Source organism: Papilio xuthus, unplaced genomic scaffold, assembly GCF_000836235.2.
Source record: "Papilio xuthus unplaced genomic scaffold, Pxut_1.1 DF825928.1, whole genome shotgun sequence".
NCBI lineage: Eukaryota > Metazoa > Arthropoda > Insecta > Lepidoptera > Papilionidae > Papilio > Papilio xuthus.
In genome coordinates this window covers 8537218-8602546 of record NW_013532721.1, presented here as the reverse complement: position 1 = coordinate 8602546, position 65329 = coordinate 8537218, and the positions used below count along the sequence as shown (strand labels likewise).

At 33.5% G+C, this 65329-nt stretch overlaps 2 protein-coding genes across 2 annotated transcripts; both read right to left on the bottom strand.

Annotated features, from left to right (window-relative positions):
- Window positions 1-5301: 5301 nt before the first annotated feature.
- On the bottom strand, window positions 5302-37459 carry LOC106125224 (lachesin). Its single transcript, XM_013322333.1, has 11 exons — window positions 37311-37459; window positions 27240-27417; window positions 25716-25822; window positions 17131-17338; window positions 15957-16118; window positions 12403-12531; window positions 9928-10102; window positions 9040-9149; window positions 8723-8785; window positions 7163-7336; window positions 5302-5386 (listed from the first exon to the last, which is right to left on the bottom strand). The coding sequence occupies exons 2-11, from the start codon at window positions 27310-27312 to the stop codon at window positions 5310-5312; spliced, it is 1278 nt and encodes a 425-aa protein (XP_013177787.1). The 5' UTR covers window positions 27313-27417; window positions 37311-37459; the 3' UTR covers window positions 5302-5309.
- Window positions 37460-58944: 21485 nt separating this feature from the next.
- LOC106125218 (uncharacterized) lies at window positions 58945-59699 on the bottom strand. Its single transcript, XM_013322327.1, has 2 exons — window positions 59408-59699; window positions 58945-59135 (listed from the first exon to the last, which is right to left on the bottom strand). Exons 1-2 carry the CDS (start codon window positions 59603-59605, stop codon window positions 58995-58997), a joined length of 339 nt encoding a protein of 112 aa, XP_013177781.1. The 5' UTR covers window positions 59606-59699; the 3' UTR covers window positions 58945-58994.
- Window positions 59700-65329: the final 5630 nt, after the last annotated feature.

Here is a 65329-nt window from a genome sequence, read left to right as displayed (position 1 = left end):
GCGCAAACAAATCTAAGAACCGCACACCTAATATTCGAATAAGTGCTTATGTTAATAAAGTACCAAGTAGCTACTGATCAAATTGAGACATTACATTTGAAGAAGAATCGTTAAACTGTTTTGTAATTTAAATAATTAAAAGGAAATTATACTTAACCAGTTTAACCAGAATAGATATATAAAAATTCGTCGATTTATTTAACATTTATTTATAATACAAATTTAATGTATTATACAATTTAAAAATAATGTAAATTAGAACTATATGTACTAAATTAGTCATAATTATTATACAATAATAGTAAGTAACACATAATCATAATAAATAAGTGGTATATGTTCCTAATGTTTTTTTATAATTTATTACCACTTAAACACTTTGCAGAAAGCGACTTTTGCGCACTCCTTATGCACAGCCATGGGTTTCGTGGTGGTGGGCAGGGTGTCTGCGCCCGGAGCCGCCGTGCTCGTGGTCGTGTCGTCTCTCAGTAATTCTATTTTATTCATATCCATAATAGGATAACATGTGCTGCCATACGGTACATTGTTGCGAAGTACGAATTTACATTCGTACAAATTTTTCGCAGTTATTTCTCTAGTTGTCCGTTTTGTAGTTACAGTGGTGCGCCATCTTTTATATTTAGAAGTGGAATTCGCATTGGCACTCGCGTTAGGACTCGCACTAGCACTCGAACTGGCTCTAGCTCTTGTTTTAACAGATTTAGTCGGTCCAATCCTATAAATCTGCTCTCGGATCCTTTCGAGATAGCTTTTTGATTGCGTTGTTCTTGTCGTTGTTGTCATTGTTGGTGTCATCGTCCTCACTGGTCGCATCATGTCATTGAGACTCTTTGTTTTCTCTGTTTGTGTTGTCTTCTTCAGAGAAAACAATTCCTTCGTTGGGCGCATCACCAACTCGGTTACAACCGTATGGAGCAGAAAAGGTAATATTACGAGTTCAAGTTTCATGGCAATCTCTTATTTTACAAACGCTATAACTATTGCTTTTACTTTCAATTATTGCTGTAACGCTTTATGAAAACATAATTTTCTTGTTTATATTCACGCTTTGAGCAGAATTCAATGCAATATAGAGTCTGTGAGTTTTTTCAATTCCAAGCGAAATGTTTTTGTACATTGAAATAATATTGTTTAGTGATTGGTCAATATTAAAATGGTTAGCCGATAGTGTGGACACAAAGCAATTCAGTGAAAAGCGCATCGCCTAATGGCGGATATTATTTGTTTGCTGTCCGGTCAGCTGTCATTGGCAAATACGATATCGTTTACAACATGTTGGCGAGGCAAATGTAAAATCGGATATTATTGCATCTGCAATAGTACCGTAATAAAACAAAAAAATTGTCAGGATAAATAAATTATAATGGTACTACTATAAATGTTGCTAATTAATTTCTTGTCAGCGTTTCAACATTCCTATAATTTTACACATTTGTTGAGACGATGGATTTACATTCGCTGAAATAAAATAATTTCCGGCTTCCTTTCGCATTGTGCCTGACTCAATGCGAGGAGAACGGTCGCAGGGAAATATTGAAAAATCGTGACATGAATCCTTACAAAATGTAACCAAAGCATAAGCAAGGTCGCTCCCGCAGGAAAAATATGATATTGCTTTTAAATATGAAATATTACGGCGAAAGTGTGCTCGTGTTATGAAGAAAAAGGGTTTACCCATGTCACACTTACGCCTTACAGGGCCGGCAGCGGCGCGGCGGCGCGGCGGCGCGCTGGCGCGCTGGCGCGGAGCATGGCGCGATGTGTCTTCATTGCCAAAACAATGAATTGGTATTACTTTTGCTGCATTACATTTTTTTATTTTTCCTGTTTTATTTGCAAAATATAATGTAATTTTATATGTCTGTTTTAGTAGACAACATTTATAAATACATATTATATGTAATCTTTAAAATATTTTAAACATATTGTTGTTAAACTTTAACGGACATCGAATAACATATCTATATACAAGTAGACATGTAGATATAATGTCGCAGCAGATCTCTAAAGATTATTCAGATAAAGACAAGTTGTTACTTAAACTCATATTAATTTTATTTTCAAACAATTGTTATCACTTAAATGACTCTCACTTAATTGTCAACGTTAAATTATCGGAGAAACTTAACGGCGTCTAACCGGCTTCTAACTATCACTGAAGTTAACGACTTACCCTTTATAGAGTGCGATACGACACGATACCGTAACGATTTTATAGTCTCCGCTATCTCTTTACGGTAGGCACGTTCTATCAAATATAACGATTCTACTTAAACTAAGATATTACTTCATTTAAATAGAAACTTTGTTTGTTCTATTTACAAACAAACCCATTTATAAACCTGTACTTTTCTTCTAAAAAAATCATATTATTTTAATATTACCATACTTACAACGACACAATGTTCATTAATTACTACTTCAACTTAGAAATAATTTGAGATTCAGACCTTATGTTGATCCATACGTAATTTTGTGTAATCAAGAAGTTAAAAATCGTTTGATATAAATATCGCTTCATGAATATCCCCTTGGTCGTTTGCGGTCCGTGAAATCTGTGAATATCTGCCGACTGAATCACTAACAAGTCAACGTTATTGTGCCGCTCATCTCGTTCTCGTCGCACTTAATTAACTTTATCTCTATTTATTATTTAGTAATATGTGTGTGGTACACCAGAGGTTTTTGCGGCGTCAGTGAGAGAGTCAGGAAGTGTACAAGAAGAGAATAGATTCCTTGACAGGGGAATTACCGTAACTTCCATAAAGAAAAAAGAAAATTAATAATTTGTAGTAACAGTAACACGGGATTCGGGCCCGTGCCCACGGGCAAGAGGTTAGACGGCCGAGGATTAAGAGTTTGCAGCATGTTTATTATTATAGTAGTATTGAATTTGGTTGATTTCTTTAGCTTAAATCTAAAACTAACCTGTATAATGTATAAGACGAGCTGTGTGCGGTTATTTACAGTTGCAAAGCTTAGCTGCGGTTTCTTGTGTCAATTAAAGTAGTGCCTCACTTGCTAAGACGTGGTTTGTTCCACTGAAGCTGTGGTGCAGCCACCGCGATGTCTTAAACGTTCTTACTAAATATTTTCAGCAGCTATACGCTGTTTGCTTTAATACGTCGAGATAATTACACTTTTAAAGTAAAATATTTTTTATATACTATCAGATTATAAGATTTAAGTGAATTCTCGAGTGTGTACTTTGTGTTACTTGAACGTTATAAATATGTTATACTAAAAAAAACAAAATGATGATGACGTCTGCTTGCTGTACGTAATTGACAGATATTTTAACACAAAAGTTTCTTTTTTATGCTTAAATAAATAATCATTATCAAGCACTTATATTCATCGTCCCGGGAGCCATTTCAAGGGACAATATTTATTTTACTGGGGAGAGGCTGTGACAGCATTCTTTAAAGAAAATTCGTTAACGCCCGCTTCGCCACTCGGTCTGAATTTCGATTAGAAAAAGACAAAGAGGCGATTGTAAAGAGTCGGGCTCGCAAATGCTGGCTGGAAGTGGGAATCAATTAAAAAGAACCATCGATTCTCGTCGAGCGATAGCGTCTGTCAAGAGTAAGTGAAAATGGCTGCCTGATAAGATTGTACGTCGGCGTCGCGGAACTCCGGACCTATCGCTCGCCCTCTGTGTGCACACTTTTTTAATTATTTCTGCTCTTTGTTACTTTCCTTTAATCTTTGATAAATGGTTCTTAAACGTGGTAAGAGAATTAACAATGAAGAAAAATTCTAGCGCAAAAGAAAGCCTCGACGTATACATTCAAGCAAATAATATACAAAGTAAATAAACGATGTATTATTTACTTTAATTAATAATAAATGCATGATTAGAATACATATATCATGTATAAGCAAATCAATTTAGGCTATCAGCATAACATAGATATATTAAAAATGTAAAGTCATTGTTCCGTAGTGGACAGATACAGTGTCAAAATCCTCATCAGAGATTCATTGTGTGACATCATAGACATTGAAAAACACTTGAAGTAAAAATTATATTTTATAGTATTTCTCTTCGGTATAAAAAGCTACATCTAAAATAGACAATTTGAACGATACGAAACAAGCGAAAAATTTAAAATGTTCAAGTAGAAAATACTAGGATTCTTTATACATCTATGTACATACGTATCTTTAAGAACGAGTTTTATATTTAGTCAAGTTATTGTTACTTACCTTCTTTTTGTTATTCGGTTAAAAGTAATAATCTAACAGGTACAGGCAGGTTCAGAATTAAAAATACGGTAATGCTGTAATTTTATAACTAATTTATTTATTTTTATTTACAATGACAAGATCGCACAATAATCTGTACATTTATAAAGTAATGTAAACATAAATAGCTTAGTTATATCTCTTATCTTAATAAAAGATATGTCTTGTTACTAACATATTACTTTTAGGTAACATAACAAATGACGTAATCATAAGGTAACATATTGCTTGCTTGAGAAGTCATAGTTACCTTGTCGTGCATTAATTTGTTTACAATAATATTTACATTTAATTTAACAAGCGTGAGGATCAGGCCTAGTTAAATTACATTAATATTACACAAGTATGAAACTGAATGAACTACTATCTTTACATAAAATGTTAAATAAACATTTAAATTAAATTAAAAGGTTAAACGTCTGCTGACATTTCAAAAGTTTTCGCATTTTGGCACATATATTACAAGGGAAGTTATAAAGTTTATGCAAAGCGGTATCGCGATGAGTAAAGCAATAAATATATAACTATATGTAGGATGTTATGTACTGGTGACGTCACTGAGCTCAGCCTCGGTGATGTCGAAAGTCATGTTGGTTTTATTGAAATCGATGAACGTTATAACAATAATTTCTAAAACTATTGCAATCTACACGCAGACCAAAACATACTAATATTAGTAGAATTCATCTGATAGAATTTTAATAACTTAATTTTTATAAATGTAATAAATGTTATTTGTTCTGTTATATTTTATTCTATAATAAGTTTACTAAATACTTATTACAATATAAACAAAGCCGAATTTAGAATTATTACATCTGTTTAAATAATCTAAAAATCATTTTAAATGTTTCTTGGAAACTCATTAAATTTATCTTATGTCTGAATATGTCAATAAGATTTTATAATGATATGTAATTTTTATCAAATATTTTTCTTTATTTAACAGAATAAAAAATATTGTAATTACTATTTTGAAAATAAAACATATCTTTATTACAAATTAGTTTATCTAACTAAACACCATTACCTTATAGAAATCAGACTAGAAAATCGATTTGTACCAATAGTATTACAACGAAGTAGGTGTTTCTCCAGCATCGGTGGTCACCCGTTCCTAAAACAATAACATAAATACATATTAGCTCCACAAATTTCACCTTTAAAATAACAAGGAATTATGCAACCAAAAAGTAAAACTTTAAATATATTTTGTTCTTTTTTTAATTATTAATAAAACAATTAATATTGTCACTGCGACAAAAGGGAATGAACTTATTCTCCAAATAATATAAAATGTTGTCAAAATAACTGGCAAGCTTAATGACTAAACGCAAAGAAATAAAAAATGAGGAAAATAACAGAATTAACTATGCTGTATGTTATGAATGAGTTATGTCATGTCATTCTTTGTAAAATATTATCCCGCAAGTTGCGCAAAATACGCGCGGTATATTTTCTGTTCTTGGAATAAAAGGAAATAGGATGCAATTTTATTTTCAGTTATCACCGACACCAAAAAAACATTATTAATTATTGTTTTTTCATCAAGACCAACGATGCGTGAGAAACATTCTTTCTATTAATGTTTTTAAGTTTTTACGAGAAATTCGCGTAAAAACAGTCAATAATGAAGTCGGCGAAAATGAAGTATGGAGTTTATTGTGACAAATGACACTCAAATAATATACAAATACTCGATTCATTGTATAAGTTACGTGATACTTTTAATGTTAACGATAAGAAATGCTGGATTACATAGAAAATATGCGGCAGATTATTTGATTTATTATACAAAAAATAATCGTTATTTATTTACGACTCGAGCTGTTTTCACGTTCTTTGGTTTATATTAAATTATTCGGCTATTCAAATATTTTTGCTGCTTGAGAACTGTAAGAATTGATTGTGCGCGGTCTGTTTTGAATATTTATGAGGTCTAAGTGTGTATGCGAACTCCTTGAATGTTTAATCTGTATTTGGATGTTCGCGGAAAGAGACCCGCCCGCTCTAAACATATCACTACAAATAATGGAACTTCTAAACACTTCGGGCTACAATCACGCAATATACAGATGGTTATTATGACTCAATAAGGAACTTTCTAGTAAAATAAAATAAATAGATCTATGTAACCCTAAATTAAATTCAAATACTAACAGTAGGTGCAGAATGATCAATTTAAGAAGTCATGATATGTAATCAATTAATAAAGAGTAGAGTAATGAACAATATAAATAATTTAACTGTTAGCCTAGTATTCAAATTAACACAGCCTATTTGTAGCCGTTTAAATTTATATCCCAAAACAAAAAGCAAAACCGAGCTTAACGTATAAAACAAGAGACGGCGCTTCCAGAAAATTCTTTCAAGATTATCTCGATCCATTTGTGTGCAACATTCACACACATATATTTTTAAACACGCGAACGAAGACAACAACGTTAATAATGTAGTATACTGTTACAAGGACCGCAAAGCGGTAAGTTTCACGTTTTTTTTTTGTTATTTCCTACATTGCAAATGGATTTTTTAAACATAAATCTTCACTAAAGGTTATTTACTAAGTAACTATACATTACGATAAGGTTAATATGATACACTGACATTGAAAATATTGTGTGCCTAAATTTAACAAATCTTTATTCTACAAGGAGAAACAGGCCACTAAAAAAAGCACTTGAATCGACTAGAAATTCAGTTTTGTATTGATATTAGCCTGTACATTACACGTGGGTCTACATTAAAAACCTTTCAGAAAACATGCGCAACTTCGACTTGACAGGGACTTTAGTATTTCAACATGTGAGACCTCAGAGAGTCGTGATAGACTTTGGTCAATTTCTGGTCAGTGCATTATCAGTTTGGAGTGGGAAATATTTATGAGGCGTACCTGAGGCATGTTGGGGGTGCGGGGCGCGGTAGACGTGGTGCGCGGCGTCTCGCTCGGGCGCGCGGTCGAGCTGCGCGCGCACCACGCTCGGCCGCTCCGTCGCCTCTCTGTCGTGCTCTCGCACATGCTCGCGCTCGCGTTGAACCGCGCGGCTTACGTTCGCCCGCCTCACGCCTGCAACGCGCCGCATATCAAGTATGGACACATAAGTATTGCTTGCTTTGTCATGATAATCGTTGCACAAATGCATTTGCTTTGTTTAATAACCCATGAGTTGTTGGGTTATGAACAACATTTTTAATAGGATTTTTCCAATTCCATGTTAAAAATTGGAATAATACGGATTAATACTGGAATGATTAAAAACGAATAAATTTAAACTGTATAATTTAAAAGAATTTAAATAGACATATTGTTTTATTAAAGTAAAGATTTTGTTAAATAATTCCAAATGAAATATATTAAATGTTAGCAACAGAACATGTCTACGAGCGTTGGTTGCTAAGTCACTGCCAAGTAATTAGAAACAAGTTAAACTAGTTAACTGTTTTGCGATAGGACGACGTCGATCAGCGAACATTACACGAATGTAACTTTATACTACAACGACGAAAACAAAAACGTTATTAGAAATTTAAAGTAGTATACGTCAATTTTAAAAATCTTATGTAATGGAAAAACTTGAATGCCTTATAATATTTAGAATCTACTCTTACTGTGTACGTTTACCACCTACCTAACTTTCGACCACATCAGTTCACATCAAGTGAGATAGTGGAGAAGATAATCTTTGGGAAAAAACTTTGCTTTTCCCCGCGTTCAAGTAAAGGGTTAAAGTAAAAAAGCTAAGGGTCATCATAGCCTAGTATTAAAAAGTCTCTACCCCATAAATTACCCTAATAATTAAGCTGTCATATGCATTTATTTTTCAAAAGCAATTCGTAGTTTTTGAGATTAACGCATACAAATATTTACTGTAAAATATATTATAGATATAGATTTATAAAGTATTTGGCAAACAGGATGGTTCAGTTGATCTCTTGATAAATTGGCGTTGTGTTTGCGATAATGAAAAGTTGTAGCAAGAGGTATTTGAAAGCGCAATTTAATTGACATTTAGTAGCAAGTTTACTAATGCCGGCCGTCGAACCGGTTCTGTCCATTTGGAACGGTGCCCAAAGACGTAGAAAATCCTTGCTTGTGTGTTCCAGTAAACACATTTTCTCATTATCTTGTAAAATTTAGATTGAACTTTATTCGTATACGCTGCCATTTGATATTGTTAAAAATTTTACCTGTGATTGAAATAGGTTTTTTAATGTTTTTAACCTAACATGTTATGATAACTTGAAGTCATTTTTCATTCACACAAAAACACGTCCACTTTTTACACCATCGGGTATAAAATCTAATTAATGTCAAATTATGAAATATGATGAAATTTAATGCAATGACTAAAATAATATACAAAATGATTATGAAATAATGCTATGGAGAAATCAGTTAAAACATTAAGAAAATTGAAATAAAAATGATAATATAATATAGATCAAGACTTACTCTCTTTGTTAGCGGTGCTCTTCATTTCTGTTGCTTTAGGAGACGTTGACGGCATCGGGATTTCTGGTTATAAAAAATTAAGAATTAATTTTACATCTTTAGGAACACATTTTTACAGAAGAAAAGATGGGAGTGAAATTTCAAATGAAAGGCAAACAATTTATATCAGAAATAAGACAATCTAATTTTACTTTACTTCATTTATTGGTGCAATAACAAAATACAAAATTAGTTTCAGAAGACAAGTTGTGTTTGTGATTTTTTTTTAATTGAATACTTCTTTAAAAAAATTCCATTACGTTGAGTTGAATACGTACCATACAATCTAATGGATCCTTCAGTTTCTCCGAGAGAGTTTTTCGAAATGCAGCGATAGTTCCCAAAGTCTCCGGATTGAAGATTTCGAACTGTCAGCTTCATGTGAGCTCTAAAATTATACAAACTCACTTTAAACAATGTAACATACTCATAAAAACCATTATATATAATATATTTTTCTCTAAATAAATTATTGTGGTTAATGCCGGGAAATGTAAATTGATTTTTGGATAAAGCGACAAATAAATTCAATTGTCGGTGAGTGCGGTGCGCTGACGTCACTCGGGACAACAAATTGTTATGACGTATTGTATTAGCTACAATTTAGTTATTTTACCCATTTCAAACTCTATTGAACATTTAAATTTTCACACTCATATTAGAATTTTGAAAACGCAATATTATCTAGCTCATAGTTTATATTGTAATTTAATTTTAGAATGCATTAGTAAAAAGACTATCAAGTTAACGGTTCTATATATTTTGTCTATTCCGTTTTTAACTTAAAATATAGTAACATTTTAATACTATGAAGTTGAACAACTTCCAAATAAATCAGTCGCTTGAGTAAAAACGATTTTCACTTTTAGCAAAGGTGCTTTTTCATTTAGATTTATAGATGCGCGAGTTTTCAACCTGCTTTCTAATTATATAATTTTCCTCAGACAGATTTATTGTGGCAGCGTTATTCAATTTAACGTTCACCGTAAAGTTTCCCTTTCACGAGTGTTATTTCAATTTACGTAAATACTTGTAAATATCCGGAATCTATTTAAGCTGAAATTAATATTAAACAAATTAATGTCGCAATTTGAGTAGCATTAAGAACGTAACTAATGACATACTCAAAGGTTGCGTACTTCTTAATTACATCGTCTTACTCTCACCTGTATGAGTTCTCGTCAGTGGTGACGGCATATTTCTTAGTGGGCAGCACCATGACATTGTCATAAACCCAGTAGGAGATGGCGCGCGGGTGCGCCTCCGTGTGGCAATCGACGGTGACGTCAGTGCCTGCCGGTGCACCCACCAGTTGGTTCGGCACCCATATCATTGGAGAAACTATAATAATAAATGTTATTTATAATTGCAACTTATAGTGTACAGCATAATTGAAAGTGTTACTGCTTTTTCAACATTTGCACTTTGCAACTTTAGTTGCTGTTTAAAGTTAGTCGGTTAATCTTAGTTATTTAAAGTTTTGTGCGGCGATTATTTTCGTATCAATCTAGAGCAAGGGGACAGCGCGAGGGGACGGCTGCTGCAACTATAGCGAAGTGGGAAGCAATTTATAAACTTTCAATTATGATGGATAGTGGCGAAGTTTGCCGAGCGCGGCCGAGCGGCGCCGGCAATTTTTCACATAACGTTCAGATAATAAAATCCACGCTTTGAGAACGTAATTCACATTCCGCCAGTTTATGGTGGCAATTTTCACGAAGAATATTACTCCTACTGCGTGATTCGCCTTAATATTCTACGACGCTTTAAAATATTTATAAAGTTCTACGTTTTTTATGCGCTTATCGCGAATGGCTTCATTATAACGACCTCCTTAACTCAAGAAAATCTTAACTGTTATATATTTTATTGTTTTAATGCAATGAACACACTCCTTATTATTCCCCGAGGCGGGCGTTGATATTATTTTATTATGGACTGTTAAATTATCATTGTGTATTGTTTCGAGTTTCTGTAAAGTATATGCAATATTGCAAGAACTTAGCTGACTTAAGGTGGCTTGGCTTCTATCGTCATATAAATGTTTTAGGACACATTACGAAACAACACTTAAAGTATATTAAATATTGTAAAAAAGGGTTCTGTTTTTCTACTGCAAAAAAAAATTGAAAGAGAAAGAGATATTTGATGGAATGAAAACAAAATGACACCGCATCAGTGAGTGAGGCAGAGGTGATAGAACGCACGGCGCTGGAAACCAATAATGTGTGTTTATGCAGAGGTGTTAGATTAAAATGCAAATCCACGTGACCTAGTTGTGAGGTGCACAAAATTCAGAGGACCTAAATGAAAATGGTGCTTCATGAGATCCAATATCATAATGCGAGGTACATAACAGCTTATTTACGCTCCTGTGTATCGCTGTTTACGTTTAGTTAACGTTATTACTTAATTTTTATATTTATCCCTTTCTTTCTCAAATATAAAACCAACAATAGAAAATAAACATTTTTAAAACTCTACTCGTATGAAAGAAACGAGTCATCCACTCTAGTAAAAAGTTCTCTCCTTGGATTTCTATTCCTAAAGATGATGTAGTTTACTATTCGCGTAAAAATATCCGCTTCTAAATTAGGAATTCATCATCATTCATCTTTGAAATATGTGAGAATTTCACCACTCGACCGTTAATTATGACTCCAGATATTACATCAAGTGGACTATAAAACTGCAGGAGCTGAACACTAGCATTAAAATATTTTAAAGTTACAGTTTAAATGATCGGAAATCGAAACATTATTTAACTTTAAAAATGGCGTGACCGCTGGCCATTCGTTTACCTGACACTGAAGCGAACGTCGCATGTAAAATTAATAGAGGTCCATTTATTGTGTTTTAAATTTAAAAGTATTTAATAAATTTTTATCTACATTGTAAATATTGCTTTGTGGATGCTCTTGTGTTATTAGAGCATCAGATATTCCTGTTGCCTATAAAATATCAATATTAAAGCGATACAAGTTAATTAAAAGTAGATATCATCAAAAAATGGCAATAGAAAAGCGATCAATAGCATTGTCTGCAAGAGCAATCATCGCGGAGGCGTGCACCTTGCTAAAATATTATCTTTCAATTATCACTTGGCGGCCATCTTCCTTTCTATTTAGTCAGCTGCGCGCCGTAATAAGAATTGAAAATAAAGGGGGAAGTTAATTTTTTTTTCACAAAAAACTCGCTTTGTTACGTCTCAAAGAGTCCCGTATTAATTTTTGATACAACGACGTCCCTATAATTCTCTGCATTATCTGTAAATTATTTATGGAAAGAATTTTTGTTTCTTTTCGGTCGCTATCTCAAATTAGGTCTGCGGAGACAGTTGTTTGCAATTAGCGAATGGACTTTTAGTTATTATTTTCATTTCATAATTTAAATGGTGTAAAGTTATTTCGGCACCGCTTAAGATGGCCATTATCGTAACTATATTATATTGTACATTGTGGTATTGCTATGGGCGATATTTATGGTCCATGTCTCGGTGTTTTCATCCCCCGTTTACCACGATATCACATAAAAGTAAACTAAACATTTATCTACAAATGTTGTGAAAGTTACACTTGTGTTTACATAATAATATGTCGTGTATAGAATGATAAATAAATATAATAACATTGGAACCTCACATTCAACGTCTACGATGATCCTCTTAGAGACGGAAGGCGGCACCGCGTTGGTGGCGATGCAGAGATAGGCCCCCATCTCCGTGCGGCTGATACGTTGCAGGCTTAGGCTGTCCCCTTCGTACACCGTCACTAAACAAACGAGCAATGTATATCATTAGTAAAGTAATCCATTGAGACAAATATGACAGATTTGGATGATTCTATCGTTGTTATTCTTCAGACTATAACCGCAATGAAACATAGAAATTGCATTAACTTTAATATCGTCTACTTAAATAAATCAAATATTTGTTATTGATAATTCTTAATTTTTCAAGCGTAGGAGTACTCTTCAACGTGAAAATTAGTAAAATTTATTCTGAATGTTCTCGTCTGCTTTGATGATAAAAAATAAATACAACTAATGCTACATCAGGTTTTAGTATTTCTATTAAACATAACACGAAACGTATTCTCGTGAAAGTTCTAAAATGAGAATAAACGGCTGCATTAGTTAATATTCATTATATAAATATTAGTGTATTATTTCACAAAGTGCATATTGCTGTTGAATATACGAGTATTATCACTACGCAGCGTCATCCTCATAAAAATTATAAACTTTCAAAAAGGAAAATGTTACTGTCGTAGTTTTTAAACTTTAACCATTTTAATTTTGCAAAAATGTTAGTCATGGGAGATATTCACATCTCTTAAAAGTAATTTTTTTTTTAAATCTTCACTACCTTCACTGTTTATGGATAGGCTCGGAGATCCTAAGTGAGCGAGCAATGGTGTTACAAAGAATTTAAACTTTATTAAATACACGTGGTCACTTCCGATTTCGCTTCTTGGAATAAAAAAAAAAACTGATAGTAATCGATCTTTATCTAATCTATAGGTACATATCAATCCGTAATTGCTTTGCATTTAAATTTTATTCGGTTTAGTTTAGTTAAAATGAAATTCTAAAAATAATTTCAAATAAACTTAGCTTTAGAATATAAATATAGTATTTATTATTTTGATTTGAGTCAGAACTTTTTAACTACAATATAAATAATAATAATGGTTTAACTTTGTTTAAAATGAAAATGATATTAAATATGTTTGCACGCCGCTGAGTCGTGAATGATTTCACTTTAAATAACTAAATTTAGTTGATCATGAAATTCTCAATTAAAAATTTATATTTTTTTATTTTATTACTAAAGTTAGCTAAATTTATACGCTTATTCAGCTTTGTACGCAATGGCAAATTTTGGCCAAATCAGTACAGTTAATATGTGACTAATCACATGTTTGGTGTAGTGATTTGGCCAAAATCTAAATTTTAATTAACTTCAATGTATTTTGATAATGGTAGCAAAAACCAACTTTAAACGTTAACAAATTGCTCGCAGGTCAACTTGAATCTCTTTGTGAGAACTTTGAACAGCTGCAAGTGCTGTGTTCATGGTAGCGCGCGGCGGCGGCGGCCTTTTAACTTTTCTTTTGTTGCCAACTTAACTTTTCTCCGAGTGTCAACAACTGTAAAAAGGGTAAGCCGATCTGATCTGTGTTCTTTCTCTGACGTGATTGACTTGGTAATGCCACTGACTATTCTCTTGATATTTTTGTCAGAAGATAAATATTGCAGTTCTGAATAAAACAAATAATAATTGTCATTTAAAATGTTTCGAAGCATCCATCACGTTAATCTTTAACGGAAAAGGTGTTCATTACTTGAATAAATTATCACACAACAACCCATGGGAGAACCACAAAAGAGAAATGTCATTAAAATATAAAACGTTAAATTGTGTTTACGTTAACCAACCGTAACAATGCAATATTGTGTAAAGGGTTTTGTCAAAAATTAGAGAAAAGATGTTAATTCCCGGGGCTGGAGGCGACCCTCATAACTCTCAAATTTATTAGTATTCTCGCCGCATGTCGTACAATTTAACTTAAAAGTCGTAAAAAGTATAAATTCGTGGCACGTCCAGCGCGGGTCGCCGCCAGCGCCATCAAGTGGCCAAATGAGTTTGCCTGTGTTTACAATTACGGAACGTTCCGGGACCGCAAGAGAGCACAATGAATATAATGAGGGAACTCCGCCCCTCGAATATATTTAGCAATTACCGCGACTAACGACCGCTGGCTCTAGTTAGCGCTGCATTCCAAGCGTTCATTGTGACAAAAAACACGCACTCGAGTCCAGGTCGAGTGGACAACTATTTTTATGGAAGAGCGATGCCAAAAGTAACCAAGTGTACCCGATGATAAGTGACAATTTCAACAACCAGGAGTGTTGCGGTGGCATTAGCTCTTTTTTATCTGATTATAGAAACGAAGCCTAAAGTTCAGAGCTAACCGTAGTTAAATCACTAGATTTTATAGAAATGTGTTACTTTCGCTAGGTTGGCTGTGCACACAGCAGCCGCTGCCCGCGCGTGGATTGTTCCGACTCACTGAGTGCACAATAATATATGTTAAAGTATATCAAATGTGGTATTTACATTGTATTTAAATTTGAAATTATCTCCATATTTTGTTTATACTGATCTAATATTAAAGTCAGAGTGAGTGATATTGTAGTTAAATAATACATTTTACGTATGTTCATAAATGTCCTCCTAAATATATTTAGTGAATTTATATTTAATAAATGCATATTTAAAATATAGCAGAGGTGCGTAATCTAACGGATAACAATAACAACCTTATAAATAATCAGATAAGTCCAAACAAACATATTAAATTACTCTGTTTAAAGGCTGAAATCTCTCACCCTCACCGCTTTGGGGGCGGTCTGCGTGCCCCGCATTAAGGGCGCAAATAAAAAGCGTTTCGGCATTCTATTAATCCAAACAAAGGACACAACACGCGTCGGATTGAAAGCGAGAACAGTTTTCGACTCGACGCGTAATTAAAACATTGACGATGGACGTCCTTTGCAAATAATAACCGCGGCCGTCTCTGACACGTCCGCGGCGCCCCGAGTCCTAGCGGGTCACACACAATTAGCGTCAAGAGCTTATCCACGCGTTTGTTCCGATCTCGCAACGAAATCACTCTTTAAATTAAACTCAATTTTTGGGTCCTTCATTTGCTGCGAGAGGGCGCTTCGACGGATTAATTTACTGCCATCACTCAGGGATTCATACAATAATTATGTATGTTTGCCTAATTGTATTCTTAAGCCGCGCACACCGGCCGGTCTAGTGGTCTGTGGGAGCGTCGCGTTTAATTGCGAGCCATACCAACATGAGTAGCTCGGAACTAACACTTAAGTTTTTACATTAGCGCTCCGCCGCGCTACGCCGGGGGCAATTGAGCGCTTAAATGAGCTCCTCATTTTAAAACTACTTTACTTTATAAAACGAGGACTTCAATTCGTACCATTTTAGCTATGACAATAATAGTTACTTCTTATGTTAATATTATTAAAGATTGAACTTGAAAGGCCAATTGAAAATAGTAATTCACTTATACGAAGGTTACATAAGTATACTTAATCATTAACTCTACTTTCATAAGTTTTACTGGTTTGCCACAATTTTAGGGTGAATGAGGCTATTCACCCACCGTACCTTTCTTTCTCCTATCGACAGAGATGGGCTGCCCGTCTTCTCGACGCCACATGATCTTGGGCGTGGGGAAGCCGTCCGCCTTGCACACTAGGCTAATGTTCTGGTTTTCACGCACCGCCACCGCCGACTGTGTGCTCTCTTCGTCTAGAATGTTTGGTGGCACTGCAAGAATATAAAGAATTAGTTATTGTACTAAATATTCTATAAGAACCCATAGTTAGGTAAATATAGTCAGTCGTTTAACCTTAATTAATATAAAATTTGCGTCAACCGATAAACTATAATACAAGCGCAATGTAGTTTCATGACTGCGTAGTACTCATCGCGAGCATGAGATTTTTGATTGAAATAAAAATTAATAAATTAAAGCTAAAGTGGAAAAAGCGAGCACTTGCCGCTCAACTTCGAAAGCAATCAAATGGATATAAAAACATCTGCAACGTGCGAAGGTTCAAAGGCGACATGAAAAAAGCTTCATTTTATTTCCACTTAAAAGTTTGCGTCGAACTGCGGTCGTATAAAGTACTAAGTGCGATGCCGAATCGCCGCCGAGGGAGCCAACACGCGCCCCGAGCTGAGTATCCTGCAAGTCAACTGCGACTCGTACGAATCTAAAGCGTTTGTTGAAACTTTATAATACTTCATTCTCATAAACGTTAATCTATAATTTTATGACTAAGCAATTCTTTTGAACATTTTATCTGGTAATTATTTCTGAAGTGCTTAACAATTTATTAACTTTTTTAATGAAGTGGGCAAAGAAGTGTTTTATATAAGTCTGGGTTTGTTAGTTTAAGAAATTAAACGTTACATAAAGTAATATTAAAAAATTCCTACAACATGACACAAGCTATTAAGAGAAAGCAAATGAAAGTAAATTATTAAGATCGGTGAAATATCAAAGGCAAGTAATTAAAAGTTTTAACCCTGCTGAACACCGCACCCCCTACCCCTCCCCTACCCTCCCCATCGCATTGAATTCTGCGCAGTTATTAAGATTCCATTATCGAATATTTTTCTCAATATCTTATAGTAAGATTTATCGCCTACTTTAAAATTAATAATCTTTTTATTTATAGCAACATTTGGAATAAAGAAAAAGGCAAATGTATTCATGTATGGGATCTTAACAACATTATTAGTTTTATTGTAAAAGATTTTTGTGTTGACTGACCTACAACTTGCAGATATCCGACTTGGCTGATCATGGGGTTGGTGTTGACTTGACACATGTAGTAGCCGCGGTCCTCCTGTTGCACCTGGCTGACGTGCAGTAGCCACGTCATTGCGTTGTCGTGCGACACGCTGAAGCGCGCCAGTCGCGTTATCACGTGCCGGTGGATCGTCAGGATCATCTGACGGTCGATGTGGATCCACGCCACCTATGTCATACATTACATATCTTACTTATATTGTTATATATGCGAATATTGGATGGATGTCTGTGAGGAGATCTCCAGAACAGATGCGTGGATTATAACATACCCTGGAATAACACAAATTAATTATGTTTTCTTTATACCACGCTAACAGAGTTGCGAATAAAAAAGTCCGTTATTTCCTAGAGAGGGTGGAGACAGTGGGCCTGTCCTGATAGCTACTTGTCCAACAATGGAATAAGTCTTCGTAATACAGAGTGAGTATTTAAATAAATTTTGTTAATAACAATTTCGTCGATTAATAAATCAGCAAATTAGAATAAAACATTGAAGCTCGCTGAAGCTTAGGGCGTTATTTTAGCAAAGCAAACATTTACCTAGTCGTAACACTAATATTGCTTCCAATTTATGTTATTCAGCGGAATGAGCTAACCTTCAATATAAATTTGGTTCTAACTCTATCGGAAATTGAATTCCAACCACATACTCCGCTATCCCATTATGTGCCGGTTTACTTTCTCTTATTGATTTTGTGCTGGAATTGAATTTTCTATTCTTTAAACGTTATTTACAATTTCCTGTGAGCGTGTTCTGTTTATTGCATTTTGTGTTGTATTTATTAAATAAAGCGAGTGTGAACTCTACACTGTACAAATATATATATATTTCTTATCTATTATTAGTGTATGAAAATATGTTGCTTTACAAAATATTTATCCAAACTATAACACATAGAAATAATTATGGATCAATTCATAGGATCTAAAGTTAGCTGAATGGCAGACACTTATAGGACAATGCTAGAGAAAATAACCACAAGGAAATCTTGACGAACATGCAAGTACCATGAAGAGTAATTTATTGTTGTTGGTTGTTAAAATATCCCTATTAAAAGTTTATTGAAATGATATAAGCGGCATCTATTATAATACAGTTTACGTTGACTAATATTAATTCTAGTTCAAATCTTGTGCAAACGATACGAGCGTAACTCGTAATCTCCAAACCGAAAGACAAACAAATGTACATTAAGCTCCAAAACTAGCTGAAACTCAACCGAACCACGCATCGTTGTTTACTTTGACAAAGTCACAGCCGCGTTAAATTTACCCGGGGAGACCGCAGACGTGCGACCGTATCGCAGTGCCGCACTGCGCACCACTCAATACCATGCATATTTTATGAGAGTTCTCAACTTGACTCCGTACCATCTACTTTTGTTACGATATCCATGAATCTGTGGGATTATCGAGCGCTTGTGACACTTGCGGTTTGCCTGAACTCCATGTGCACCAACAGTAGCCAGCACAACGTGACAACATATAGGATCAAATATTTTATTTACCTACGTTGACATCCAGGCAAAAGTGTTTGCTCACAAATTTCTACAAGCGGAATTGACAATTTTAAAAATTATACAAAATATTTGTTTTTAATATAATAATTATATATAAAAATTACCTTCTTCTATTTCATTAATTACTATGTGCCTTTAAATAAAGTCACATAATTAACAGCAGAATGTTCGTGTCTGGAGGTACAGAGTAAAGGTGTTCGGAACTTTATTACGTGCCGGAACTTTGGAAGATGAATCATGACGTAGTGAATTTCCTAAAGCCATTTATAGCATTGTCTACAACGATTACCGATTTATTGATATCATTTGAATTCCTTTTCGTAATAGAAAATTTTATAACGCGCTTTTTGCATTTGATGATGCAATAACGATCATTAATTTCCTTTTTAATAATAAATATAAAGGAAGTTCACGGCTCTCACCGTGGTGTAACCATGAGTACAATGTCATTACTTTAATATGATCAGTTCCTCTTAATTCAATCTCAACATATTTAAAAAATGGAGTGCATGTATAATATCGGAACAAATCATATTGCGTGCACTTGATGATATTTCTGATAACGGAAAACTAATTTAATTTAATTTTTCTGTCTGTCTGTACACACTGTATCTGATCACTGGTTCCTAACCTTATAAGTTCCTTTGCCACACAAAGGCAGTTAATAAAATGAAAAAGTTATTTTATAATAAACGAATAAAGATGTCGTACAATATGCAGTTAATGTACCGCAGAGCGTGATAGTGATGTTCTCATTTGGAAATGCACAAATGCAGCGTTGGCTCTTTAACCAAACATCGTCGCGAGGGCCGGGCACACTGTACACTGTACACTGCACACTGCACATTGTACACTGCATACTGCACGCTGCCTTCTACACACTGTACGCTGCACATTGCATACTGCACGTTGACCCTGCCCCCGGCGCGGTCGCAGTAATTGCTTTACGCTCCGCAACTTAAGCGTGTGCCATACAAAATATTACATCGTACAAGCCTAAGCGCACAAATGTTTTAATGTGAATACGTTCCTAAATTGGAGCCGATTTATTAATGTTGGACACAACTTTATGCTTTTCATAGCAACAGAATGGAAGGTATTTAGATGAGAAGTAAAGAAAAAAGTTGGCAACCCACATAAGCTGTAAAGGGCAAGTAGCGAAAGGGTTAACCTTGTTAGACTTTGTTGGCTTTTTAATAAAGCCGACTTCACTTGTTATTCCTTGACATTTTATCTTCTCCTAATGCGTCACTGTCTGTCGTAAATTGCAGCCATTACTATCACCCGGGCCCGCAACGCTCGACGGCTCGCAAACATGTTTTAAATTGATCGAAACCGTAGCTTTTATTCCCTTGTTAATCGTTTGTAACATTTTTTAAATATTTTGAAATGCAATAAAATTAAAAAAAATTAAGATTCTGGTAATATAGAAAATATTTAAAGAAAAAAATATATGTCACTCAATAAGAAGGCACGTTTTATAAATAACAATTCCAAGTGGAAAAAGAAATCGCTTACAAAGTTTCCTATCGAAATCCCATACTTAATCAGTTCGCAAATGTTACGTGAACAAACAGAGTGGGAACGGCAAAGTCTCCGCAAACTCGGCTCGCGCGGAGTCACAAAGCCACGGTAAGCCTCTTCGCCCCCCTTTTTATTCCCCACCACATACTTAACGGCAATTCAAAGTGAGCCGCGCGCGTTATCTCGCGTATTGCCAAGTTCGCTACGCGCTGTTTAGTGATGCGGGGTCTTGTAACTTCCTTCTTGCCACTTACTGTTTTTAACATATTCCACCTTCAGAAAACATAACGCGTCATGTATCATTTTAAGAAATTCAATACTTTCTAACGTACTTCAATTGAAATAAATAAAGTTATTTTATTGAATTTGGTTGCTTAAATTGTGGTTAAAATAAATTTATAAAAATGTATCCTACTAGCTGTCGCCCGCGACTCGTGTGGAATGAAACTTAATTCATTCCCGGCAATTATCGAACCTTTTAAACCTTCCGTAGACCTCCACTTATATATATCATAACTTTATATTTGTTTAATAATATACGCTATGAAAGTACAATGTTGCTTGCAACTGCATTCGTTTGTAAAGCTAGCTTGAATGACATTTACCAGATAATACGGAACAAGAAGTAATGTAACACATGAACAGAGGTTCACTGACGACACACACCTCCTTATATAGAATACATACATTTGCGTCCTTTCGCAAACAATGGAAAATAAATTAAACAATAACATTCGAAATGGCTGCGCAGTCCCGAAATTGTAAATCTCAATCGATTTGGTGGAAGTTAAGGTATATTTGATTAGGGACCCGCCGACATCCCCTGGCCCTAAAGCATTCCCTTCGGCTGCTCATATCGCCATTTTATTTGCCTCTTTTTATTAAATCGATTTCCAATGATGCCCTTTTAGGGTAGAGAATCTTTCTAATATCATTTTAACAGTGTTACAGCCTTTTTATTTCCTTGAAATAAAATTCTTTTACTTATTGAATATTCTCTTCTTTCCGTGTGATATGTAAAAAAAATAATCATTTTTACTGCGACATTGAATGAAATAATGAAGATATTATTTTAAAAGTGTTAGGCTAATAATATTGGTATATTGAGAGTGTTTTATTAGTATAACAAACACGTTACATTTTAATTTTTTTATTGATCCACCATGTGATTAGAAGGTAATGTTCATTATTATTAAATCTCATGTAATTTGTCGCAAGCTAGTAGGATGTACATCACTTATTTCACTTGCTTCAGGCTAGGTAATAATGTTTGCCTGTTACATCATGGTAGGTAAATTAGGCGTCGTCTTGGAACTTACCTAGACAGCGTCGATGTGCAAAAACATACCTTCGCTAACGTAGACATACGGTATAAATATTACCAAGTTAATACTCATGTAAATGACTAGATTTTAGTATAACTGGTTAAGCTCACATTTAATTTTTAATATGCTTAACAAAATGACAACAAAAACTGTGCGCACAAAAAAAACATAAAATGTAAAGTAATCCAGAGAGTATCACAAATGAAGAGAATTAACAACCCTTCCAATTACTTTAAAATTCAGGGGCACTCTGTTACTGCTTAAGTATTTACGACGTGGCTGTATCCAGATAATAGGTCTCGTAAAATAAAATAAATAATTAGGGCACCGGCAAATTCATGAATAACTTATTTGTAACAGTGCAAGATACAGGCGCGAGGCAGTCCTGCTCCCCTCCCCTACCCCTCCCCTCCACTGTCGCCGCCGCCGCCCCGCGTGCTTAATTACTGAAGAGGATAATATTGACATTCTGTTATTCATGGTCCATTGAAAAATAACTAAGCGATATCGTTTACTATAAGCTGGTATTTTTGTTCTGATGTGAAATAAAAAGATATGTAGGAATTGGTTTAGGAAGCGAGCATTTGTCAATAGTTGTGTGACTAACCGTTTCAGTCATATCCAAGGAAGCAGGGGGACGATGTATTGCTCAGTATACAAACAACCGATTTATTAACGAAGTATATAAACGCCTTACTATTTTTTATTTATAGATTCAGTCTAAATCAGATAAATCTTGCTATAAACATGTATATTGTTACGTTTCTATTCAAATGTTAAAAGATTCAATTACAGTTCAGATGCAATAGTAATTCATTTTTAGTGACAAAACGATTGACACTGTTTAAGAAATGCATATGAAAAGCATTTGAATAATGCGATTACTCGGTCAGCTGTCTAACCGTTCAACCATAGTTCAACTGTCGACCAACTGCCGTCTAACTGCAGCTCAACTTCGAGCAACGCTTAATCTATCGCCGCTCCACATCGCTAATGTATACAATTACATAATAAACTGATTACACTGTGACCTTACTAATTCCGCACGTTCGTTTGTTTATAAAGAGTATTACATTTGTTATAGAATTCTTCTAACATAAAGTAGAAATTAATATTCACAAGTCTGTGTTCTAGTTATTTTAAAACAAAACACAAAAGCGATTACTTATTAAAATAACTATTCCATTCAGATCCAATTCAATTAATTGAACAAAACCGTAACTTTGTTTAATATAATTAACAAGAGAATTTATGTACCCGAGGGTAATATTGTTACAAAAATTATATTAGAACAATGTTACGGCGTAGTTCAATATGTTATATCATAAAGGCAAAGGAGAGAAGTTAGCCGACATTATAATGGAGGGGTAATCTCTGAATCTCTAATTATTATCTAGGCGACAACACACGAGCCACCGCCGCCGCCGCTCGCCGCCCGCCGCCCGACGCTCGCCGCCCGCAGCCCGCCGACCGTCGCTTTCATGAATAAGTTAATTGGGTCTCTGTATAAACAAAAGTAGTCGCGCAATGAATTGCTTTGATATATCGCATGTTATTAACAGTTATACAACGAATTTTTGAATATTAGGAGTAAAGGTTGTTTCCTGGATGACCATCAGCCCTAAAACAAATTTATACCTACCATTAATTTCATTACCATCTCGTAAGTTAGTAAAAATAATCATGCAGCATCCAATAAAAGTCAAAGAACATTTTGATGCGAACAGGTAGTTTTATTATTTTCAAACCATGTTTCTGTACGCAGAACAATCTAAATAAACAAATAATAGAGAATTTAAGTATGATATGTCCAATTAAAATAAACTATCGGGAAAGTTTTCCTAAATGTCGCTTAAAATAGAAGTCAATTTGCCTTACTGGCGTAGCGTGGCGGTAACATAGAGACGTAATTGACTTGTCTTTAAGCAAATACTCCCACGTTCCGGCGTCGATAGGCGAAGAGGATGTGGCGCTGACGAGCTGCGGCAGATTTCCCGCGGGACACCCCGCCCGCTGCCGAAGCCGACAGCGGCGCGCCAATTGCCAAGTGTAGAAAGGTGTGAGTATGCAGCTGTATTTACTTATCGTATAAAACAACCAAGTATTTATAAATAAAATATTAGTATCTCTAGGTACATCATTGTTCACTACAGACTTTGCTGATCATAATGATGTATAATTTCTTTATTTTTATTTTTGGTTCGACTTCATTTGTATCATCCAAGTATACATATAACATGTAAAAGATATTAAATACAACGAACTAGACAGAATTAAAGAGAATTTACAAACACAACTAACGTTTAACTGTTTGAGGAGGAAGTTTGAGAAGCGCTTGTGGCAAGTAACAGAAGACCGTTTCGAAAGCAATTATACTTTTCGATTGTTCCACTCACGAGTTGGTACTGTGAATACATATAATATCGCTTCATCTCGAGTCAATTCAAAGGAAGACTGTATTAGTGTAATAACGGTTTTCATTGAGTCGAACAACTCGCGCTTCGAGTAAGAGAATTAGAAAGGAGCGTTCGGAGATAACAACATTATATTATGTCTGATATTTGGAGAGAAGTTACTTGAACTGTTTTCACAAGTCTAATTTGAAACGGCGCTGTGAGCTGTAAGAACATTGTAAGTACATTTATACCAGCCTATTGAAAATATTAAACGTTTATTTATAACGAAATTTGAGTTAGAAATACGAACCAATTTAACATTGCTTTTATTTTAAAAATAAACATTTCAGGATCTTTTTATTGTCGTAAAACTAGTCGGGAAAGTATCAAACACTTAGGAGTCTAATTTCATCGAAATCCGTTAAGCTATTTTGGTGATACGTAGTAACAAACATCGTTTCATCCAATCTTAGGGATTTAAAAATAATAAGTAAATAAGTATGATTAAAAATCGTCTTGTAATACCCAAATATTTTCCATTCAAATAAATGATGTTGAAAACTAGATAAGCTACGGTAAAATATGGGCCGTAGTGGTGATAAAAACGGTAAAATATCGGGCGATGAAGACATCGCCAATAAATTGTTCTTTGCTCTAACGTATGTACGTATTAAATTCACCCGAAAAAAAGAGATCGTCGTAAATATAGGCAAATCTTCGTGTAACTCGCGAGCGGCCACGAGGGCTTCGCATGAACATCCATATTTCCACTTTACTTGTTCTCTGCTTTCCCGCAACGAATATTTTCGCTGCTGAATATCGGTGCCGGAATGGTTTTCGTTTTTTATTCGAAAGGATTCGTATAATGCCGGCCCGGGGAGATGTCGACACATAAAATGCAATATTTAAACGCAATCGATGTCGATATTTCCTTTAAAGTAGTATTCGTTGCGCCGCCGCTACGAATGCTTTTGCAATTTTATTTTTTTAAAAGATATAGTACTCTATTATTTTTTATAATCGCTTTTTTACTTAATGTCGAATCAATTTACCTTTAATTTTTATTTATTGATGTTTTGAATTGTGGCTATGGTTAATACTACTGTTAAGTGTTCAATTATTGAACAAATAGCTTTGTGTTAGTAATACAACTCTTTAGACTCATTTTATAACTGTCTTGATAAAACAAAGTTAACAATGAAATTCTACTGAAAAAATATAATCAACCGTTTGCGTACTTTTTCAGTAGCAAGCAATCCAAAAAGTTTATATTTAATTAAAAAGAGATTACATTAAAATTACTTCTTACAATAGTTTGTAATAGGTATCAAACAAAGATCCAGAATAATCGTGGGCAGAGGTATAGCTATTGTTTTCTTAACAAAATCTTTGTGTAACTTATAGTTTTTAATTAGTAATATAAGGCAGTTTTTACAACTTGAGAGGATAATTAATTGTATAAAATATTACTAATAAATGAAACTCATTGTTCTGAAAACTGTTTTGTTAAATTAAAAAGCAGTACAGCTAGAATAATTTAAGTGTATAATAAGTGACGTATTGTGGATCTTTATTTAAAACAAGGTCAAAAGATTGACTATGAGATTACCCGGTAAAAACCCGGCCTTGCGGACAGACATACAGACAGACATATAGAAAGTCGAAAGGACAGACAATTATTTTCAAATAGGTTATTCGTTATCAGCTATGCAAATACATCGTATATATTTTATATATATACAGACAATCCAATTGTCTTAATACAGATGATAACTTACTTTGTATGTGCCGAGATGTTCGACGACGCAGGGCAGGCTGGCGTCGCGGCCCAGCGCCACCGTCACGTTAGGGATGGGCTCGGCGAAGCGCGGCTCCTCTGTCAGCACTGACATACAAAAGTATTATGTTACATTACATTACGACATTTGGAAATTGAAAAATGATGAGGAAAATATAAATAAAAATATTTGACATCAGTCTTTCTCAATCAACTGTTAAATCAAAATTTGAGTGTTTGTAATGACGGGCAACCGTCCTTTATTAAACAACTTGATAAAGTTCAGCTGAAGTCGGTAAGTAATGGACCGCTTTGTAAGCAATATTGCCGCTAATGATGCTCGAGACATGATCTTTTATTACAGAATTATATGTACGTAAATATATTTAACTGTTATTGAAGGATTAACTTATTACTGTAAGGAGTTATAAATAGAAATAGACATATCTCTCTGTAGGAGGTTAAGAGGTAATAATATTGTTGAAACATTGTGTATACTGATACAAGCACGGAGTTATGATAATAAATAGTGGAATATATTAAGAAACTCATCAGCGCAAGGAGCGAGGACGCGATCGCCGCGGGCCCGACATCATACCCCAAGTAATTATAACATTGTTCATATTTTTTTCTAAAGTTGAAAAGTTTCATTCAGGTGAAATGAAAGAAAATTTTGGCGAATTTATTTCAAAGAACACGATCTCTATTGTGCTCGTCCGCTCCACGGTGAATTGATTACTTTCAAACTTATCTCACGGACTGAATATTTTTCTTATTTACAATTTCTAGTGACTAATGAGCCATGAGATGATTAGAGAATCGAAAATAATTATAAGCAAGAAAGAGGAATTTGAGAAAAAAAGATAAATAAGTAGCTAAGTATGTCAGATTTACCGCACGCCTTTTAAATCTTATTAGTCGCGCAACAAGCGTTAACATTAGTGCGTATGAAACAGTTATAGGTGTTTATTTAGGAACACGACTGATGTTTTTAATATTATATTAGCAATAGTCAATGAGACAACAAAAAGGTTAGAATTTGAAGGACGATGTCATAAGTTTTAGCAGAACTTATGTCTATACTTAAACAGATTGACGCCGCAAATAACTTTGGTGGCGATTGTTCGCAGACATGCGGCTCCAGATGTGAGAAGCGAGATTTAATTATACCAAGTTCGAAACCCTTTAAAATATTGTCTTCATTAAGATTCTGCGCCCTTTGAGGCTGCTTTTATTTGAAAAGTTTTGTTGTAATTTTGGAAAGTTAGTTAGCCCATTAACAGTTTCATTTATGATGTTCATCGCTTCGTAGCTTGATGAGACGCCGATGTTCTGCTTCACAATAACGGAATGTAAAATGAGTCCCGTATTAGATGGAACTTCCAATTGTATTATTGTTGTTTATAAGATTGGATATATACTTATCAAAGTATAAGAACAATGTAAAAAACACATTAAGTAGGAAATGAAAGCCTTAAGTAATAAAAGAAATGTAATAGTGTATGTTGAAATAAGCTAAGCTTACCTTGTGATATGATCGTAATGATCTGTATGATGCTTATAGCAAAGCTCTTGAAGGACCCTCGTCGAAAGCTCATGGTCACATCAGCTCCGTACCTGCTCTCACATTCTATTACCCGACACTATTCTCAGCCACACATTGTATCACATGTTCTGACACTTTCATTGTTCACGTTTAGTATCTGTAACAAGACAAAGTTATCATAAGTAATGTTATATCTAACTATAATCTTTATCACATTTCAGCCGTATTTTTAAATATTTTTAAACATCTGATATAAAATATATCAATATCAGTAGAATTATTAAAAAGTTTGATTTGAATTGTATTCATATATTAACTAGCTTTAGCCTACGATTCTGTCCGCATGGAGTTAAGAAAACTTAATTAGTAGCCTTTATGTTATTCCAGTCTATGTTTACATCTATGACAAATTCCAGTAAGTTACGTTTAGCCGTTGAGGAGACATCTATTAAGAAACATCCATCTAAACATTCGCATTTATAATATTAGGCAGAGTAAGGTTGTCTGCAAAGTTCGACGTTGAGATATTGAAGGGTGGTGGTGGGCAATAGGTCGCCGAGCGCAGAGCACAAGCTGGTCTAAATCCGGCTGTTGTATTGCTCTAATCGATACTATTATCTATTTCGAGTGATTTTTGTAGCTTGTTACAGATTTCAAGTATTTATAACAGATATATTTGATTTCTGTTTAGAGGATAAGACAATTTGTTTAAAACGTTAACAGTTTATTTTACTGCTGGCCTGTTCGGTGTCGTTTAGTCTAGATATACTTTCAAAACTCTACACTAAGGGTCTCCTTAGTCATCAATTAGTCGAAGTGCGGTAGTTAGTCACGCAAATAAGTAAAACACGAGTGCAATTATTTGCGAGTACGGAGGCCATGATAAACAAAGAAGCTGGCAGGGTAGTAATGGCGACATTTACACGCTCGGTTTTCTTGTGTGTCGTCACGTTAGTAACGCGCCGTCTATTTAGCTGATGACGCTCCGACGTGCTCCATTTTACCTGACGCTACCGCACGCGGGGGAAGGGGATTTCTATTGTAGTTCAACCACGTAAGGCAGGAAAGGTGATGTTAGTAGCTTCACGATATTGTCATTTTCGTACGCTTAGCAATTTAATTTATTTTTAATTTGTTTTGTTGATTACTAAGAGTATTTACTCTGACACTGACCTACATATATAAAATGTGGGTAGTTCCAAAGTTCTTCTGTTAAGTATTATTGAAATTCTAATAATGTTTCGAAAACTTTTAACCTTTGACTAAAAACGAGTTTCAATAGCACTAAAGTCTCGTTAAGTATCCTCGAACGATTGATCTGAGACCGCAGCTGGAACCTACCGAACCTCGAAGGGAACAAAGTGAATGATGTCCCAAGTCATAAGAGATGTGGGAAGTCATACTCGCAATATTTAAACAGAGGAACATAAATAAATACGTAACAGAAACATAAATACAACATCAAAATTATTTGAAGTATGTTAAAGATATAATCAAGCTAATTAACGATTATTAAAAAAAGTTTTTCCCGATATTCCTCAATAATAAATGACAATTTTAATGTACAATGACTTCAACGTAACTTTTGATGTCATATTAAACATACATTCAAATACTAATTAAATTGAATACAGTTGTTAAAAGAACAAAAACTCTCTGCGCATTATAAGACGTCTGCGGATCACATAAGTCAGGCATATACGATGCATAGCGTCAGTGGCTCAGGAATCAAGCACTTGACTTGCAATCTGCAGGTCCTGGGTTCGAATCCCGCCATGTACCAATGTGTTTTTCGATTTTCGAATTATATATGTACATTTATCCGAAGTTCTTACGGTGAAGGAAAACATCATGATGCAACCTGCACATATCTGAGAAGAAATTCAAAGGTATGTGTGCAGTCAACCAACGCGCACTTGACCAGCGTGGTTGACTCTGGCCTAATCACCCTTAACTTAGGGTAGGCTCCAAGCCCCTCGTTGGGTACGTATAGTGAACTGATGATGAATATACGATGCATAATTTGAGTTCTTTGTTGGTTAGCTTCAAATGTTACATTAAATTAGCACAAGTTGACGTAAAAGTGTATTATTTAATGATAGTATCAATGTAAAAGAGATACTGCAGGCTACATTGTGAATATTATAAAGTAATACACCTCCGGGATGATCAGGGAAATGGGGGCGGTTATTAGTAATTCCAGCGACCAAAGTAAAAGTAAATATTCCATTGATGTTCGGTAACGTCACGTCGTACAAAGGCGGAATTATCCATAAACATTGTCGATTCAGCCGGCAGCTGGTAGGGGGCAGGGCGGGGGGGGGGGTCGCGGCGATGGTCAGACAGCGACTGCTCCACATCAAATCTAATATAAAACCCAGTGAGCAAACACCGATATCGTCGGCGATAAAAATGTTTGCACAAATATTTTGTCAAATTTTCCGGAGCGATATTTATGAATCGCAGAGCGAATCGTTTCTTATCTTGATGATGATAAAATTGCAAATTGAAAAGCCATAGAAGGAAAGCGCCCCGGGCCGTCGAGCGGACGCTGCGCGGTTATAATTCATCTGTATGCTTCACAGTTTGCCCCGGGGGCAGTTCCCTGGACTTTGTAAGCTTAAGTAGCTTGAAAACGGTCTCATTTTGTTAAAAACGCCCCGGTTAGAATGTTGTTCCCGGAATAGCCGCCATCGCATCCAACAACTTTATTAGACTTCTAGTTGATGTAATCGCATGTAAAATTCATATTTATGCCGCGAAGTTTCCGCGTAATGTCCGTTTGTAATATCCGGGATATTTGAAAAGACTCTCAGGGGTCATATTTATTTTTATGTGCTGTCCTTGATTTATGCGATTCTTTCCTAGACAAAATTGTTTTAATCCTGCACAGCGTGCTATGTAAATAATTTTAATTAAAATATATTAATGCTTTGCGTTAATAATCCTATTTTATGACCATGCAATTCTACCAGCCGTTCAAATTAGCAGCCGCTGGTTATTGAAAATTTGCAAATCGGTTATCGCTTGGACCCCTGAATACTTAAAGCCCTTTCAATTTTTCTAAAAGAAGATATGAATATTTCCAAAGGTTATAATGCGATTAGAATGAAAATCTGAAACCTTGCTGGGGTAATAAGGAGCGTGACTTGAAACAATTTTGCCTCATCTTGTTATATTAAACGCCTCACGGAAGCGACCGCTGTCGACTTATGAAAGGCCTTATGCATACAAGAGGTTACTATTAGCGGTAAAATTAAAATATTTGTATAGATTTACCTCATATATTTTAAATTTCAACAAAGAAAACTATTTAATTAAGGTTTGTACAAGGTTGATTTAATCTTCTATAAGTAACATCGTACCTCTTCTTGTAAGTTCAGACACAAACGTAGACTAAGCACTTTATTGTCATGCACATTTTGAAATGGAACCCAACAATGCCTGTTAGAAATCTACTAATTATAAAACACATTTGAAATAACACAAATGGTCCAAAAAAGATTGTTTCCCCAAGAGTTATTACTTTGAAAAATATAGAGATAAGGGACAAAAAGGAAAACAGTAGTAAATATAATTCTACGAAGCAATTCCTTAAAGGAGTTTTTCAATACCCAGAAGTATTCATTTGACTGATCTCACAAAATAATTTGCAGACACTCTCTGACTTTCCTTACCAACTGGGAAATTAAATTATACTTTCCGTTACCTTTTTTTTTATTCCAGATAAAAAACTCAATCATAATGAAAAACTTCGACCAGATAACTTTGAACTCTTTTACTTAATGTTGCAAGAGATGTCACTATTGTAACTGTATAAGTTCACAGACTTGTAACCTTTTAACTACATATTTCTAGTGCCTACAAATTGTCACAGTACATGTTGTGATCTCAGTTCTTTTGGTAATAAATGATATCACAACTTATAAGAATGTTTCAGTAATACGAACTCACAGTAAGAAGGTAATTAATATATCTTGCAAACATTTAAACTTTCATAGCAACTGTCGCAAACATCGGTTCTCTCTACCGAATACTACGGGGCTTAGTCTGAGACATGATATATCGTTTGCTATCTAACAAACCGCTTGTTTTTATAACCGTACTTTGTATATGTATCTTATTTAAAATTCGTATTTATGTAACGACTTCGACCACAAGAATAAAAAAAAACGTAATAAGTCGCTTATGTGTCCTTTCAGGTTATGTTCTTCATCTATGCAAAATTTCAGCGAGATCCGTTGAGCCTTTCCGGAGATACCTTCAAACAAATATCCATCCATCTATCTATCCATTTAAACATTCGCATTTATAATACTAATAAGATTTATATAGCAGAAATATACTATAACTCCCACACCTATAGAAGATCTACATAAATAGAGTTGATTCAACTGTTGTATTGTAGAGATTTAAAATGCGTGGGTATTCCTGTTGTAAACATTAACTGTATCAGTTGTGATAACATGTTTGTATATCTAGATAAACTATTTCAGTACTGAATATATTATGTTTAAATATGTTATAATTGTTCAGCTTATAACATAAATATGTGTATCACCTTACTGTTCATTATCCCTTATTTATTTAAAATAGACATAAAAGTAATAATACAACCCTAACAATACATAGCAGTCGTTAAGAATAACAATTTAGTCTTGCTTTCCTTCAGTAAAAAATATAAGAGAATTTAATATGGCTATTATTGTACCGCATACGAACTGAAGAAATTTTAGCAAAGCCACACTAATTGCAAGCGCATTGCAGCTCGAATTAAAGATTTTATCTGCAGCTAATATTCTGCAGTCAACTAAAGTACAAGTAACAATATTACATTGAAAATGTTAATTCATAGTTGGCTTAAAATAAAGTAGATAGTAAAACTAACTATAAATCGAAACCCAGCTTTATAGCTGTCAGTGAAAATGCAAGTTTATTTCAATGTAAATAAAGTTGTTTATTGCTTACATGTTGCAAATTTAAACGGGCTGTCTAGTGTTGAACATAAATTATCTAAAGTTCGAACGAAAGTTGCGAGATAAAGTATAAAAAGCAACATGTAATGATACTAAATCATAAAGAACAATAACTGTTATTTTATGCTTATATTCCAGTCACAGTGATGTGCTTTTTGTTCGTTTGTTTAGTTTGAAATGAAATGTCAATAATGCGACATAATCCAGTTAAATAAATTGCCTTTTTCAATTTCGACTATTGTTGTTAATTCACGGTCTCCCTATATTTATATAGCTTGTTCAAATTTGCGATGGCTAACAAATTTTTATTAATCTACTCATGTTAAACTTCATATATTTTTTTAAAACTAGTAGTGGACGATGTTAATATAATTTTGTATAGAAAAAAAATAAGCTACAAAAATTTTCTTTGTACTCATTAAATTACGTTGAAATTGTTTATGTAAAGTTATTAAACAATTGTAATATGTATTTATTTATTTACTAAGATTTATATTTATTTATAATTTTTGTTTTGGTGCAGATCTGTGTGAGATGGACGTCTGTTGCCGAGTCGTTTTCATAATTAGGCAAGGAAACTAATTTAGCCGCTTAATGAACTTTCCAACAAGTGCTCTCGCTAACAAATTTTAATATTTTTGCCGGTTGAAGGATCCTTAAAAAAATGTATACACAGACAAAATGTTAATAAGATAAGAAACTTTTGAAGATGTTCAAGGTATTTAAAATAATCTATGGATTTGGAATTTACAAATAGTATTCTATCGTGTTTATAGTCCAAGATGTTTAAGTTAAGTGTTTTTAAAAATATTTATTTCCAAAATGAAATTATATTATATTTACTCAAATTACACCAGTACTCCAAAATATTCTAAATGTTGTCAGCTTCTTTCATGTTATTTCTGCAAAATTAAGGCATGGTCAAATCACTTGGGGATCGAGTGAATATTTGTCCCGTCGTTGTTAACAATAGCGCATTTGCGGCAAGTCCCCGAGGCGCGCCGGAGGCTGGACCATTGAAATGCACAGCGGCGCTCACTGCCCCCGGCCCGACAAGTTTGGCAGATAGACTCCACGAAATTGAAAACAGATGAAGGTTTCAATGGTTGCCGGAAAACGTTCCACTTATATTTTATGCTGTTGAAGATTTACTAATGTCAATAAACAGTAATAAACATTTGATGACTGTGAAATCGGCGATCGTCTGTAGATTTTCTACCTGAATATTGAACGCTTATATTTTGCTTTATAAACTCTCTGTAAATACAACTCATACATACTATAATGGATCTGCGCAGAAGTACCGTTATGTACTACGTTGCATTCTCAGAAAGAAAATTCTATTTCTTTTAAGTCAGAGAGAAAAGCTTATCTTCTTTAACCGTGCATTATAGTGAAAGACTTTATAAGAAAGAGAATCATATAAGCATATAGGGTAGCCTGTTATCATAACAGTGCTTACGTTTGTTGTTTACGATACGACAGAAGTCGGCGTATCGATACGGAGAGTGCTACGCTATAAGGCTAGTTCCACACGAGGGCAGAACAGTAAGCACTCCAGTATTGCTACAGATTGAACGCATATAGTTGAAACAGTACTGGCCTGTGTCTACTGCACTACCTCACTGTTTTGCCCATGTGTGAAACTAGTTTAATGGTGCAACTCAGCCTCATAGCCCCTGTCAGGATGATATCGTTATTTGTGCCGCAACAAACGCCCGGCGTTATTGCGCACAATGCACAGATTATCTCCTGATAAACAACCAACATTGCAAATGTTACTTTATTTTAAATAGTTTTATGTTTTAACATTATAAATCAAACTATTATCCCAGTATTTCTTCTCATAATGTATAATTATCAACCAAAATAAATTGAATTCATCATACTCATACAAGTAACTTCAAACACCTTTAAAAATGGAATGAGCTATATTTCGCAACGCATTTTATTCCTTAAGAATGCATAATCCGTTATCTCCGTAGGTGTTGTCAAAGCGACTTAGTAGACAAACAAATAAGAGGTTTCTTTGCACTATTCTTTGCACAAGATTAAATAAAATATTCTCAAATAGAAAGAATATAAAATGTGTAGGAGCACTACGCTCAGATCCGCTCATGAATGTATCATATTATCAGACTAAATTGAAAAAATATATGTATATTTAAGTATCGAAGTAGCGAATAAAATGGTACGAAGAAAAATATTTACTTTGGGATTAAAATAGAATTTATTGATATACATACTAGCGGTCTCTCGCGACTTCATCAGCACAGACTTAAAAAAATATTATATTAGTTAGTAGACGGACAGTACAATTTAAATTGTAATGTCCGTCTACTTATAAATATACGTATTTTATTTCAGTAATATTTGACGATATTTATAAAAAAAACATCGAACACCTGTAAAACACACAATATATTAATACTTTAGAATTTTATCATTGACTTTAGGAATTCTGGATATGGGTATCCCAGCCCGACTGTCTGAAACTATGGTAAAGGAAGTTCTTACTTAGTGCTTCTGGAGCACCTAAGTGGCAAAAGCCGTATTCGACCGGTATAAGACTTCACAGAACTCTGGTGTGAGTTATTTGTTAAACCATATTACTTTAGATTTATCATACCAATTTTAATTCTGCCTTTTTCCAACATTTGTAACTATGGTTATGCTATAAAGTATAGAACATTTGAAGCTACGAGTACAATCGTTTCGCATGAAATATCGCCACAATTTTCAGTCTCGATTAATTCAACATAAATAGAGTTTGAGTGGCGACGTTAAAAGTTAAATTAGAATTGGGATTGAGGATTCTAATGATGCTGAAAATGTTCCTAAACTTTTTTTTGAATATCTGTTAACTTTAAATGCCAAGTTTTTGTAAGGGTTTTAACACTTTTATTACGTATTTAAGGTTTTTTATTGATCATAATTAAGTTAGAAAGCATCCTGGAGAGTATTAATTAAAAATTACACTAAAAGCAAATGATAGTAAACATACAGTAAGGAGAGTGTTATATTTTCTTAGCTTAATTTATGCGTACTTAAACTTTGAAATATTCTACATGCTTTGGTCTGCATAGATCGAAGAAATCTTAGCTGCAATTCTAATATTAAATCTTCAATCGTAACAAATTTACATTTTAAGAAACAAATAAGAACATTAATAAATGTAGTTGAAACGATTATAATAAAATGCAGGAAAAATTTTCAATAACAAAACCTGGTAATTATTATTCTCGTTGAACTACTTAAAACAGGAAGAAAAGCTTATAATAGTTAATGAAAATCGAATTATTTATTAAGGAGAATAAAAATGTTTTGTTCTTAAAGTGTATTATATGAACTAAGTCCTTTTCCTTTTGCATCGTAAAATTATTTTAGTACTAAAATATTTTAAAAATAACATTTAGTCAAAATAAAAACTGTAAAGAGAAGACTTTAATCGATGCTTGTTCAAGTATCAATCTAAGCCGTAGTTTGAGTTTAAGCGACGTATTGAATATTCACAGTTAATCGTCGGCGTTTAATCAATCTCAAATAAGACGACACCTGCCCCGTGCTATTGTACAGCGGCCGCTTGTTACGTCTCCGTGAATTCTGTATCGCCTCTAAACTCCCTCTCAACGCCCGTCATTGTATCGAAATGTTTCCAAATTTTATTATAAGAATTGAATATGAACATACGATAGGAAATTATAGGGTTTCTTAAAAAAATGTTGAGAGCAATTTGTTGGGAAAATTCTCTTGTATATTGTGTAATTCTCTTCCGATTTTATTTTTTTCTTATTTTGGGTATCGAAGGTTTTTATTTAGGTAATTTAACTGCCTAATAGGTTAAGTTAGTTTTTTTTTTTGCAAACCAAATATCTGCCTACAATTATAAATATCCGATAATTGTGCGTTTTATCGCGGAACGAATTTTATAATCGATAAAACGTTATTTTCTAATTTTATTAATAAACATAGTTTAATTGAAAAACATTTAACTTATATTTGTTTACTAATTGCAATTGTTCCGATGAGCTAATCTGAAATTAATTAATTTACGTGTAATTTAAATACGCATCATAGATAATATTGAATAGATTAATTAATTTCACGGAACTGAGGCGTCGCATATGACATGAATGTGTGATGCAGAATCGCTTCTCTGTGCTGAATTATTAATTATGTTAGCGATTAGTGTTTAGGGCCACTTGACTCTAATTGCATAACGTATTAATAGTTTTCTCCCGTGAATATGCACTACATAACAAGTGTTTCCGTATTGATTCCTAGTTAATTTAAAAACAGCATTTAAATTTACATATTGTAAAATGCTTTTCGACATGTGTAATGATAAAATACATATTTTTTTAAATTTTATTACCAACCAAAAGATTTTATATCAATCAGTATCTAACCATTTGGGTTACATTAATTTATATACTTCGTTGTAAAGTTGATGGACACATTGCAAAAATAAAAGTCTCCTTATTTTGAAAAGTTAGAACATGAAACTTACGACGTGAAGTTTTATGAGTAAAGTGAGTTTTAGCGTCACTCAACTGTTAAATTCCATCTTAAAACAGTAGGATATTGTCACTGAGTGCAGCATCATTTAAAGCATAACGACATGACGGCAATGTCGTTTTATCATTTTCTTTATATTTTTGTAAGACATGCTTTTATTTAGATGGATAACAAAATATATATAATACTTTTTTAAAAAATAAATAATTATACTAAATAAACGATACATCTACTATGATGAGGAGTTGCGGCTTTTCTATCTTATTATTTGTTATTTACTTTAATGTAATCTCAATTTATTTTGTATTTAAGCATTGTATAACTTTATATTGAATTTGATTAAAATCACTATTCAATATTTTAATAAAACTTTTTCAAAGTTATGTGATGTTATAATAATAATAAAGTGATAAATAATAAATTCAATTAACATATGTTTAACTAGACATGAAAATATTTATCTATATAAGTTTGAACCATAAACTTTAAAAGTTCAAAACTTTAAAGCTTTAATAAATAATTAATAAAAATATATAACATCATATAAAAACCTCACCTCATATCTTATATCCCACAATTGTAAACACACAAACAATAATCAAATAGTTATAATACAAGAAAAACAATTCGCATTAATCGTTCCGTCGGCTACGACAACGTAAACTTCATAAAGTTTTTCCGGTGTACGAGCTACGAGACGCTACGAGCGAGATATACGCGCGCGAGTCGCGGCGAGCCACGACCTACTGAACGCTGCCGGCCGTACCGCCACCGAGCGCCGCCACCTTCAAAAGCATCCACTACGTTACATGCTAAGATCGAAATTTGATCGCAGTTAGAATGAACGCGCACTAAGACAGCTCGTTGGCTATTTAGCCCGAAAAGAGGGTTGTTCCGCGCATGCGTTGGGTCGTTCAACCCTTGCAGTGGATGCTGCATCGTACTCCATTAGCCGTTTCGGCGCTGCACGGCACAAGATGTTGATGCATGTTACATACATGTCATTTTTACACCAAATAACTGTCCGCTACCAGCTGGCCGCAGTCTGCTGACCGCGCTGGCCATCGACAAACAAACAAGATTGTAGTTGACACCATGAATTCAATAATAGTTATCCAAAAAAAAAAGACTTATAAAAATGCGGGAACGTTTTGTTAACATATTTTTATCAACAGTTAGATGTCTACTACTAGTTCAAAGTTTGTCCATGAAATGCTACGAGTAGGCAATAACATACTTATTGCCGAGAAATATTTTTTTGCCCCTAAAGTTTAGCAATTCTTCTACAATATTGTGTGCAATACATACAATTAAAATAAACTTAGTTACGGAAAATGCTGCTCTATTGTAGACAAGCATGAAATCATCTATTTTGTCTATCAAATGTTTGAAAATATAAATTTACAGCAGCGAATTAACTTTTAATTATTATTAAGTGTTTGTTAATGTTAACAGTTAAATAATATTTAAACTATTTTAAAACAATGGTTTAACGAATATAATGTCAACTCTACGCGCAGGTAATTTTAGAGCAGCGCAATAAACGTGCATCTGACAGTTAATTAGACACGTTATGTGCAAAACAATACCACACAAACACCGGAAAAATACACAAATAAATATGACAAAAATGACGGAAAGTTGCGAATTAAACATGTTAATTGTGTAGTGCTACCAGTATTTATCTAAACATTCTTTTTGACTTTCTTGGCCATTTTTAGCTTGAAATCATATGACATTAAATCTTTTTAATAAATACATGCAACGAAAAACATGAAAATAAGAAGTTATTAATATTCAAATTAATTTATTTGAGTAAGCAATCATCACTGAATTTATATAATAAATGTCCACGCTAATGGATAAGTAAGAGAATTTCCAAGCTACCATATTCCTCATTTAACATTAATTGCCTCCGATTAGTAAATCGTCCAGGTGACATGAGCGCTAAAATGCCGTCAATAACTTACGTGTTATTTATATTTAGGTCACATTTTACATTAATTACGTATTAGTAATATTAATATTTTCATGATTTTTAAATTATTTCTATTAAAACTAACTAAATAAAACGATATAATTAATAAAAACTAATTCTAGGTGACTTTGGTAACTTTCATAACACACTGACGTATATGTATAATATTTATACAAAACATAACTAATACTCAAGACGGAAGAAACTCGAAAAGGGCGAAATTAAATATTCCCAAAGAGAAAAATATGTTTACTGTGCGACGTCAACAGCGACATCTTATAGGCACATGAAGCAATCAACGTCTGCGCCTGACTTTCATTGACAAATTAGATTGATTTGGCACATTACCTCCCCGCCCGCACTACCCCGCGACACCCCCAGCACCTCGCACCGTTCCGGCCGAATGCGTTCGCTCGCGTGTTCTGCTGCCACTTGCATACCGATGTATTGCTAATCTCTGTCTGATTCAAATATACAAGCCATATTTTGTTCTGCAAACACAAAAGAATATGTTTAATTTCATAACAGTAAATAGACCATGCCGACAATTCTTTGTAAGAGAATTTACTAATTGCCATAGAGTACAAATGTTACCTTGTTTTACCTCAAGATATGATTTTAAAATAAATATACTAAAGGGAACAGCCAATATCTTCTTGTCCGCTTTAATTAAAAGAAAATATTTGAATACCAGAGAAGCCTGAACTAATAATAATATGGACGTAACTGTGCAAACTTGTCCAAGAAATACTTGGGAACTAAGCCTTTTTAAATTTACAATCTTAACGACCTCTTCGCCGCGCAGCAGCTTTGGCTATTGGCCAAACCGACCGCATAAATGTAATAGCATTTAAATGTCCTCAGATTATTGGCTACTAGTGTTTTAATGTTACTTTATGATAAATACGATTTCGAATTTACACGTATAACTCTTACTGCAATAGATATCTACTTTTTTACTACAGCATATTAATTAAACTAAAATTAATTTATAATTCAAAGTACTATCAGAATATGGCGAATATAACACTAACGCAATAAATTATTGTTAAAATGTCATAACACATATTTACACCACCACATTACCTTAGTTTTAGTAGCAATTAGCTCTAAAATACTGTAATAACATAAAAAGGTAATGTATTAACATGTAAAGTACTACTTTATATGTTTTTAATCTTAGTAAATGTATCTTTAATATTTCAAAGGGTAGGATGTGAACGTTAACCCTGTTTGCGTACTTTAAAAGCTTGTGTAACTTTTCTAGTTTTTCGCCTGACGTCCTATTTTGAATGGTCCGCTCCGAGGGTTGACATGCTCCGTAATAACTCGAGCTATAGGTATATTTTACAGGCGACCTCTGCCACTGATAAGCAAGGTTCATCGCACATCCATTCAAACTGTTCGTTCGATCACGTTACGTAAACCTACAAGCGTTTCCGTGCCTCGTCCCTCCTCATTATCCAGTTTGTGTAAAATACGTTAGTGTCAAGCAAGACGCTTCAGTTTGCTTATCGAAAACTTTACCCAACGATATCCTTCATCAGTATTTTAACCACGCAACTTAGTCATTATATTTAACAACAATTTATCATAAAAAAATAACAAATACACTTTTACCACTGAATATTAAAGATACCTAACTATATGTACAATGTTATAAAAAAATCATGTATGTAGAAATGATGATCGAAGAGGCCGGTATACAAATGTAAATAAGGATGATGATTGTAAAGAGACGGAGGGAACTGTAGCTAGTGAGGCTATTCAGACAACACACACCTCGCCACGGCTCGCCGGCCGCCGCTCATTTCGATTTCACACACGCATCTATTGAAGCCGAGGAGATATTCAAAACTACTAGAAATAAATCGCAATGTTTGAAGAATTTAAAATAATGTTCTATGTGAATATCTTTAAGTTAAGTTTGAATACAGATTTCTACGTGAGCACATTTCGAAGGCTGCTATTTTACAATTAAAGTCTTGCACTTAAAATTGTTGCTTGTTTTATCAATGTCATATTGCATTGTCTACAGCGCTGTAATTGAGTAGACACGACGCAGCTTTTGTTACGCTCGCTGGTAAATTTACCTAAGTTAAATTGTGAAATATTGCAAAATGTTATATGAACCTGGGCGCGGATTATTGCGGTAACGAGAAATTTCCAACTGACATTGCAAACGGATGCACGTAGAGAGATCTCGATGCACTTAGTACTGGAAACTACCTTTTGTGCAAAAGAACAACGTTTCAGCTCTATCATATACAAAGGAAATTTACTCTTATATCGTACTAGTTAAAACTTAAAGCTTCGTGTTAGACGCTCAACTTGCTTCTTTCATACATAAGACATAAACGACACGAGAGTCAGATAGCTAGTTATCATTTTAATCCTTATAACAAATGCAATAAAGTGTACATTTGACAAATGTTTGTAAAGTTTTAGTCCTTTTAAGTGTACTCTTAATAAATGGCATTTGTAGACTAAACTGAGGCATGGCTGGCAGACAGACAGACAAGACAGAACTCAATGCAATGCAAGTAAAGAATTCTTGTTATTTTTCAATTATCTCTAATGAAATTTATGGCATTGCTAAGTTTAATTACTCTGGAAAAGTTTGTCGCATCGCGTGGCGATGCTAAACTTATATTTAAACGGACAGAAAATATTTGAGATCGATTCCCACTAGACAGAAATGTCGTGGTAAAATTTCAACAATTGGTAGCAAATAATATAATCACGCAATAATATATTAATCGCAACTGATGTGACTTAACTTTAGGATAACAATCATTTGTGATATAACAAAATAATTTCATTTCTTGTTGCGACACTACGAAGTTAAGGTACCTAATTTCTCTTTGTCCTTTACGTCCCATCATTGCTTTATATGATAGTGAAACGTCGTCTTTATAAAATTGTACAATTGTAATCTTTACATTATCTAATTATACTTTGAAAACGTATCCGCATACAGAGAGACTGAAATATTAAGTCTATCAATATGTTAATGAGAATCCAATTCTCAGTCCCGTTGCCATGTATCGTACCCTGCGCCGGGCGCGGGATAAATTCCTAATGCGAAAAGAACAATTTTGCAGGAGCAAGTTTGGGCGATGTACCGCGCGACGTGACTCGCTCCGTATTATTGAGGACGATTTAAGTTTCTTTGAATTACTCCGCATTGGTCTTAACATTTCAAACTTTCATCGTTGGATTGCAGCAAATATGTTCTGTTATGGAAAACTTTTACACTAGTTAAATCATAACTATGCTAACATATACAAAATGCAATGATAAAAAGATACTTTTCGACAATTTTATGATATCAGTATCTGAAAAAAAATTAATTGAGAAATTTATAGATAATTGTAATTCAGCGGGCAGCGCGGCGATATGTCGCCGGTGGCGCATGTTGCGAGCATCCCTAATAATTATTTATAACATGTATGCGTTTCTAGATTTCTTTAATCCAGTAGGTTTAATATTATATAATTAATTAAGTAGTAGAAGAATCGTTTAAAGTAATATTAACTACGGAAACCCAGCGAAAAAGTTATAATACAGAAAAGATGGTTTAACTTTTAACGTTGCTTATATTCCCTGCGAGCTTACTTTAGATAACCGTTAGATATCAAAGGAGTCCCTTGATTGTTATCAAGGGGCCAGTTGTTACTGGCATCAGATAACTGTGAGGGAGCGAGACAGATATATACAGACATCCACAAGTGTTCCAATAATAATTGTATAATCGCGAGGGGAGAACAGTTTTATTTAAATTATGTGTTGGAAAAGAAATTAATGTATGGAAACTTCATTATTCAAAAGTACAAAAAAAATGTTTTAGTTCTAAAATGTAATATGTTTATTTTGCTATATTTTGATGATGGACAAAATTGTGCGTTACATACTTCATGAAAATTTTAAAACAACTTAAAAACTCCTATTTTCAATAATCCACTTACGACCAAAACATCAATAAAAACTCACGTAAATCTGATTCAGAACAACTCATTGACAAACGTACTCGTAGCAAGCTGGATGAGATTATTGAAATTTTAAAATTCGCTTTGTTGATCGCACTTTTTATGCGGCGTACTGTAGCGCACTTTGTTAATTAAATGTTCAAAAGCTGTGATTTTGCACAAATTTTAGTTAAGGCTCAATAATGCGGGAACTCCAAAAGCCTGACTAGTCAATTATGTCTCAGTAATTGGGTCAATTTTCCGTTCAGGACTGCGCGCTATAGCCATAGATAAAACAATAAATTATTCAACGAAACTTTATGTAAATACTTTAATATTTATATCACCTCTTTACAATCGCACCAATAATAATTTAGCATCAATATTATTTTTAATACAACTATTGGAAAGAGCTTTCGGCAAGGAGTAGTAGGTGCAGATGTGTGGGCAAGTTATAGCGCCGTAGCAAACACATTTGTGATAGTTACATTCACTCTTAATGGACTATTGCATTGAAGTACGACAACATTGACTGCTCTGTGCATGTCTGCCCATTTAATGGCCTTCATCAACGCCTATACTAGATCGTAGCTCTTCGTAGGCGATAATAAAAATTATATATCAATAGCTTTTAAATAACTTAATTTATTTTTGTAGTTAGATACTTTTTGATGGTCCTTATTTCCGGTTCTGGAAATATTTTTTAGTTAATTATTATTGAAATGCCGGAAATAATTATTAAATATCAATATGAATTACGAAATAATTTTTTAAAACAAAATGTAACATTAATAGATCAACAGCGTGGATTAACAATTAAATAGTCTTTATTATTTGTTCTTTTGTTCGCTTTCTGTTACTTTATGTAATATGAGATACAAATTTAATGAAGCTTAAAAAATATATACGTTTTGGAATTATAAAACTCCATGTTTATGTTTGGCACATCTGAAATATTATTGAATCAAAATAGATTATATGAAAATGTAACGTTTCCCAGTAAACATTAGATTGGACCTTGATTTAGTCCGGCCACAAATATATTCAATTGAGTCCTCGCAACTGATAAGAAAGGTTCGTCGCACATCTATTCAAAGTAAACGCCTTTATCCATCAGCTTTTCATTCACTTACTTATTCATTTTATATGAAAAACATTCTTTAAAGGGAGGCTAAGGCTTCAAAGTAATGATACCTATGTTATGTATTCATTATCAGTCATCAAAAATATCGACGTTATTGTATAGTCTAACAAGTATAGTATTGTTATTGTAAGTAATGTAAAGTACGGTAACTTATGTTGAAACTTCCTGATCTTTTAGCATTAAAATAAAATAAAAATTCACAAACTATTTATTAAAAAAGTAAATTAATTTAAGTAATAATAAATAAATAATGATTTTTTTCTTAAAGGAAGTTGAATATATAAAGGTGACAACGGATGTATAGAAGCACAAAAAACAAATGATATTCGTATTGTGGGTTTACAAAAGCATTATTATTTGGAATAGTAACTTAAATATAAAGTACAACAGTGAAATGTTTAGAGCAATGCGGTAAAGAGGAATCCCAACTGATATTGCGAAAGCTGCATTAACTGCATAGATGCACTTAGTGCTAGAAAATGCCTTTAAAGTAAAATAACACGCTCTTTACTAGAAAATATAATTGCAAGATTAATTTCAGAGATATAAGTTATTAGGAAAGAGTTATTTTAGCTGGAATATCAATATAGAATTTATTTTATTTTTAACTTAATTGTTTCAGTATGAGTAACGTTTTTTGTCGACTATTATTTTCATCAACTTATTTTATAATATGTTCCGCAATATCTCAGTTAACCTTTATCTGAAACTATTGTTAAAAAATCGTCACCTATTTAATTTAGTTAAAAGCTTCAGGCAAAGCCAAGTGTAAATTGAAAAGAATACGTCACCACCTTTGTCTGGGAGTTGAAGCTATTTGTCAGACTAAATGGAGAGAGGAGAGATTAACGACGACGGTCAGCAAAATAATCGAGCTATCGGCGTGTTTTGTCAAAGCCATGCAAAGCTATTTGCGGGACACATTTTACAATTGCAAAAATATACCACTCTTTTATCTCATACCCTTATTTATTGTTTCGAGGTTAGTATATTATAAAGTAATTTTAAAAGCCACAATAGTTTCTTTACAACTTTCTTTCTACACAATGTAGTTTCTATGTGAAATAAAAAAAATTGGAATCCTTTATTAACATCAACTATACTTAATGATTAGATAAAATTGCAAGCTGTCAATAATGCGTGTTAACTGGCATTTACCTTGATACAAAACCGTGATGAAACGGACGCTGTAATAATCTACCATTTTAACGTATAAACAACGATAATTGATGTTTGAATTAGGCGAATTAACGGCGAGCTGTTCATACTGGACGAGTTGAAGCATCAAACATGTCGATTTTCTGCCAAAATAAACGCATTATTAATTCCATAGTAAGAATTATGAACAACTAAAACTGGGAATTGCAGTTGCGGAACTCAATTGCGAGTGTTACGAGTATTTCATTTGTTATTAACGTATTGCACACGTTTCTCTGTTAATGACACTTGCGAGCAGTTTGTGAACGTAAAAAACAGTAACTACTTGACACAATTTTATTTTATTCTTTTAACCTTGTAGTTATAGTATGCAACTGTTTCTGTACTGGTCTGGCGTTTGATTAGCCAGTTTTTAAATATGCATTTTTTTTTGTAATTAAGGTTAATAAATTTAAATAGAGTATTGTTCACTCTTTTCGTATAACAATCATAACTAGTACTTAAAGTACTCTCAGCTAACAAATGTAAGTTTCCTTACCTTTTAAAATAGAAGTTTCCGCCGCATTTACTCACTTCCTCACATTTATCAACGAAAGTATTTTTACACAATGTATTTTTCTAACTTCTGAATTAAAACTTAGCTTTTAAAATGTTACTTAAAAAATGTAATATTTGAAAATCACTAGCAAGCCTTTTAAAATATAAATATCATTGTTTAACATGTAGTACTTATGCGATTTAAACCTGATTTTAAAATTAATGAAATTTTTTAAGCTTAAAGTTAAATTTTTTAATATAAAAGTTAATCGATGATGCGATAATTTTAGTCAGAGCTGGTCATCGACAATGCAGGCAGCTTCAAAAGCCCCGCTACACAATTATGTCTCGGTAATTGCTTAAATTTTCCAATCACTACATTGTACCGTTATTCTGGTTATAAGGTAATTTTAATGATATGTGATATTTTACATACAAGTTGATAAAATGTGACTAATTTTTATATGTCGATGTTTTTTTTAAACATACAATTAAAAACCAATTTCTTTCATAGAAATTAACTGAAGCATCGTTTTCTCTTTATGGTTCCAGAGGAGCATTCATATAATCTTCATCTTAGAGTAGAGGTCGATACTTGAACTCGAACGTCGAAGTACTCTTGATTTACTGCATCAAAACGAGCTCTCCTGTCCTCCCTCCTGAAAATAACCATTCCTCCTAATTCTGTAAAGCAATAACAACAATATTAACGATTGAAATATACACGTCTGTATTGTTTGTGACAAGGGCAGGATAAGTCAGAATTGCATCACGTAAATGATTCTTATGTGTATACCTTTAACGTTACTTTATTGGGGTGATTCTTACTTAGTGTTTGATTAAAATTAAATAGGTTTTACTACTGTAAAAGCGGAACGATTTTCTGGAAGCAAACTGCCTATTAATGTAATAGAAATTATAGTATTTGTATTCAGTTCGGTGTCACTGTTGTAATAGAATAGTTATTTCAATAAAGTTATCTCCAACATTACTTCTAATAATACCAAATATTTCCTATTAAAGCAGTTATTGCACAAATTTTCCGCATTTCAAAGTTTGTTGTAGTGTTTATCTAGAAAATTTTAGTAACAAAGCCAAGTTTCCATTTATACGAACAAAGACGATGCACCGGGGATAAGAAAATTATATTACGGCCTCCCCCGAGTCGCGCAGAGTTTCTCAACTCTAAGATTAATTTGTATTTATGAATAAATAAAATCCTATACCCACAGAGATATATTTATTGCTACTAAGTTGTTAAAGTTTACTGTTCAGATTGAAACACATAATATAACATATAATATGGAATCATTTCTGTACATTTTTACAAAGATTAAGAAAGATTTAACAATCCACGTATTATAAACTGAAGTTTTCTTGTTTCCGATAAACTTTTATCTACTGTTATTGATAAACGTAATGTAAACATTCTCGTAGTTTAACAGCACTTATGTTACTTTTAGAATATGAAAAATGTTAAAGCATATTTAATGGAGAAATGAAATTATCGCGAGAAGAAAAGAAGCAATTTCTTTTTAATTGCACCACATAAAGTTAATAAAGATGTATATTTAACGAGGGAAAGTCAATGAATATTTTAAATTTACATTCATTTTGTAAGTACATTTATACAAAAATGTCTTGCCCAAAGTCACGTTTCTTTAAATAACTTAATGTTAACTCAGTCAAAGTACACAGAACTGTAGTTGCGATCTCAGTTAAAATTAATTTTTAATTTCTTTCTCTAACTGAGAACTAAGTCAAGTCCGCAATAATTCTTGCATTCGTTCGAGTCACGTATCATTTTTACAACCGCCTCAGCTGCTCGTCGGGCGGGCAATTGGAAAAAAACGCGCCGTTTAATATTTCATCTGGCCGCCCCCACCCCCGCGACCCCCCGCATGCCGCAATCGATATATTTTAAATTCCAAACCAAGTCAATACTCACTTCGCCTTTTACAGCACCAATCGAATGCTCTGAATATAAAGTGGTTTTTCTTTCACATTCTCTAATTTTATTTTAGAAATGAAAAAAAATCATGTGTAATGTTGGCTGCAAAAGCTTTAAATATTTATGTAAAAATTTATTTATCTTGCTTAGAACATTAACATACTTAGATATACATATGTATTTTTGGTTTAGGTGCGATTATTTTAACTTAACACAAAATATTTTTCAAATAGTTTCGAATATAACAGATCCAGAATTGCAAAGTTTGTGTTCACTGCAATTATGTTTTGCAGAGAGGAGATAAATATTATCCAACACTAGTTTCAGAAAATTAATTTCACATTCAAATATTTGGTTTTTGCTTATAAAGTTGAATTCGGTGATTTCTGTTACATAAAATATATGCTTTTCGTGGAAACAATAAGCGATACTGACTGACATAGATATAACCAATTTCAGCTACACTATGAATTTCATATTTAACGCCAAATATGCGATGAAATCAAATAAAATACTGTAATAACTAACAGCACGTCTGAGCGTATTACAGATTATTATTATTAACCATCAATGCTGAAAGAAAATAAAGAATGCCTTATTTTATAAGCCAAGATGACACAGATTTAGGAACCTTTTTAATAAATTCAGTGTTAATTTAAATGCGCTAAGTTACCTGTAAAGTTAGCGTTCCCGATGTGATCTGCATTAAGCCGCATTAATGAAAATAACTTATAGCCGAGTAATCCCTGTGGGCCGAGCGGCGTAGCGGGGCGTAGCCTGGCGTAGAGCCGCGTAGTGCAGATTATTGTAGCATTACTTAAACCACAACAACGGACATTTATTCAATAGTCGGCGTTCCAGTTACCTTAATTACATAACTCGTTCATATTTTCCTTTCAACTTTAACGAAGTTTAAACATATCAAACATTTTGCTACTTTTCTAATACATCGTATTCTCTAGTATGTTAGCACTTGAGCCTTTATTGCAAATTGACTCCGAGACATCATTGAATTTGCTTGTAACAAATTGACCGCACAAGCCTCTGTGCTCCTGGTAAGTTTTGGCTGTCGGCCAAACCGCTCGCACTATTGTTAACGAACAACTATTGGAGAATATCTCATAAATGATCATGTAACTTTATTTAAAAGTATGTTACTCTAATACACCGTTAGTTAATTTATAATCTCGTAGATTTTTGTCAACTTAAAATATGTTATGATAATTGGGACCTTCCCCTTAAATAAAATAAAATGCTTAAAAATCTTAACAAGATCCTTTGGACAAAAAGATGTATTATTTTTAACATTTACTGTCTCCCCCTTTCTGCCTTTTGTTTTTCCTCTTTTAAGGAAATTATAAAATTGTGCCGTCTTCTTAAATATCATCTTTATCTAATTCATAATAATAATGATTATATGTACGTAGGTAAAAAGTTCGCTGATGAAGTGAATAGTCATGATTTAAGACTATCAACATTTGAATGAAGTCAATTGAACGCGCTCGTCAATGTACACTCAAGTTATTGCTTCGGAACGAGCCTGCCTTCTCACTTTTACCATTAATCTGTATTGTTCTCCGCAGCGAACTACAACAACGACATGTACGTCATACATGTCTGTTTACTCATAGTGATATCGATACTGTTTGAATCAAAACCTTCAATGGATAGAAATTCTGGCCAACTACTAAAATAATTGCTAGTTGGAATAGTCCAGTTACACGCCTGCTACGATACATACGCACATAGATAGATAGGTATGTAGCTAAGTTCAGCAACTATATGCAACCCAGAATCAAATAAATGCTAACTGCTTGATAAATTGCCAACATATTCTTGATTTCATAATGAATTGAAGAAATCGACTGAAATGATTGATGTCTATAATGACTGAAATATATTTATCAAAAACATTCAACATTCACCAAAACTTTTTACCTTTCAATCTCAGTCAGTTACATGGTCATGGCTAAAATAACACCGTTAGTTTTCAGTTCCGGAAAAAGGTAACTGAAACAGTCGGCACGTTTTATTTTCCTTTCAGGATTCCAGGAATGAAAAACGATTGTTCGCCACAAACGAATCCAAAGATACAAACTAGTAATTATTAATTTGCGCTGCGTCCGCGTCTCGCCGCGGGCGGCGCTGCTGAGCTGCTGCCGACCGCTCAACTGAATTTTGATTACGCTGTTAAACCAGGTGCTCGCTTCTGGATCAAATTAAAACATTAATCTACAATGTTTGCATAGTTCATAGGAATGTACGTCGCCACCGGGATATTCCACTTGTCGTTTGATTTCGTTCATTTTAGAATCCACAGATTTAAATTTACATAATATCAAGAACTAACCTTGTTATACATCATTATCTTAACGTTTGATTAATGTGTACAATGAGTTTTAATTCAATACAAAACAAAATAATTACAAAACAAATCTGACTCTTTTTAGATTATTCAATAAATTGATGTCAACGGAACAATAAAAAAAAATTCTAAGTAAAAATTCAATGTTACTACATTAGTAATCACGTCTAAAATAGTAGTATAAGTATAAAATTACATTAATTTAGACCGAAAAGTATGCGAACATGAATATTTCAATGTAAATTGTTGTTTAACGACTAAATTATGTCAAGTTGTTAATAACCTGATTTCCGAACTGCGTGTTATAAAAATATGTCGAGTCACTTCACATGTTTTTATAATTCGAAAATACTACGTAAGTGCGCTATTATAAAATATGTTGAAATTAGTAAATTCGTGAAAAGAGAAAAGTTGACGAAGAAAAGTTGTGCTAGCTTGAATGATTAATTTGAACGATATCGATCGAATAACATTGTCTAGTAGATTCATTTTATGGGACTATAGTTTGTCTGTAGCCTGAGCCCCTAATTTCAATACTATCTCTGAAGAAAAATAAACAAAGGCTCACCTCATACTAGAGCAACCTATGGGTAATTTTAACAATGAGAATGAAAGTATCACAAATATTCAATAGGAAGTAAACCGCATTCGATTTTCGATAATTTCATCGGCCGAATGAATTTTGGTTGCTATTAAATATTCGATGTTTCAACTAGACGCGGTATAATCGCTTGCCAACATTTCTCGATGTTTAAACAGCGTTATTTAATCGCGGAACAGATGAGCGGTGCCGAGTCGCTTTCCGTGAGCTTGCATAAAAGCAATTGCTCTGTATTACGCATCGCTGTGAACTGCTAATTAGATAGCTTCGACGTTTGAACGCCATATTTGTATTCGAATACCACATAGAATGCACTAATCTTCTTTAGAAATGTGCAGTACATTTCTAAAGAAGATTAGTGCATTTATATGTATATTCTCCGTACAATATACTAAACATTTTAAAACATAAAGTGACTTTCTGCTGACAACAAAACAAAGTAGGTAAGTTAATTTTTATAAACGGTTGATATTTGTTCATTTAATAAAATAGTATTGTAAAATCGTTCTCCAGAGAGCTTAGCTTTGACAAAACAGGCCGATGGAGCGATCATTCCGCTGACCGTCGCCGTCGCTGTTAATCTCCTCTCTTTCCATTTACTCTGACAAATAGCTTCGGATTCTGCATCGCGGACAACGCTGTGACGTCACGGATTTTTTTCTATTTTCATTTTCAGCATGGAAAAAAGAAAACAAGATCAGTCGTGGCTTTAGAGCTGTTTGAATAAATAAATGAATAATTATTATTATATGTAACTTTATTTTAATATTTTTGGCAAACGAAATATAATATAATATATCTTTAAATTCAAAAGAATACAATAGTTGTTAAAAACCTCTTTCTAATAATACTTCAGTAACCTTTGTCTATGTGTTTCTTATGAAATGAGTTAAATTTAGTATATTCTTTTGTTAGATTTTTTTTATTAAATTATACTAAAGATATAAAAGTCAAAGTGAAATCTGTCGTGGATATTAATTTAAAGAAATATTTCTAAGTAAAAACCGACAGTATATTGTTAAAAACATAACTGGAGATTCTTCGGTCTCTCAGATTTAAAAGTAAATATTCCGCTTCATGTCAAACAATTGTATTTTTTCAGTCTTTTGTAATAAAATTGAAAAGGCGGATGCTTTTAGTGTCCCAGAGAAAACTCGGATGGAATTTTAAGAGCAAGTCGCATGAAACTAGTGCCAAGGTTAGAATTTCTGAACAATGAAGAAATTAAAAGTGCGTGACAGGCGAACACTATTGCTATCTCTATTTTTTAAATGGAGAATGAAAGAGATGCAATACAGTCATGATACAAGTATTGCGTAAATAACAGGCCACATAAAATCGCATACAAAATTGCTTGTATGTATAATCCAAACATGAAAGCTTCTAAAGATATTAAGCCGTATATTTTAGAGAGTTAATTATATCGTAACGATAAAATTTTAGATATCGGTTACAAAATGGCCGCGTATAGTTTATATTACGTATTAATGAAAATAACCCCGACCCAACGTTCCCGTGGGAAACATACTCCGATGTAATTTTGAATAGAACATGTAGCTTCCAATAAATTTTGCTCCTGTTGGATATGACAACAATGACTTTATAAACTTATACTAACGCTTCTATGAAATATAATTTAAACATATTTTTACACTAAAAAAGTTACGACGTTTTTAGTGCAGTTACTACCAGTGAGGTTTTTTAGTAGTATTAATAAAATCTAGAAAAGTGCTATGTATGCAAGTGTATGTACTGTATATAATTATCACCATATGATATATTCAGTATATTTCAGCTTCCCGCGTCTATCGCAATTGAATAAATGTAAAATTGAATGTATGAAATGATTACAAAATTTAAAGATAATAAAATTGCAATCGTCCAATAAATGCTACAATGGCGATGTTCAATGAGCAAAGGAAAAATTACTATCAAAATAAATTCAATTCCCGTTCGAGGTTAAACGACGAGCGATTTATCTTTAAAACTGGTACATTCGCTGTAATAAAGCGCTAGCCTTTTATTTGTTTTATTTACAACTATCATAAATTGAACAAATATTCTATCGGTTCTCTTTTTAAAATTTAAAAAATGATTCTTAACTTACACAACCTTAACTTTTTGGTGAAAACGTTGAGCGGAGCAATAAATAAAGAGTTCCTATTCTTTCGTACCAAAAAAAAACTCTAAAACTCCGTCATAGTTCCGACTAATTATCATTTCAGTTAAATAAATAATAAATTGTACTGAGTGTAAACTCCTTTATTTAAAATTTGAGTCGACTCAAGAAATATTTATTGATCCGTTCAAAAGTAACATAATTCAATTGGTATTTGAAATTATCTGTCATATAATTTACCGAAGAGAACATACAACAACGTATCTACAGAACGGTACCACAATACAGAGGAAGCGTACGGTTCGCAATAACGTAGGGCGATATCAAACTCGTCGTTTACCGATATTGATGATTTCAGTTCCACGCTGCCGTCCGCCGAGCCATGAATCAACACCAGCTACCACTACCTGCTACCACTGCAATGGATACCTTCACCAGTCTACCATATAACAAGTTCTCAGTACATTGCCTGTTACATTGTTGTAAAAATTGTATACACCTCATAATAACGTCAATGGATAACATTGACATTTTTACAATCGTTCTTTGTTTAACAGTAGTAAGTAGTTACTACGAGAAAGTTGCAAATGCAAAGGCAATGGTGTAAATTATAAATTGATGAATGCAAATTTCAAGTTATTTTTTTAGAACAAAATCCTTAATCACTCTTATTGGCATAGATTTTAATTTTAAAATATCATCATTATTTAATGTCAAAAGTATTATGAAATATAGAAAAAGTTGTTAAACATTTTGGGAAGAAACTCGTCTATATTGTTGTTATTGGAAAATAAATGCAATTACTGGGAGAAAATTGAGTAGCTGCGCTTTCCAGAGTAGCCGGCTGTTTTGTGCCCTAACTGAAATTTATGCTACGTCACAGTTTTTGAACATTTAATTAACAAAGTACCGCAATACGGTACTATACCGAGAGGAGAACGCGACGTAAAAATATGCGATCAACAAAGTAGTTTTTAATTTTTTAAATTGGGATTATCCCTTCGACTTTAAGTTGGTTAACATTTTTAAACACGCTTAAGCATTATTCCATTTTATTATAATATTTAAAGTTAAACAAAAGCAGACAAGGCAATTATAAAAATTGTTGTTTGTTATGTAGATAGATAGATTAAGCGTATTTATTACTTCCGTTATATTACAACACAATGGCTCATTTTCGTTATTTGAAATAAATGATAACATCAATCGTTCTATAACACATTTTTTTCAAGTATATTGTTACACTTGTAACATAGATTCAGTAGGAGAAATTGAAACAAAAGAGCGTCGACACACGTGACATTTCGCTGCAGTTTGGATACCATGAAAGTTATTACTATAGGTAAAGACATTCCCGGAATTTAATTATCTGCTCTGCTGGTAAAGACAAACACCTGAAGATCACTTACTGTCATGTTATTTAAAAAACAAAAGTGAAGACAGTCTTATATTACTTAGTAGGGTTTTACTTACAGTACTTTTAATTTATTTTATTAGCTCAATTTGGTGATAAAAACTTTTAACATGTTCGTGTCTTTTCCGCAGTTAAATATTCTCAAAACTCGTATGAGTTGCTCGGCTGAAACATACATACGTGTAGGATTCAAGTTTAAGATATTTAATCCGATACGAACTAATCCGTGGAAAACTTAAACCGTCGATAAATGGAAGCGAGTCACGTCGCACATTACAGCGCGTCCAAACTCGCTCCTCGCACAAAACTGCTCTTTCCACATTACGAATTTATCCCGCACGGTGCTGGGAACTCCCGGCGATGTATCGGCGCGGAATGCAGCCGGCGCTATCGGAGGCCCATTATCATGTTGATACGCTCAACCCGTTTAATATTTCAGCCTTTGTACACGCGATTCATTTTTAAACTATGATTGTTCTCTCAATATGTATCGAAACTTTTATTTTTAAAAGCCGGATTGTAAAACCGATAATAACTGGTACACAGAGCGGTTTAATATTATGCAAGCTACTTTAGTAGCCCTTTATTACAGGTATATTGCACTAAATCTGTCCTGAGAGTGGTAAGAGATTGAAATTAGAAACTTTGTAAATAAACAAAAGACAGTTCGACTGTCTAGTAACTTGAAAGGCAGCGGTCATCAATCTCCAGTGTTCAATTGCTACTGGAATAACTAAGAGCCTTGAACTTCCCAGACAGTGCTCAAAGTGTTTCTTTCAAATTTATGCGCAGCTTAGCCTAGAACTGTTAAACAAACTAAATCCTGTATATTTATTTTAATTTTATTGTAGAATTTAAGCACTTTTTATGAAGTTAAACTAGAGTTTTTTTCCTGCGCATATAAAAGGAATAAAATTCAGCGTAAATTAAAACTAAGTTCTGAAAGACAAAACTATTTTAAAGAATATTTAAATATGAACAATGAATAAAATATAATTCGATAATAATTCCACTGTAAATTATTATAGTTAATTATTATTTGGCGTTATAGTTAGTTATAGTTAATTATAGTAATTATATTTAAATCGTAATTGAAGGAATGAAACTAAAATATAAATCTCTGTTGCATTGTACTTGGCCTATAGCTATTTTTATTTTTAATAGTTTCTTCGCAAACTACTTAACAATTACGCTTTACTTTTAACAATTTTTGTTTTTAAGTTCCAACGATAAGTTTACATTTTATTCATTCTTTTGCATTCGTAGCAATGACGCTGGAAAGTTTCCTGTTTCTCACTAACCAAAGTTGACATAACATTTTGCAATATTTCACAATTTTGTATGAGAAAAGGCTAACCGGCTAAGCGTTGCGCACTTCATGTTTGCTTACTGCGAGAGTTACCAACGCTCGTTAAAATGTTTTTAAATAAGAAATAAACTTTTAAAGTGTTAATAGTACAAAGGTGTACTTATAGATGTAAAAATTAGATAATTTCTTAAGAAATAACGTTTTTATGTCATATCTTTATGACGCTTCAATTCGATAAACATTTTTGATCTATTTTGTGACATCTCAAGAGATTTGTTCCTGTTAGTTTTATATGAAAATAATATGAATCTATAAAAATAATCTCACTTCCACGTACATATGTGGACGTGATCATATTGTTGATAAGTGTTGATAAGTGATCTTAAAGAATTCATTGCGTTTCCTCTGAGTGACGTACTCAGTTTGGCATACAATGGCCAGAAATGGCAGGAAACGGCAGAAAACGTCAAGAAACGGTAGAAAGTGGCAATACGGGTTACTTTTTATTCAGAGTATTTGATAAGTACTGTAAAGTTGCATTAAGTATTGACTTGGATTTAGAATTTAAAACATATCGATTGCGGCATGCGGGGGTCGCGGGGGGGGGGAGGTGAAGCTAGATGAAATATTAAACGACGTGTTTTTTTTCCAATTGCCCGCCCGACGAGTAGCTGAGGCGGTTGTAAAAATGATACGTGACTCGAACGAATGAAGTTTTACCAAGTCAGTATACGTGGTTAAGGAGTAAATAATTAAAAACAATTTAAATGGCAACTTTGAATCGTACTTGGTAATATATTTTATTTGTATTTCAAAATAAATTAGCAAAATTGTCCCATTGGTATAGTGTTGCCATAATTATTTATATTTAAATGTTGGTAGATAAAATAAAATCGACATCATATTATTGCGCTCGGCCGCGACTCTGATGGCACAAAATTGATCATATTTCGCTATAAATGCATTACACGCAGACATTACTGTATCCACGGCGCGGCGCGGCGGCGGCGAGGATTGCGGTGTCCATTTATAAAGGAAATCCGATTGCACTGGCTTCGTGCGTATGAAATTCTTTACTTTACAATTGTTCAATTATGTCACAGTAAAAATGATTTGGAATCTATTTATTTCATTTCCTTGCATATCCAGTTCAGATTCTGAAATTATCCGTAGTTTTCTAAATACATTATGAGCATTATGCTGTAGGCCGCTAATGATGTTCATCATCAGCTGTTAATCTTACGATAATTAAGCGTGAAATAAAACCTTTATCTGAATCATTAAAATGATATGAAATTCACTAGCGATCTTTTACACGATCCATTGCGTGTTCATTTCTTGTTTATTTCTTTTTCCCACTTTTATTCCACACTTTAGTGTCTCCCTCAAACCAGCCACTCTCTTCTCTTGCATCCGAATTTACAAATTATAAGGGCATTTTGTTTTCAGCCCTATTGCTGACGTGTATAGTTCGTTTTAGTTTAATCGTAGAATTTCCTGCAAAGTTTTTGCTTTTCATTGCGACGACGGAATATGATGCATAAATGTAAAATGTAAGGACAACTGAGTGGAGAGGGAAGCGCAAATGTGTAGCGCGGACTGGTCTTTGTCTTCGCCGTCAAATATTTTTTTTTCTCTCCGCACAGTGCTCTTTTTAGGATTTGCTGTAGGATATTCTGTTTTGTGCTGCAAATATTGTTGTACTTTTCATATCTTTTACTTTGAATATAATATGATTTATTAAGCTAGACGTTTCCAATTTCTTATTCTATCGAATTCTCGTTAAAATTTTAGATCCTTTTCTCAATTTGTGCGCAGTCATGTTAACTTTTTAAACAGGACTATCACTTGTGTATTTTGGTTCAAATAATTACTCTACTTAATAACCTGAAGTCAAGTCACCTAAATATTTTAATAGTTCAATTTTAATTTATTAATTTGCATAATCATATTTATGCGTAGTCGTGTACAAATTAATCTAGGAGTAACAACATTAGCTTTCGGCAGAGTTTAATATAATTTTCTCCAATGCAACATCGTCTTTGTTAGTTTGACTGGAAAGTTGGCTTTGTTTGGAAGATTTTGTCTACAAACAAGCTGAACGAAGTTTGTGATATGGTAAACTTGTGCAATAAATGTTCCGCGCTGATAAGAAACATTTGAAGAGCGGAGAATATTGTACATTGCTGTATATTTAGACATCTACAAATCCTTTTCCAATACTGATTTCAAGATACGAATAAAAATATATTATAAGATATTACCTCAATCCTTCCAATCCTTTATCTTAGAAATATAACAGAAATCAATATATATATAACATGATTATGTGATGTGAACTATAACATATGTAGTTAGAGCGCAGAACCGCATTATAATTCTGTATCGTAACAATTCAAGCAAGTGTCAGAGCGTATTGTTCCTCCGGGATGAGCGTATCGGCCACGCAAGACACACGGCGACTGTCCGCAAGAGATTTACGATTCAAACTGTACTTACAGCTTATGGGCTAGTTTATGGTCCCTAGAGTCATGCACGATGGTAATTGTACACATTCATGTCAATCTACTATCTACTAACACAAAGAATATTGAAATTAAATAAATAAAAAAAATGGTATTTATAAAAATAAACAAAATGATTACACGTTTATTCCATAGTCGTGTTCACACTTCGATATCTAATACTGTTAAATTATTATATATTATATATATACACCCATAGCTGAAACCAACACCAAACAACAAAATCCAATAATTTAGAAAATTTAAACGCTACATAAAATATTCATTTGCGAGCGTGTCGTTCCGTTCGGGTGACTTTAGATAAACAGTAAATATTTCGGTGGACTGCATCAAAGTGGACGATAAGCCTGGGATCCAATATCGACGGGCAAACAAAGGTTTACAAGAGTTTAGGCCACGCCCACGCCCACGCCGCTCGCTGCATATTCATCGCCGCCGAGTCAACACTGTAGCCTGTAGCTACGGAGTCCGGTATTTTTGTACCCTGAATATGTGCACGAAAAACTGATTGTTTTAGCTACAACTACAAATAGATTCATTCACTATCATTTCGTTAATATAATGGAATACTAATATGTTCGTGAAATAAGATCATTATTTTTAGGATAAGTACAACTTTAAATCTATAATAACAGAAATTAATACTTGTCTATTTATAATACCTTATTTCCAAATATGTACTAAGATTTGTGTCCTATTACCTTATTTATAACTGTAGTATGACCTCGCATAGTTGTTCTTCTTTCGTTAATTAAACATGTGTTTTTATTGTTTGACTTTTATCATATCAACTGGGTCAATCACCTCTCTGAACACATGTTAATTTTAAAGTTAGAGAAAAATCACCCCGTATAAAATGTTTGGTTGTAAATTAATTGGCTCCTAGCCTATACCGTACGCGTCACTTGCCGGTGGCCGTTGTCCGGCGAGCGCGCTGTGTCCCGAACATTTTCACCTGGCTTTAAATTTACATAACACCTTCACAATCTCACCTATAAAATGCTCTGGAAGTTTACTATCAAAATTTAATTCGGATCATAGCACATGACAGTTATATCAGTTACGCATAACCTTATTCTATATTATTACAATGAAAGATATGTTTTAATAAATTCAGATTGAATGCATAATAATATTTTTGCTTTAATAAATTTACAATAAGTTACAAATGTTATACAAATATTTGTATTTGATAATTCAATCCTTCGCCGCGTTCGCTCTTCAGTTTAATGTTAGCGAATGTGGCTCCAACCCCGCCCGCCGTCACTGTCGCCCTCGCTTTTGAGTTGAGGGAATCTATGGCTGTTATACCCTGGAACATTAACAATTTATCAGTTACGACAAGTGTGGTTGTATACGGCTTAGACAGCCCTAAATTGGGTAGCCTCTGAGCCTTTCGTTGGGGACATAAATAAGCTAACGATACTTTTGAAAATTTCACCATAAAATAAACATAACATTGCTTGTATTAAGGGTTACTTGACCATGCCATGCCACCTTATGATATAAAAAAGAACCATATTGTACAATTAACAACTACTACGAGTAAATCAAGATTTTAATAAAAATATTTTACCGTCTTACCTTTATTACTTTAGGACTCGTTTCGTTAGTGTAAAATACATTTTTCACGCGGACTTTAAATGGTACAGCGGATAATTTAACATTTGTGACGTAAGCCAACTGCCCGTTTACACTTGTACCTAAATTAAGATGATCAGTGCTTACACATCCAATGAAAATTACACCAAACACTAAGACAGACACTGACAAAGGAGACATTTTAACACTATTCGTGAGATCAATAAACGTCTTATTAATAGCGTAGTCGCGTGTGAAGATGTAGGAATCACTGTGTTTTATACTGGAGCAAAGTAAGAATTATCAGTGAGTGGTTCTGTGAATCATGTCTTCCATCTTATCATGACAACGCAATATCTATTGTCAATGTTATTTCTCAAAAACGAATACATTCCAAGTAATATCAGATAAAACTATTCGGATGACTTTATGATCAGAACATCTGTATTTTATTAATAAAAAAGTAATAGAATATAGTAATAATATTGCTCTTTCCAATTATCAAAGCAATTAACGCCAAGTCCTCTATTTTTGTTATCGTAATTAAAATTACGTAGAAATGCATAACTATCAATTAAATTTATGTGGAAAGACTAAGATTATAAATTAGTTCGTTGTACTTTTTTTATAAGAAAATTAAACAACAATATAAAAGCTATTTGTTGAAAAGATAATTTGAAGTCGCTTTTTTGTTTTTTGTTAACGTTAAAGGAAATTATTATGAATAAAGTAATAAGGTATTAAGTATTATAAATAAATATGGTTTACCTAATCAAGTTTATTGAATGATAAGGGGTAATTACTTTTCAGTTGTGTCAGACCGTTCAATGGCGGAGGATATAAAAATGCTCGGCCTCACATGACCAAAGGAAATAAAAATATAAAAAAAGTATTGTATTTGTATGTTGTTTGTTATAATATGCTTATAGATTTGAAAGTATTAAAAAGCATTCAAGGTCAACCTCACTGCAGTGTTTTGTCTCAGTTCTGGTTAATGTTTAGTTACAAATCTAGTTTCCATACTTAAAACAAACGGTTAATTTGAATAAAATTAATGCTACTTTATATAGGAAGATAATAATCATACCAATGCTAATAATTCTGAATCGAATAAAAAAAAAACAAATAAAAAGAGATAACGCTATTATCCATAAAATATGGCGACGTAAAATATTGCCGTGAGAAATTGTTTGGTGCTTTGTAACGGCTATGAAATATATTCAGAAGTAAATAGTCCGCACCACAAAGAGATACATCCTCTCCGAGATGGATACAGTGTACAGTGCGCCACGCAGCGCGGTCATTACTTTTGTTTTACGACGCGATAACGTGTCAGCACTTTATAACAAAACTTTTAGTGACTCTATACATCGTTTTAATAATGAATTGTGAACGAAAGTTTGCAATGTATCCACGCCAACTTTCCTAATGAAATTTTATTAACCATACATATTCATCTTACGGTTTTACCAAAACCTATACATATATGCAGTTTCTTAGGAACATAACGAAATAATAATACTGCTTGGAGATTTACTGGCTAAGATTTCTTCTCTTATGAAAGGTCAAAATTTAAAGAACATTACGAAATTTCTCAGTATTTAGTTGAATAGAGTTTTAAATGAAGAAAGATGTTTTCGCAGTAGAGATGGAAGTTTAAGTTTAATAAAAGTAAATCTTAAAGAGGTTGTTTTTTTTAGAAAGGTGTGTAGAGGAGCGGCCAAGCGGGGGGGTGGGGGGTGTGTGGACCGCGATGAATTATAACGTTATCATATAAATAAGGATTTAAGAGGGCATCAGAACAAATTCCCGCGAGACAACGCCACAGCTCACAGTATTATTTTACGTGCAATTTGTTTGTTTTTATTGCGTTCGTAAGCCCGAGCTCCGCCGGCATTAATATTACAACGCTACGGTGCCTGTGAAATTCGATATTTTTCATTTCTCCCCGAACTTTTTGCTATTGAGTGTACTAAGATTGCTTAGCATTTTCCGCAGCCACTTTCCACGATTCCTCTTCTCTTTATGTCATTGATATTTTATCATTATTATAAATTCTGTATTTTAAATAGAAATAATAAATTATAGTAATTAATAACACTTTATGTAAATGACACTTGAATTTGGTCGTAAAACCTACATTTTATTTCGTAATTATCAACCTTTTAATATGACATTTGATTGTAATGTACTTAAAAAGGGTGTAGGCAGGAGGGGTTAATAACAAAAACATGGGGTAATCAACCAAGTTTAGCTCTTTTCGGCAGCGCGAAGTGAAGTTACGGATAATTAAATAGTGATTAAGGCATTCCGGGTGTTCATACTGAGATGCTTCACGTATTTCACTGACTAAACAAATACTTTAGTATTATTTCAAAGAGTTATCCAGAGAGTCGTATCTGCTTCATAGACCAAACGTAACTTTACTTAACCAAAGTTTACTTTTGCATAAGAGTATTTTGCGTTTGTATAAGAAGCAGGTCCAAATACCTTTTCGTGACAATATTGGCGGATGTGGTCATATAATAATATCATACTGAATCTTATAAAATCAAACTTAATTTTTGATAATGTAATAAACATTACTTACTAAAAATAATACTAGCCTTATCAGTGTTCCAATGAGAACATTTACTTTAAAAGATGAAAATGACGGGCATGAGTTTACAGTTTCGTATGAACCCGACAATAAGAGCTAATTGGCAAACTGGCATATGTAGCAAAAATACAATAATATATGATACGATATGTTATTTATGTCACTAATAAAATGGGAGTATAAAGACAAATAGAAACAATTTAATTCTAAAAAAACAAACAACACACTAATAGTATATTATAATGTTTAGTAATTTTATAAGGTTCTATAAAAGGATACAAAATGGCAACAAATAAATGTCTGTATTCCCGTGAGTATCGACTAAACACCGTAATAGGTTCGCAGCGAAGGGCCAATGAAGTGCTCTACGGTTAGCCGAGCGCACTCGGCGGAAGGGCTCTCCACTGGAGACCGACATCGCCCAATAATAGCAATCGCCCGAAATAATCAAGTCAAATCTAAGCCGTTACAAGATAAAGTTAAGTGTATTGAGTGTTGAGAAATGTGTTTTAATTTATTGTTACATTTATTATTCGAATAATTTAAAAAAATGTAGTTCTTGATTAAAATAATTAAAGAAACAAAAGAATAAACAAGGTAACTTCAATGAAGTCATTAAAGTAGATGTCCAGTCCTTTATAAAGATAAGACATGGCTTATTAAAAAAGAACAACAGCAGGTAAACAAGTGAATACCCGATAACTATCTTGTTTGAGACAAAGGCAGTCGCTAACAAAAGCAGGCCGTATCGTTTTTTTATCCTGAAAACATCGCAAATCCTGTAGCGACTTAAGTCACAATTTCAGAGCGAATTATGTTTTTACATTTTTATTGTATTTGCACAATGTGTTCATAGTTATAAGATTAACCGTGGATTTCTGAACTCAAAATCTCCGTATAAAATATAGCGTTATCTTTGTAGTGTCGAAGATGACGATATGTTTTACACAGAGATTGTGGTGTCAGAATCTCACAGGTACTGACTCGGTCTTTTAAATAGTTTCGTAGTATAGATTAGAAATAATGTAACTTACGCTGAGGGAATGTCTCGGAAAATATTAACTGCCTGTGGTAGTAAAAATCTTACAACATTTTTAATTTAAATCTTGTTGATCAAACATGCCGATACTTCGACCACAACCTTTATCAAGCTTTGCAAGTTTTATAAAATAAAATACCACAAGGGGCCTATACCACTACACATATACTGTCGAAATCTTGAAATCTGCCACAGTTAGGGAACTTACTAAAATTATTTCCATTTGCAATAATTTTATAATAATTCAGTAAAGAGAAATGTCTATGTAATTACATAGTCTAGTATATCCTCTTGACAGCAATAAGCGATTAACTGTTAACAATAGGCTTGTAAATTAAGCTAAATTGATTATAACTTAGCGCTATTGTTGAGGTTCTCGCTACATCTCTTGAGCCGTGGAGCCGCGGTACTGAAGCCTTCGTGCGCGGCTCTCAAGTTCACAATAGGTGGCGCTGTCACCCGCAGCCGCTGCTCTTTACAACTTAAAACAATAATACCGACCAGGTTTCATTGGAGCGGAATAACTCGAAAAGCTGTATCGCTACTTATTTATACAATTGTGTACAATTTTATGTGTGTTTTACTTGCCTTTTAAAACAGAAGTGGTTGTCATTAAACTCGCCATAACAGAGTTTATGATCTAAGACCAAGCTGGAGTCCTCGATCCTAATTTTGAAACTTAGATCTGATATTGGGTTGTGATGTATGATTGTGATAAATCCTATATAAATCATTGGACGAAGTTAGAGATTTCATTTACAGAAATTCATTTTGAAATTCACAATTAAAATAGGTTGAACTTCAACGTGTAGAGGCTCGTTTTAAATCTTCCACCGTCGCTTTGCTATGATCCACGCGGAATGGCCTAATTAACTTTGAACACAAGTCTTCTTTTCACCCCGCGGGAAAATGTTGCTCGTAATTTTTCTGTGCCGATTTCTTTTGCCTGTATTTTATTATTTTTATAAAATTCTATAGACCCATAATTATATTTCAATTTCGTATATAACATCTTAGGTACAATGAAATGTTAATAAAAACTCACCACAGTTATTATATTAGCTTGGTATTTCATTTAATATTCTAACGTCTAACGTAGGTGAAAACTTCGATTATCTGAACATAGTAGGCCCAGGACTAATATTTGCGTCAAGCGCCTTCATATCGTCATTGTCAATTATATTAAAATTAGTATGAGATTTTTGATTTACTTTACGCCCGATAGGGAGCGCTGCAAAAAATTTAATAAAAAATTATTGTCGATGACGATACGATAACAAACAGTTTTAAAGTTTCTCAAATCGTTTTATGTCTATACAATTCAACCAACTACATCAGTTCAGTTTGAAAAAACCTGGCAGCCGACTCCGTAGACAATACATTTAAAAACAAATATTGATTTTTAAACAAATACGTGTCCACACAGAATTTGTTAGCCTTTGTTTAGCGCCTTTTACAGCTGAATACATACGTACGGCTCGTCTCTATGCAGATCGGCTATCTCATTTTACAGTCGATGTATGAAAATTGGCTACTGTTTTATTTATGTTCGAGTCTAGACCAAATGTGAACCAATTAAACTGTACGACCGAAAAGATCTATCAGTGTTGATCTTTTTGTTCTAAAGATGGAAACTTTGATATATTGTCATAAAATATTTCCAACTTAAATCAAATAAAAAGGTTTTAAATAAGATATCATCTAAACTCTATAGGGTTTTGTTTTAATAAATATGCAAGTATTTTTCAAGTTCAATGATATACACTTGATAAAGAAGTGAAAAGTTCACATCCACGTAACATCATACAGAACCATCAAGTAAGTAACGAATAGATTGAAAATTAACAATGAAAAATTTCTTTTAATTTATCTAAAAGTGACAGAAAGTATTTACAAAAATAATCACACAACCAAAACTAAATAAAGCTGAAAAGGCGGATAAACAAAATGTTTTTCAGATCGGCATAAAATAGAAAATGTTGTGTAAACATTGTAACAAGTTCAGTTGCGGAGCAATCTCAACTTGTCAGTGTCGTCAATCAGCCGCGAGGGGACGCTGGGGGACGCGGGGTAGTGCGGGGGAGGGCACAAAAACAACCGCCGCCGAACAATTGGAAAGTGAAAATAGGTAGGAATTGCTGTATTTGTTTCGTCATCCTACTGATTTGTTAAACAAGTTCGCAGGTGTAATGGAATGAATGCGGCGCCGCCTGGCCGTGTCCCACAACACAACACGCTTTGTTACCTTTTTTCTTCTTATATTATTTTATACTAATTCATGTCAACA

What these genes read in the sequence shown, in the direction of transcription:
- LOC106125224 (XM_013322333.1), bottom strand. Translation starts at nt 27,312, where the DNA reads ATGAGCTTTCGACGAGGGTCCTTCAAGAGCTTTGCTATAAGCATCATA. An exon ending in TGTCGATAGGAGAAAGAAAG is followed by an intron (nt 12,532 to 15,956) that starts GTACGGTGGGTG and finishes TCGTTTGTTTAG; the next exon opens with TGACGGTGTACGAAGGGGAC. An exon ending in GATCATCGTAGACGTTGAAT is followed by an intron (nt 10,103 to 12,402) that starts GTGAGGTTCCAA and finishes TTATTATTATAG; the next exon opens with TTTCTCCAATGATATGGGTG.
- LOC106125218 (XM_013322327.1), bottom strand. Translation starts at nt 59,605, where the DNA reads ATGTCTCCTTTGTCAGTGTCTGTCTTAGTGTTTGGTGTAATTTTCATT. An exon ending in CGAGTCCTAAAGTAATAAAG is followed by an intron (nt 59,136 to 59,407) that starts GTAAGACGGTAA and finishes TTAATGTTCCAG; the next exon opens with GGTATAACAGCCATAGATTC.